At 34.5% G+C, this 72,089-nt stretch overlaps 1 protein-coding gene and 1 pseudogene across 1 annotated transcript; one reads left to right on the forward strand and one right to left on the reverse strand.

The window, feature by feature from the left end:
* Positions 1-2,596: 2,596 nt before the first annotated feature.
* On the reverse strand, positions 2,597-38,377 carry LOC131146686 (disease resistance protein Roq1-like; annotated as a pseudogene).
* A 12,358-nt stretch (positions 38,378-50,735) lies between these two features.
* LOC131145657 (glucan endo-1,3-beta-glucosidase) lies at positions 50,736-54,542 on the forward strand. The gene is made up of 4 exons (XM_058094853.1): positions 50,736-51,131; positions 51,268-53,382; positions 53,491-53,809; positions 54,187-54,542. The coding sequence occupies exons 2-4, from the start codon at positions 52,537-52,539 to the stop codon at positions 54,207-54,209; spliced, it is 1,188 nt and encodes a 395-aa protein (XP_057950836.1). The 5' UTR covers positions 50,736-51,131; positions 51,268-52,536; the 3' UTR covers positions 54,210-54,542.
* Positions 54,543-72,089: the final 17,547 nt, after the last annotated feature.

The raw sequence follows: 72,089 nt of genomic DNA on the forward strand, positions 1-72,089 counted from the left end.
CGAAGTCCACATTTCTGCACTATGATGCCAGGCCATTCACTCACAAATGAAGCCTCGAGGCGCGTGCACTGGTTTATCGAATGAGAAAATGGCTGACCTGGTACATAGCGAACCCAGATGAATCCACCCAGATTAAGTAACCATATGATTTCCTCTCTTGTTGCCTGGATAGCAAAGATTTGGCTCCCGGCATCGGAAGCAGATCTAAAATTACAATAAAGGTAGTGACTAATTTCCGAAAGCCAATATTTGAAGATAGCATTTGAATCCCCACAGTATGAAAAAGTAGCAAAAACAGCAAGCCCCATCCATGTGTTATCATCATACAAATTCGTGGTTATGTCCCATTGTCACCGAATACCCGCGACTACAATTTGTGAACCACTCTTCAATTTTATTTGGAGGGAAACAAGAATTATACAAAGTTGACGGATGGAACTCCTGCAAAGTTGAAAATTGAAATGCAGGTAGTCCAATCAGTGAGAGATCAGACTTAACTTAGCCAGTTTTTTCCCCTTCTATTATTAAAAAGGAATAAAATATTAAATAATATTCTAATTAAAAAAAAATTTCCCAAACTAATACTCACGTAATCTCGTAACTTGATGCTACGAGATTTAAACTGATGGGTCACTGGGAAGGTGACATGTGGTACGAATGTGAGCAAATTTCGCAACTTGTGCTGTGAGATTTAAGGCGACCAGCAAACGGGAAGGTGACGCGTGGCGAAATCTTGCAGCACCAAGCTGCGAGATTTGTGGAAAATCTTGCAGGCCTATCCTGCAAGATTTAGGCTCTGCTTATTTACAAATTTAAATTTAAATATTTTAAAATGATATTAATTTAGTAATATATATATATATATATATATATATATGGAAAATCTCGCAGATTTATCTTGCGAGATTTAGGTTCTGTTTATTTACAAATTTAAATTTTAAATATTTTAAAATGACATTAATTTAGTAAAAAAAAATATATATGATTAATATAATTATTGAAGTCAAATAAGTGGATTAGGAACTGCACAAAAATTTCGAATTGACTGTTTTGATGATTTGGGTCAACTAATTATATAAGTATGACAAAATAATTTGTATTATATCAAATTTTTTTTAAAATATAATTGAAAAAAATAAAATTTCTCAATAAGTTATAAAAATGTCTAGTAATTATAATACTGCAAAATATTTATTGGATGTAATATTTAAAATTAACAATTAAACACATTATAATGAACTTACGATTATTTTTTTTGAAAATTTTTATATTACAACAAATATAATTTTTGTGTACATGAAAAAAAAAAGGTGCAAAGAGATTCCGCAAGACGTGGATGACCCATGTACATTGAGTTGGGAATCATATTTGGTGACCTGCACCAAAATTCAAATATGCATCCCCATTAGCTCCGTATTCCATGGATGATGAAGACAAATTAGAAATGGAAGATGCATCAACAAATGCTACCCCATCCGCTTTCTCGTGTAAGAGCAGCAATGCTAAAGATTATCCCTCGCAAAGTGTGCGGAGATGGCGGGAACAATCTCCCACTCCGACAAGCCATGTTTGGGGAAAGAGGGAAACAATTTTATTTTCTATTTTCAATTTTTGATATAATCAAAAAAATATAACTTTTTTCATTTTTCTAATTTACATGGAAAACAATTTTAATTCAAATTGTTTAGTTAAAATACTATTTCATTTTTTATTTTTTATTTTAAAATAATTAAAAAAAACTTTTTAAAATAATTAAAAAAAACTTTTTAAATTTTTTTTAAAAACTTGTATAAGATAATATTTGGGATCATAAATCTAGACATGTGTGGATTGGAAAGAAATTTAATACAATTCGAAATTTTTGTTTGGTCCCTAATTCACTTATTTGACTTTAATAATTATATTAATCATATATATTTTTTTACTAAATTAATGTCATTTTAAAATATTTAAATTTAAATTTGTAAATAAACAGAGCCTAAATCCCGCAAGATAAATCTGCGAGATTTTCCATATATATATATATATTACAAAATTAATATAATTTTAAAATATTTAAATTTAAATTTGTAAATAAGTAGAGCCTAAATCTCGCAGGATAGACTTGTGAGATTTCACCACGCGTCATCTTCTGGCTTGCTGGTCACCTTCCCAGTGGTCCATCATTTAAATCTCACAGTATCAAACTGCGAGATTACGGAAGCATTAGTTTGGAAAATTTTTTCCCAATCTGAGTATTATTTAATATTCAGTGATGCTTGCCGACATAACTTCATTCAGGATGTCAAGGACATACAGACAGTTACTGTTTTTTTAAGTGCAAGCTGCTAAGGTGATGCCACATTGGTTGGATTGAAATTAATTAGTAAAGCTGGGTGTTTGAAAAATAAAAATTATGCTCTTACCGTGAAGCGAAATTTGGAGGGCTGATTATTCTCAGTGGCTTGGTCCTCGTAAGAACAGCTTGGGGAGACTTTCACACCGCTACTCTCCCCCAGTTCATGAATGAACATTCATTTTTTTCTCAGAGGAGTAATCATAAGTTTCATTAATAACATTATCATCATCATTGGATTCTGCATCATCAATATGGTAATTATGCCTCATACTCCAGTGAAACTCAACGAATTGCACATCAGGGCCCCCAGAAGTGTTGTCGCTTAAATTTTCAACAAACTAGGGCAGATCTTTCTGGAATGTACCACTCATCCTAACGTTTACACCTGGGCTATGGGACTTAATTTCAGGGCTAATGCAACCGCGTTCATCTAAATGATCTCTAACAATCTCATGTGACACATACACCCAAATTACAAATGACCCAACATCGGGTACTTTGTCTTTTGGGATTTTAGACGCCAAAAATTTGTCAACAGGACCTCCATCAATGTCCAAACGACAGATGAGTTTGTGAGAATGTGTCCAGTCTTGGGATTCAAAAGCAGCATACAAAGCAACTCCTCTGCAATCATCCTTATCTAAAGGCAGGGGTAGTGGTGCAGAAGATCCAGGCCTCTAATAAGGGAACCGATCTGGGATTTCAGTTGGCTCAGTTCGAGCACCTGGAATGCAATAAAATGTATCACTTCCTTGAATTTGCTCTTGCAAAACAAAAAGGTGGAAAAGGTTTAAAAAATTCAATAAAGCTCACATGAGGGTCCAACAACACACTCTTAAGCCCTTATGTAAAGTTATCCAACCAATATATAAACTCATTACAAGTCGTACTCCTAATTGATATGGGAGTCACCAACCTGGAATGTACTTGGAGTATTAATAATCGTATCATATCTATCTTTGTGTGGGTGTTGTGTGTGTATGTGTAGAGAGAGAGAGAGAGAGAGAGACCTCCATGTATTTTTGCCACAATGGTTGATGGTGCATATCCAACGAAGAATTGGGCTAATTTGGTACTCTTCATCCTCAGCATCTTCGAGGCAATCGATAATAGTGAATCCTGTTTCACCAGAAGTCCACACAATGAACCGATTTGAATAATTTTCTAGCGAAGTGCACCCTCGTGCCATTACAAGTTTTGTGCTCAATGGAAGAAATGGCAACGGTTGAAGCATGCTACAATTATTCAAGTAAAGAACTTTAAGCTTTGAAAGCTCAGAGATGCAACCCGGCAAGCATGTAAAGTTGCTGCTGCTTAGATTAAGAGATCTCAATGATGATAAGCAATTAAGATCATCTGGGATCGACCCATCCAATAGATTGCAGTCACTTAAGTCCAGAGATTCCAAAGAGCTTAAACCTGAAAATGAAGGCAAGAACAAACTGATCGGTTCTGACATTCTGAAGAGGGAGTCCCAGCTGACTGACACTTGCATCCTGATAGATTGAGAGTTCCAAGAAATTCCAATCTACAAATAACAGTAGGAAACATAAAAGGTTCTGGCAAATCTCTAAATTCAACAATTTAAGGCCTGTAAGGTGTTCGAATGATGATAGTTCTTTGATGGCAGTCCCATCCAAATAAAGCTAAGACAATTGTTTCATATTTGGTTCAACCTCTGGAAACTCCAGTAGACTTGAACACCCGGAAAGGATAAATGTTTTGAGGGATTCTAATTTGATCTTCTGCGGAAAGGTACTCAGACATTCACAACCTTTTAGATTCAATAGATTAAGCTTTTCGAGAGCTGTAATGGATGGGTGAACCTCTGCCAATTTTGTACAACCTTGAAGAATCAACTACTCAAGATTTTTGACTCCACCCAAGTCAGGAGTTTGGATCAAGTCGTGTGAGTCGCTCAAATCAATAACTTTTAACTTGTCTAATTTCTGTCATAAACCAAAACATGAATTAATAAAAGGAGACAATAATGGATTTAACTTTAATTTTTTTTCTAAATAAAAGATAAAACTTGCACCGCATACATGAGTGAAAATTGATCTTACCATGCTCCCTTTCCATGGCTGCTCAATGCCGCTCCGGCGCATAATGAGTTCAATGAGGTTGCTTGGCTGGAAACTTTCTGGTGTGTATTTGAAAGGATCATCCATACCATTCGAGTAAAGATAATTGAGGCCTGGATCAACATGCACATCATGGATTCTAAGTAGTTTTAATTTTTTCATTCTTGACAAGACATCAACTGTTAAAGTATATTCTGTTTGTTATTAGTTAGTTGCTGCAATTGTTCTTCACGTGGGGCACTCAACAGTTTATTGGTTGTATTTAGTTTTTTCTGTTGTTTAGTTTTTTTGATGGTTCAGTTTCGTGTATATATACTCTGTTGGGTATAATGTGAATAATAAGAAAAGAAGAAGGAGAATTCACGAAGCTTTCTGGATCTCTCAATGGCTTCTACATTTTCTTCTTCATCTCCATATTTTACTGCAACCCCCTGCTTTCTGTAAAATGGAATCAGAGCGAATCCTGATTGCACACTATTTTTTTCTTGAAAAAAGATACATTCAGCATTTCATTTCCTTCTTGTTTTTTTTTTTTTTTTATCATGACTTCTCCTGTTTCATCCTCTGAAATTGATCCATCTAATCCATATTTCATGCATCATGGTGAAAGTCCTGATTCACTTCTAGTATCTCAGCAATTGACTGGACCTGATGATTATCCAAGTTGGAGGCGTGCCATAATTTTAGCTTTATCAGCCAAAAACAAATCTGGTTTCATAAATGGCACAATAACAAAGCCAAAGGATGAAGATCCTCCATTTGTAGCCTAGTCAAAATGCAATACAATAATCCCAAATCCTATTTCTGAGTTTGAATGTCATGATAATATTTTCAATAGTCTAAGCTCACAGAATACATCAAATAAACAGCAGCTTCACATAGATCCATCTCCTAATACAATAATCCCAAATCCTATATCTGAGTTTGAATGTCATGATAATATTTTCAATAGTCCAAACTCACAGAATCATCCACAAGCACATTTGTAATGACCCGAATTTAAAATGGAATTTAAATGATATAGAGGAAGGGAAATGAAAATCGGAAACAGAAGGAAGCAGCTGACTTCGTCGAGAAAGGCTTCGCGTTCGTCGACGACATCGATCTTTGGGAGGGATAACTAAGGGGAAGTCATCAGGGCTTCGTTGACGAATACATGGGATTCGTCGACGAAGGCTTAAGAGAATTTGTCGACGAATACAGGGGACTCGTCGACGAAAAAATACCGAGAAGGGGTTTGAGCCGGCTGAATTTCGTCGACGAAGGACTGAATTTTATCGACGTAATGAATGAAAAATTCGACGACGAAGAACATGGCTCGTCGACAAATCCTGTTCTATAAATACTAAAATCCGATTTTTTAACTTCTAAGTGAAGCCAACTCTCTCCCCTCTCTCTCTCTCCCCTTCGGTCCTTTCTCTTTCTTTCGTCAATTTCGGGCCAAATTCACGCCGGATCGACAATCTGTAGCCACCACAAAGCTCCTGGGCAAGTTTTCTGCAAATCTGCTGGAGCGGATCGTTGGCGAAAGCTAGTTGAAAATCATTCCTAAGTTGAGGTAAGGCTTTTGAAGCCAAATTTGACTTTGTGGTAGTTATAGAAAATGTTGTACGTACGAAAATACTGAACTTTAATATTGGGAGTCTTCATTTTCAGGGTGTTGAGTCGGGAACCTTGCAGGTGCGGGGAAGATTTTCTTAGGGACTTTTCAAGAATCAAGTAAGGGGATAAACTATGTTAGTTTTGTTTTGAGAAAATGCATGTATTTATATATATAGCATCTGGATTCAAGAAATATATATGATTTATATTTTGAAAATACTGTGAAAATGATCGTATGTTGAATATATGAAATTCTGTTAATATGGCATGAGTATAAAATGTTATGAAATACTATTTCTGGAAATGTGTTTATGATATGGATTTTTATGATGAATGTAACACCCCGACCCCGAGGGGCCTGGGATATTAACTTTTTACTACTGATTTACAGCGGAAGTAAAATAAACTCAACTTTTATTAAACCAGAGCGCTAATTATCCATATTACAATCATTTATTTCAAAAGAAGGAAAATTACACAAACATAAATATCTGAAACCATACTAATATTTCTAATCAATCTTTATTTTTCTAATCCCCACCCGCATGCTTGCTAAGCCTGATTCTCGACATGTCCTTCAGAGTTATCTGAAATAAAATATGATTGGGGTGAGACGACGCTCAGTAAGTAAATAATATTATTATTAGTGTGTGGCCAAAATGAGCTTTTAAAGAATTTCGTAAAACAATAATGAATACTATAACTTCAAGACTACTTTTAGAATAAACATAAATTTAAAAATTTCTGCATAAAACTTTTGTCATCAATTTCAACAGTAAATTTTTACAATCATATACTATAACTGCTAAATTAAACTTTTAACTTTAAAACTGTAAAAATATTTAATGATAAACAAACATATACTTTTTCCTTATACGTTTTCCTTAGATCGTCATATAAGCACCAAAATGATCCTTTTCACGTAAACTTACACTTTTCTTTCAAATCATCAGTAACTTTGTACACGTAATTAAATATATATAAACATATATTGTAAAAATCACCCTTAGGCCTGTTTGCCGTAAGTCATGTTTACCCCCATGACTGGGTTGTGCGGTCCGAAGACTGGACTTAGCTGGCTGGCCGACCAAACTAAATCAACGTACGTAAACTTTAAGTGAGATTTTCCTTATTAAGTCTTGGTCCGGAACCAGGTGTGCACTCAGGAGAAATCCACTAACATAAATAACCACTCTGTAAACAGTGTGGGTGCACTCTGATCCGTATAAACTTTAAGCTGCGGTACCGAGCATCTATAACTTTGAACTTTCGTTGCCATAAGGGGTTTGAAAATCATCTTATTATCATTTATGCAATTTAAAATAATATCGTGAAAATCTCATCTTTACTCATATTTACATAAAAAATGTAACGTAGAAATAAACTCATGCCACACAATTTTTGTGTTAAAAATATATGTAATTTTATTTTTGAATAGAAAGAAATACTGAAAATTTACCCGAGGTGATTGGAACATTTCTTAACTCAAAAATAGATACAAGTATATTAGAGATAGAACTGGTATAATTAAATATGCGTGAAAATAAACTCATGAAAATTTTGTGGAATAATTGGCCATAATTAAAATTTTACGTACAAAATAAACCGGGGGCGTATGAATTAAATAAAAAGAAACTAACATAATCAAAATTTCACATTACCTTCTTCTTTTACAGTGTGGCTACGAAACAATAATTATCTTAGGAATGAGATCGGGAAAAAAATGGGTTTGATTGAGAATTTATTCAAAAATTTCTCTCCTCCACCACAAATCTTCACTCACAATCTTTCTTCCTTGGAAAATGTTGTGAAAAATGAAGGTTGTAGGCTCCCCTATTTATAGGAAAATTTTGGGGAAGAAATAGAATTTATAAAAGTGTGGGGAGATGGGTGAAATTATGTAATTTTTTAAAAATTAAAGAATGGGCATAGGGGTGGGCAAGGTATAGGTTGGTTGGGATGGGGATGGAAGGCATGTGGGAGTGCTTGCACCATTCCATTAAATATAAATTTTGAATTAACTCACTTACCAATGAATAATCAATTAGTTAATAATTATGTATTATTTTATTTATTTTATTAATCATTATGGTCATTATTATTATCATTGTTATTACTTATAAAATAGTTTTAGTATTATTTCTTTTATTATTTATTTTGAAACAAGAATTAAATTTAAATTTTGACAAAACTCATGTGGACCCCACGTGGTCTTGTGGGCCCCTAACAACTTCGAGACCAAAAGGATGTAGGTAACACAATTAACTCTATACGATTTTATGTATCCTATAGTAACTTTGAGACTCGGTTGTGTAAAACCTCCATACGGCTTCGGGACTCATGTGGGCCCACATAGTTTGGGGGCCCCGCATAGCGATACCTATTATATTATTTAATCATAATTTTACTAAATTAATCAGTCAAAACATTATTTTATGTATTATTTAGTATAAAAATAGTGTCTTGTGCTCCGGGCTCAAGTAGAACCCCACCTAGTTAGTTTGTGGGCCCCCACATATGATACCTATATTATTATTATTGTTCATATATTCCTTGCAAATTATGTTAGTCAAAACATTATTTTATGTATTATTACGTATAGAAATAGGTCTTGTGGCTCCGGGACTCAAGAGACCCAATAGTCTTGTGGGCCCCACATATGATACCTAATTATATTATTGTATCATATTATTCCTGCAAATTGTAGTCAACAAAACATTATTTATTATTTATACTTATTTACGTGACAAAAGTTGTCTATCCTGTTTATCCATGAAATTCCATTTTGACCAGGCCAAAACCTCCAGGGAGCGACTGAGACGCAATGAAGTCTCTGCGCACTCGCTTACAGACAAGGTCTTTCTTATGCAGCCAAACATGGATCAAGGACCCTACAGAAAAACACTTATATATTGATATAACTTAAGACCATTTTATTTATTATAATATGCTTTTCAAACGTATATATATTTTTGGTCATCCAATGAAAAAAACTGGGGGGTACAGGGCCGCCAAGATTTTTATATATTTTGCCGGGTACGGGGCCGTGCTATGTGACTGTGATTGCAGTGTATGGGGCCTCCGTGCTCAGTGCTATGTGGAAGGATTTGCTAGCGTTACGGGACGTGGCATATGGAAGGTGATTTGCCAGCGTACGGGCTGTGTGGTGCTATGAGTTGCTGGCGTCCGGGGCCGATTTGATTGCATGAACAGTTAATATGCCAAAATGATAAGTGATGATGTGAAAATAAAATGATAGAGATTATCTATGTATCACAAGTTGTATATGTTATATGATATCTTAGAACCTGGGTTGGCTTGTTTAGGTAGCACTTGCCACGGTATCGGGCTATGTGTCCAGTCTTGTTGATATGGATATGTGTTTAACGCCTGCTGTATGTTAGTGGGTGAGATTGGATGGTTGAAAATAATGATTGCGTTAACGTGTTATATGTAATGACTACGTAATACATGGCTTAGTTAAATAATAACAGAAAAGGAAATGGAAGACGGGAATACAGACGGAAGCAGTCGAGTTCGTCGATAGACGGCTTAAGAAATTTGTTGATGAAGAATGAATTTCGTGGGACGAAGGAATACTAGAGGGGGTTTGAGCCGATCTCGAATTTTGTCGACGAAGGAATGAATTCGTTGACGAAATTACATGAGAATTCGTCAAAGAAAGCGGCTGGTTGATGAAATCTCATGTCGCTCTATCAATATGAAAAATCCAGAATTTTAAAGCGTCTTTAAGAAGCTAACTTCTTATGTCTCTCGATATCTCTCTCTACTCTCTATCTCTATTCGATTGGGCCAAGCAGTCGTCGGGGATCGAGATTTGAGGGTACAGGATGTTACTGGGCGAAATTCTCTAAAAAGGTTAGTCGAGCGGATAATCGGGGGAAACGAAGTGGAAGGGAAATCATCCCTAAGTGAGATAAGCTTTTTAATTCAAATTCAGGTTTGACAAGTTGAAGAGAAAGTGCTATAGCCTGTCAAAAATAATGAATTTAATTTTGAGGCGGTTCCATTTCAAGGTGTTAAGTTAAGAACCCTGTGGGTGCGGGAAAAATTTTCTTAGGGGCTTTTCAGGAATCAAGTAAGAGGATAAATTAAGCTAGTTCTTTTTGAGAAAATGTACGTATATATATATATATATATATATATATATATATATATATATATATATTATTCGATTTCTGGAAAGTAAATATGTTTATATATATATGAGTTATATTTGGGAAAATACTGTTTAAATGATGTTACGTTGAATACGTGGAAAATATGTTCAGCGTGGCATGAGTATAAAACGTTGGAAATACTGTTTTCTAAGAATGTGAATAATATGAATTTTTATGATGGAAAACCGGCGTATAAGCCGAAATTTTTATATGTTTTGTCGGCGTATAGGCCGTGTTATGTGACTGTGATTTATCGGCGTGCGGGCCGTGTTATGATGTAATTTGCTAGCGTACGTGTTGTGCTATGTTTGCCGGCGTACGGGCCATGCTATGATTTGATTTGCCAGTGTACGGGCTGTACTATGTTTTGCCGACGTATGGGCCGAGCTATGATAAAATGTGTAATACCGGAGTATGGGTTGATGATTTTCATGATATACGTATATGTATGCAAAATGATATGATTGATGTGAGAATAAATGAGATGAAATATCTATGTATCACAGTTTTAGTATATGTATATGATATCAAAATCTGGTTGGCTTGGTTTAGGCTAGCACTTGCATGGTACCGTTGCTATGTGTCCATGGTGTTCGTGATCATGATATCTGTGTTAACGCCGCTGTACAGAGTGGTGTGAGATTGGATGGTCGATGTGGTTATTTTCAAGAAGTGTGCTATTATCGCCCCTGGTGTACGGACCAGGTTTGGCAGACCCATCGGACCTACAAACTACTGTTTGACTTGGCAGTGGTCGGCCAACCATTGTCAAGTCCCCCCTTTGGGCCACACAACGTAGTCATGTGGGGATAATACATGACAATAGCCAGCTAACCTACCGGGAATGTTTTTATGTTATTATTATTGTATGAGATGAGATATGTTATAAAAATGCAGTATGTTCTACCATGTTTTGTTATATATATATGTTTTCCTAGATTTGATAAACTGTTATTGGATATGTTATGTATGGTATATGTAGAACACGATATACTCATGTTGCCACACACTAATATTACTTTATTTCCCTTACTGAGAGGTGTCTTATCCCTAAATTTCATAAACTTTTCAGGAGCCCCTGATAGGAGAGCGGGAAAAGCCCCGCTGATCTAGAACAGTTGTTGCCCTTTCTGAAGGGTAAGTATTTGGTCGAGACAGTTAGGTTTTGTGAGGATTGCCCCTAGATTACATTTTTGGATTGTATATATACATGGAAATACGGTGATTGTAGTAACTCTGGTTATTGTAATATATGATATGTGATGTAGTAACCGGAAAAAAAAAAAATATAATAATAATAATAATAATAATAAAATAATAAAATAAAATAAATTAATTAAATTAATAAGTAAAATGAACAGTATGATAAGGAACAAATATATATATATATATATATATATAAATATTAAAGCATTTATATATATATATATATATATATATATATGTGTGTGTGTGTGTGTGTGTGTGTGTGTGTGTGTGTGTGTGTGTGTATATATATATATATATAAAAGGTATGAAAGCTTCTTAAAGAAGCTTTACTTTACTTTACTTTATTTAAGGTTTATTATATATATATATATATATATATATTATTAAATTAGCACAAGCTTCATTAAGAAGCTTTGGAAATCAAATTTTGGATATTTTTTTGGAAGTGCTCTCTCTCTCTCTCTCTCTCCCCTGCGACTCTCTCTCTTCGATTCCGGGCTAGTTTTACACCGGATCGACAAACCGAAACCACCACGATGCTCTTGGCGAAGTTTTCTACAAGTCTGCCGGAACGGATCGTCAGGAAAACGAAATTGGATTTCATCCCAAATCCAAGGTAAGACTTTATATTCAATATTTGGATTTTTGACAGTTGAAGAAAGTAATATACGCGTAAAAATACTAAACTTTAATACTGGAAATTTTCAGTTCCAGGGTATTGATTGGGAACGTTGAGAATCATCCCTAAGTTGAGGTAAGACTTTTTAAGTCGAATTTGACTTAGTGGTAGTTATAGAAAATATTGTACGTACGAAAATACTAAACTTTAATTCTGTGAGTTTTCATTTTCAGGGTATTGAGTTGAAAATCTTGTGGGTATGGGGAAGATTTTCTTAGGGGCTTTTCAGGAATCAGGTAAGGGGATAAACTAAGCTAGTTTTGTTTTGAGAAAATGTATATATATATAGCATCTGGTTTCAGGAAAAATAAATATATTTATATATATGATTTATATTTGGAAAATACTGTTTAAATGATGATATGTTGAATACGTAGAAAATTTGTTTAGTGTGGCATGAGTATAAAAATGCTGTGAAATACTGTTTTTTTTTTGAATGGGGACGATATGGATTTTTATGATGGAAAACCGGCGTACGGGCCGAGATATTTTTATATGTATATGTGATTTGCCGGCGTATAGGCCGTGCTATGTGGATGACATTTGCCGGCGTACGGGCCGTGCTATGTGATTTGCCAGCGTATGGGCTGTGCTATGTGATTTTCCAGCGTACGGGCTGTGCTATTTGATTTGCCGGCGTACGGGCCGTGCTATGTGGTTTGCCAGCGTACGGGCTGTGCTATGTGATTTACCGGCGTACGGGCCGATGATTTTCATGATACACGTATATATGTAAAATGATATGATTGATGTGAAAATAAATGATATGAGATATTTATGTATCACGGTTTTAGTATATGTATATGATATCAGAACCTGGTTGGCTTGGTCTAGGCTAGCACTTGCACGGTACCGTTGCTATGTGTTCATGGTCTTCGTGATCATGATATCTGTGTTAACGCCGCTGTACGGAGTGGTGTGAGATTGGATGGTCGATGTGGTTATTTTCAGGAAGTGTGCTGTTATCGCCCCTAGTGTACGGACCAGTCTGGGTAGACCCATCGGACCTACAGACTACTGTTTGACTTGGCAATGGTCAGCCAACCATTGTCAGGTCCTGCCTTCGGGCCACACAACCCAGTCATGTGGGGGTAATACATGACAACAGCCAGCTAACCTACCAGGATTGTTTTATGTTATTATTAGTGTATGAGATGAGATATGTTTATGAAAATGCAGTATATTCTGCTATGTGTTGATATGCATATGTTTTCCCATATTTGATAAACAGTATTGAATATGTTATGTATGGTATATGTAGAACACAGAATACTCATGTTGCCACACACTGGTATTAGTTTATTTCCCTTACTGAGAGGTGTCTCACCCCTAAATCTTATACATTTTTCAGGAGCCCCTGATAGGAGAGCGGGAAAAGCCCCGCTGATCTAGATTAGTTGTTTGCCCTCTTTGGAAGGGTAAGTTTTTGGTAGGGACAATTAGGTTTTGTGGGAGATTGTCCCTAGATTTCATTTTTGAGATGTATATACTGTGAGATAGTAATTGTAGTGACTCTGGTATGTGTTATGCACTTTATGATGAGATGTATATGATTTTATACTTTCTGCTGCGTAGGCTTCTGCTGTATGTTTTGTTATATCCCTGGTGCCCACGGGCCCAGGTGGATTGTGACCTGCTGAGCTGGGATGTATGATGTGATGATAATTTATTTATATATATAAAAAAAAATGTGAAAAAGGAGCAGGTCGTTACATGTGATGTATATGATTTCATGTTTCTTGCTGCTTAGGCTTCTGCTGTATGTTAGGACGTAACCCTGGTACCCACGGGTCCAGGTGGATTGTGACTTGCTGAGTTGGGATATGAGTTGTGTGGTATTGGTTATATTATATATATATATATATATATATATATATATATATATATATGTGTGTGTGTGTGTGTGTGTGTGTGTGTGTGTGTGTGAAAAATGAGCATTTTGTAACAGTATATATGTATGAGAGGCCAGAAATCATGATTTTCATAATACAATGTATAGTTTTATACAGCAAATATGTGGCATGAATATTATTTTATGTGGAGAAATATTATGATGTGATAATGATATGAATGTAGTATGATTTGAGAAGTTATGGAAGTATACAGTACATTATGATTATGATAAATGCATGATAATATGATTATTTTTAGAATGACTTATTTATATATGATTTCGGCGTAAGGCCGTATGTATGTATGATTTCGGCGCAAGGCTGTAATTATGTATGATTTCGGCCCAAGGCCGTATCTATGAAATGTTCGGCACAAGGCCGTATTTATGAAATTTTCGGCGCAAGGCCGTAATTATGAAATGTTTGGCACAAGGCCGTAATTATAGTGACCTGAAGAATAATAGAATTTCAATAATAAGAGGGAGAGAAAATAGATACAGAAACAGATGGAGGTCGTAGACTTTGTCGACGACATTGCATTTTGGAGAATAAAATAATTTTAAGGAAATTGCTAGGCTTCCTCGATGAACACAGGGTTTCATCGACGAAGGTGTAAAGAATTTCGTCAACGAATACAGGGCTTCTTCGATGAGAAAATACCGAAAGATGGATTTCGGGCCTCTAAATTTTGTCGATGAATACAGGGCTTTGTCAACGAATTTATTGAAAGACTCATCGACGAGGTGACGTGTCTTGTCGACGAATCTGGTCTTATATAAGTGGGGAAAATCGGATTTTATCACATTTTTCATCGAGCTCTCTCTCTCTCCTCTCTCTCTCTCTCTCTCTCTCTCTCTCTCTCTACGTCACTCTCTTCCTTCTCTCTTCATTTTCGGTCCCACTAGTCATCGGATCAAAGATTCGAAGCTACCACAACGCTCCTGGCGGAGTTCTCTACAAAATTTGCCGGAGCAGCTCGTCGGGAAAACATAGTTGGATTTCATCCTAAATTCAGGATAAGACCTTTTAGTCACTTTTTGACTTTATGACAGTTATAGGGAATGATATAGGCGAAAAAATACTGATATTATGTTCTGGCATATGTTGGTTTCATGGTGTTTTGTAGGAGGCCCTGCGGGTGTTAGGCTAGTATTCCATAGGGACTTTCCATTAGTCAGGTAAGGAAAATATGTTATGCTAGGTATTTCTTAAAATACTATACAACTTATTTGATTATGAAAATTATGTATTTAAATATGGTGTGGCTTGTGATTATGAATATGGTACGGGAATATGTTTTACGAATGCTAGTTTCATGATTTTACGGATTTCAGTACCATGATTATGTGAATTTTAGTACTATGATTTTATGGGTTTTAGTACCATGATTATACAGATTTCAGTACCATGATTACACGAATATCAATATTATGATTATGCAGTTCAGTGTTATGATTATTCAGTTCTCAATATTACGAAATATGAATTACAGTACAGTTATGCAGTATCATGGTTATTACGACTACTTCAGAATCATGGTAAATCAGAAAGATATGTATAGAAATATATTATATGATATCAGACCCTGTTGGACTTGCAGCTACAGAGCACGGTACTGTTGCTACAGATATTATGTTACTTTATCAGTGCAACCACCTATTTAGATAATACATGGTAAGGTCGACCACCTAGGCTCTTGAAGAGGTTAGGCTCCCCATCCAGATATGGGTTGAGGTGGGCAGGTTGACTAACGGAGTTCAGTGATTTATTCTTGGGTGGCCAACCAGGATAAATCCAGCCTACAGGCCGCACAACCCTGTCATGAGGGGGGCAAGTCATGACACACAGATAGCCAAAGGGAACAGTTTTAGTTACTATTACATACGTACGGATTTACAGAAACAGGGACCCTACTTATGTACGCTAGAAGTACTTTGAGTTATAACCTATAAAATTGCTATGTTAAACAACATGGAAAGGGGTGGTGTATTTTATGATATATAGTAGCTCATTTGCCACACACTAGTAATAGCATATTTCTTCTTACTGAGCGTTGACTCATCCTAGTGTTGAAACATTTTTCAAGTGATCCAGGTAGGTGAGCAGATCAGGCTCGCAAATAGAGCGGTGTCCGTAGTGCCCTGTCGGAGAGTGAGTATCATTTTTGGGAGCGTTTTTATATAGCCCTCACCAGTTGAGGATGTTTTGGGAATACAGTTATATGTGTATATTTTGGGAAACATGTAGTACTCTGGTATTGAGTGGTATTAGTTTTGTATTGTATATAATGGTATATGGTTATGTTTATTCAGTTTCTGCTTCATGCTGCTTAGGTTTATGGATAGGCTTATCACAGTAGGGTATGAGTGCATGTAGAAAAAAAAATCAGTTATTTAAGCAGGTAGTTACAGTAATATTACCCCATTAGGAGGGTAAGATTTTGTACTAGGGTCAGAATTATGATTTGTTTGACCCTAAAGTTATTTTGATGTTTATGAGGATTTATAAAAATACAGTTTTATGATGCGTAGTAAACTCTGGTGTTATGCTTTATGGATGGATGATTTAAAATTTTATGTTTACTGCTGCTTAGGTTTCCGCTGTGATTGACAGGTGTCCCCGTTACCCACGGGTTCGGGTTGACTATTTTATTTATTATGTTACATTTTATGTTAAGGAATTTGAGGTCGTTACACCATGAGCCTCGTAGTTTTCAAGAAGCTTCTAAGTTTGCACATTGGTGTGATGCTATGGATGTTGAAATTAAGGCTCGTGAGGAAAATAAGACATGGACTCTCGCTAATCTACCAACAGGTAAGACGCCCATTGGATGTAAGTGGGTTTATAAAGTAAAACATAGAGCTGATGGTAGCATTGAGCGTTATAAAGCTCGTTTGGTTGCAAAGGGTTATACGCAATGTGAAGGAATTGACTATCAAGAATCTTTTTCACCTGTTGTCAAGATGAGCACTCTAAGGTCAATTTTGGCCCTTGCAGCTATTAATAATTGGTATTTGCATCAGCTAGATGTAAATAATGTTTTTTTACATGAGGATCTTGAAGAAGAAGTATACATGACTCTTCCTCCAGGCTATCATACTTCCTCAAAGTCACAAGTTTTGTGTTTAAACAAATCTCTTTATGGTCTAAAACAGGCATCGAGGCAATGGTTTTCCAAACTTTCTACTACTTTGATTTCTGATGGTTTTATTCAATCTGAAGCAGACCAATCTCTGTTCATCAAGAAAACCAATTCTTTTTTCATCGCTCTATTGGTTTATGTGGATGATACTATGCTTGTCTCTAATGTTGCATCGCCTATTCTAGAATTCACATCATTTTCAAATGCTCAATTCAAATTGAAGGATTTAGGTTCTCTCAAATATTTTCTTGGCCTAGAAATTTCTCGAGCAAAATAAGGAATTTTAGTGTGTCAACGAAAATATGCATTAGATTTGCTAGAAGATGCTGGCATGTTGGCAGCTAAACCAACAAATTTCCCAATGAATCCTCATTTAAAACTCTCTCAATATGAAGGTGATTTATTGACTGATATTACTCATTATAGAAGATTAATTGGTAGATTACTTTACCTCACTGTTACAAGACTTGATATTTCCTATTCAGTACAAGTTCTTAGTCAATTCTTGAATGAACCAAGAAAACCTCATCTTGATGCTGTTTTATGGGTTTTAAGGTATATTAAAGGTGCACTATCACAAGGGTTGTTCTACTCCAGCTCTTCTTTAACAAATCTGCAAGTTTTTTCAGATTTTGATTGGGCCAGTTATGTTGACACTAGACGATCAGTAACAGGAATCTGTGTTTTAATAGGTGATTTTCTTGTGACTTGGAAATCTAAGAAACAGACAGTAGTATCTCGTTCTTCTGCAGAGTCAGAATATAGAGCTATGAGTACTGCATGTTTAGAAATTGTTTGGATGCTACAACTCTTTTGTGAACTTGACATTCCTCATTCGCAAGTTGTTTCTTTGTTTTGTGACAACAAAGCAGCCATCCACATCGCTGCTAATCCAATATATCATGAGAGAACCTAACACATCGAAGTGGATTGTCATTTTATTCGACAACTTATTCAGCGAGGTGTTATCAAAACCAACCATGTCAAGACAATTTGCCAATTGGCTGATATTTTTACAAAGGCACTAGGCTCTCAACCTTTCAGCAACATTTTATTTAAGATGGGTATTCAAAATATCTATACTCCATCTTGAGGGGGCGTATTAAAATATATTCTGTTTGTTATTAGTTAGTTATTGCAGTTGTTCTTCACATGCTGCACTTAACAGTTTATTAGTTGTATTTAGTTTTTTCTGTTGTTTAGTTTTTTAGATGGTTCAATTTCGTGTATCTATATACTCTGCTGGGTATAAAGTGAATAATAAGAAAAGGAGAAGGAGAATTCACGTAGTTTTCTGGATCTATCAATGGCTTCTACATTTTCTTGTTTGGTTGGTTTAGATTTTAGTTTATTTTTTATTTTTGTTTTGATAGGCCTGCTTAGATTTGTTTCTTATGTAATTTTGTTTGGATTTGTAGTCATGTTTTGATTGGTTGTTGGTGTTATTTTTGGGAAATCTTTAATGTTTTTTTTATTTATAATCTTTCAATGCTTGTTTTGTAACATAAGATGGATGAATCATAATGCTAACTTAACAAGTTTAAAGGAAGAGATACGAGCACAATCAATCCTTCTTTCGAATTTTCATACTACCATTAACCTTTGGCTGCTCCTTGAAAACTTCTCCATTCTCCTCTATTCTCCTTTTTCTGCAATTCAAAACCAATGAGATTTTTTTTTTTTTTTTACATTCATAACCAAAAAGAGGTAGAGACTCTATAAAATTTTTAAATATTTTCTTACTCGAAAATATTAAAATGTCATTATGATATTTAGGGTCAATTTAGGTGCAGAAAATATTTTTTTATTTTTATTTAAAATAATAATAATAATAATAAAAATAAATTTATCATGTTTTTAATATTCAAATAAGGTAAAAAATATATTTTTTTTTCAAATTTTCAGATTCTTTTTTTTTTTTTGCTATATTTTTTAAATTTTTGTTGAAAATAATTTTTTTTTAAAATAGAATTTATTCTCACAAAGAAAGAAAGGATTAACATTTAAAAATAAATTGAGATGATGAAATCAATCGAAAGAACTTTTCACTTCATTTTGTCTTTGAAATATAGGGTGTCATTATCTAATGGAATTGGATGCTTGAATCTCACATAACAAAGTTAAACAAGGGATTGGGTTCTTATTTTGTTGGACGAATTTAAGAATCTAACAGTTGTTAAGTTAATGGTATTCCTCTACCAAAAGTGAGGGTACATTAATAAATAATTGAAGGTGCCGTCATCCTTTAAAAAAATAAAAAATTCAAGTATCAAATTTGAATTTGTATGACTGGGTAAAATTTAATACAGTCATATGTTGTGTTTTATTTAAATAAATATAAATACAAATAAAAAAGTTCAAATGCTAGGTTTCCAATTACTTGGTAAAAAATAATTAAAGTTATTAATGATTGAAGGAAAATTGCAAAAAGAGAAAAGAAAAAAGAAAAAAAAAATATCATCCGCAAAAGTTTAGGTTTTTTTTTAGATCGAATCCATCATGTAAACTAAATTAATGACTTTGTAAATCAACTTTTTCATGTGTTTTTACACCTGTTATCTAGACTTGAAATACGTTATAAACAAATAGCACTAATAACTCGTTTGGAAACATACAACTAATAAGAGTGAACTATCTATCTTGTCACGTATCTTAAACTTAGAGAATAAGTATAATAATGCATAAAATGATTAGTCTCTTTTATAAATTTTTTATCAATTGTTTTTGTGATGCACACAACCGTATCTTATTTTATTATTTAAAGAAATCATTTTCAATCATTTCAATTTTCAACCTTTAAATTTAATAGTAAAATCATTATACTGAAGTTTGAGATTTTACATTTTTATAATGTTTAAAATTCTCAAATTAAACATCTAATAGTAAATATGATTTATGTGCTGTTATATGTATAACACGAAAATACTCATGTTGTTACACACTGATATTAGTTTATTTCCCTTACTGAGAGGTATCTCACCCCAGCTATATAAACATTTCAGGAAATCTAGGTAGATGAGTAGATAGAGCTCCGCGACAGTAGAGTCTGACTGAGCTACCTTGTCAGAAGGGTGAGTTGATCAGCTAAGGTTAGATTTGTTTTTGGGAAGTGACCATAGGCTACTTTTGGTCTTTTTGTGGATGATTGTATATATATAACAGTTTTAGTAGGACTCTGGTATTGTGGTTGGTTGTATGGTATGTTATAATTTACGTTTTCTGCTGCTTAGGTATCTGAGTTGTATTTTGGGTATATCCCTAGTACCTATGAGTTCAGGTTAATTATGTTATTCAGTGGTACAAGATCACTATATTGAATGTTATTATGGAAAAAAAAATTAAATTGATAAATTAGGCAGCTCGTTACAACTGTAGTGTTTTTAAAATTTTAAAGTGTACTTAACAAGTCAAAATCATTGGATATTGGTTTAAAAATCGATTAAACAAAATTTGATTAACCATTCTAAATTATTTGATTCTGGTTTGTATTTTCTATTAAATAAAAACTTTGATTTCAGAGGGTATGACTCGATTAATTAAATCGTGGACTAAATTTGCGAGGCTTTGGGTCTAGTAATATCATGCTTATTAATTGCACTAGGCAGATAAGTAATTAATAAAGTATTAAAATCCATTAGTAGAGAGCACATGGTTTTATCTTATCTCAATGTTTAGGTGAATTATTTTTGATAATTTTAATTTACAACCTTCAACTTCAGTTATAACAATCTTACAGTTGAGTTAAGGCTCGTTTCACACTTAAATTGAAGATTTACATTATACTTGAAATTCTCAAGTGAAAAACCCAATTAATTTAAAATTAACCATTGACCTATATTTAATTGGCACTTGTAATATATGAATTAAATATATATAATATTAACTGGCACTTGTAACATAAATATTAAATATATAATGTTATATATTAAGACAGGAGGTGTCGCCCTCTTTTATGAAAAAAAAAATAGTGGTAAGCTTAGTTAATAAAATAATCACAAACAATGTAGCCAAATTTAGAGTGCGAGCTTATTCAAGTTAAAAACTATATAATAATCCATAATTATTAAATTAACCAAATACTTTATTGCTTGGCCCAACATTCTTAGCCTAAACTTTTAAATATTTTAAAATATATTTAATTATTCAACTTTTAGCTAGGCAAGTCAAGCTTGGACTCATTTGGCAACCTTAGACCTATCACGTGCCATTTTTGGATTAATCCAACAATGAGACAAAATCTTGTCTACAATATCATATTTAATTATTATAAAAGTAATATATATATTTTTATAAATTTAGATAAAAATCAATATAACAATAGGTTTTGGGGAGAAAAAAGGAAACGGGAAATAAAATATAATTTCATCCATTTCGGTCTCTTTTTTCTTTCCAAATAATATTAACTAAAACATAAAATAAAAAATAAAGATTAAATAAAGGAAAAAGTTAAAAACACTTAAAATTACAAAAAAATATTAATCGTTGTGTAATTATTGGCAATAAAATAAGATATCTCCGTGTTTGCATAAATATAAATACCATAATTAGAGAAAGTGGATGAAACGTTCTTATTACTTAATTCCGCTAGTTGTCTCCATACATATATTACCAAAATAAGAAAGAAAAGGTAAAATAATATTAACTTCAAAATCTTTTTCTTTTCCCACAAATCTTAACTTAAATTGCTTCATTTAAATTTTATAGGAATATATTTAGATAACCTAAAAGACATCATGAGCAAAACTTGCATTAGTGATAGCATAAAATAAATGCTAATCATTAATTATTTAAAAAATTAATTAAGGGTTATTAGCTGCCCTAGAGGATTCTTGAATTTTTGACTTTTGGGGAACAAAATTAATAATTTTTAATTTTTATTTTTTTTTTTTTTTGTGTGTGTTTGGTTGTTGGATTGTGTTTGACCGTTGGATAAAAGTAGAGAAAATCAGTATTGTTAGATCGAGCTTATTAACTATTAACAATAACGGAGTCTGCTTGATTTAATAGTAAAATCATAATTTACATGATTGCATATATTTGTGTGATATTGAGTTTTATTATACAACCCAACATATTTGTATAAAATTTTTTCTTAATCAAAAAATTATTGCAAATACAAATTTCAAGTATCATCTTCTCGATTTTTGTTTGATTGGTTTAGATTTTAGTTTATTTTTTATTTTTGTTTTGATAGGCCTGCTTAGATTTGTTTCTTATTTAACTTTGTTTGAATTTGTAATCTTGTTTTGGTTGGTTGTTGGTGCTGTTTTTGGGAGATCTTTAATGTTTTTTTATTTATAATCTTTCAATGCTTGTTTTGTAACATAAGATGAATGAGTCATAATACTAACTTAACAAGTTTAAAGGAAGAAACATGAGCGCAATCGATCATTCTTTCGAATTTTCATACTATCATTAGCCTTTGCCTTCTCCTTAAAAACTTTTCCATTCTCCTTTTTCTACAATTCAAAACCAATGAGATTTTTTTTTTTTACATTCATAACCAAAAAGCAGTAGAGACTCTATAAAATTTTTAAATATTTTTTTACTCGAAAATATTTAAATGTCATTATGATATTTAGGGTCAATTTAGGTGCATAAAATATTTTTTTTATTTTTATTAAAATAATAACAATAATAAATTTATCATGTTTTTAATATTCAAATAAGGTAAAAAAAAATTTTTTTTTCAAATTTCCAGATTCTTTTTTTTTTTTTTTTGCTACATTTTCAAATTATTGTTGAAAATAATTTTTAAAAATAAAAAGAAAATAGAATTTATTCTCACAAAGAAAGAAAGGATTAACATTTAAAAATAAATTGAGATGATGAAACCGATTGAAAGAACCTTTTACTTCATTTTGTCTTTGGAATATAGGGTGTCATTATATAATGGAATTGGATGCTTGAATCTCACATAACAAAGTTAATAACAAGGGATTGGGTTCTTATTTTGTAGGACGAATTTAAGAATCTAACAATTGTTAAGTTAATGGTATTTCTCTGCAAAAAGTGAGGGTATATTAATAAATAATTGAAGATGTCGCCCTCCTTAAAAAAAAAAAAAATTCAAGCATCAAATTTGAATTTGTATGACTGGGTAAAATTTAATATAATCATATGTATTGATTAAAGTGTAATCCCAAGAGGGGGGTCAATTGGGTGTTTAAAAAAAAAAAATTTGAAACCTATTTACCAATCAATCTCTATATCTAAGTTTAACTAGTCACTTATCAAGTTAGTGTGAAAGTATTCAACATACATAAGTAAGCTGGAAATTGAAATACGATGCGGAAAATAAAAAGATAAGGGAAGAGAGAATGCAACCACGATTTTACGAGGTTCAGCCTACTTGACCTACGTCCTCGCCTTGAGTAATCACTCAAAGATTCACTAACCCTGCTCCTTAAAGTGGGACGGAGCTTCTCTTACAATCTGCTGCTTACAAGAGGTACAACTTCCTCCTATTTTGCTGCTTACAAGGGATACAACTCTCTCCTCTCACACCGGTTCACACATCGAACCGTGTATACAATAAAATCTAGAAAATACACTCAAAAACAATGCTTCTAACAAAAGCTGGTGAGTACAATTCAAATTTCTAAAACATTGACATATGATATAACTTGAAGCTCGTAAATGAATGAAAACGATAAAATCGTTTTATGTATGATATGCCTCAACACACGAATCCCTTTTTAACCAAAACTTTCAAGTAAAGATAAATTCAAAACGTTTTGGAATAATCTAGGGTTCTTGGTTCACTTTGCAAAAATGCACACTTATATAGTTGAAGTGAACTTGTTGGCAAAAACTTTGTCTTGAATATACACTCAATCAAAATCACAAAGTTTTATTTCAAGTATTCAACCACAAAACTGACTATATTAATTTGCAGAAAAATATCTCTCAATTAAAATTATATTTATAAGTATCAAGGATATTAAATCAAGTTCTAATGTATCTAAAGATAGATCCTTTTAGAAACCACACACTTGAATCAAACCTTTCAATGAGTCACACACTATAAAACAAATAATGATCTAGTTAAAAAAAAACTTGATATATATAAAGATACTTTTAAGATCATTCTTTTAATAAAAAACTAGGTTTTTCAATAAGAAGCCCTTTGAGACAATATATGTATATTTATATACTCTTGAACCAAAATTTAATCTACCAAGTTAGATAAACTTTCTCAAGTAATGATCTCTTAGAAAATTAATTTTTTTGTACAAAAAGCACACTCAAGATTAATACTTTTCAATACTAATCAAGAACAAACAATGAGATTATCTGTAAAAATCACAAGATTAATAACTTGAAAGATCAAACCTCAATACTAAATTGAAGTACAGTAGAGTAAACAAGTTCCCTTTGAAAATGTGAATTGATTTGCCAAAGCTTTGAAGATATGAGATTGATGTATAGATAAACGAATAACACTAAGAGTAGATAATCAACAAACTTGCAACAAAGTGTATTCTTCTCTTTCTTGTGTGTCTCTATATCTTTTAGGGTTTAAATATTCATAATATATAGTATATTACCCTTAGAATTGATCTCAGTAGTTGGATCAATAAGATACATCGCGTGTCTTTTTAAAAAAGAACTGATTTTTAGGCTTTCCCGCGAGTTCAAGCAACCGAACTCGACTTCAGGCTCTTGAAGTGTCAACTTCAGGCGCCTGAGGTTCCAAGGTCAGGCGACCGAGGTACCTCTGCTAGGTTCTGTCTTTCCCATTTAATTTTTCAGCTGACCGAACTTAATCTTTAGGCTACCGAAGAAATTCTTCAGGCGCCTGAGATTAACTTCAGGCTGCCGAAATCCCATTTTTCACACATATTCATTTCCAATTTAAAATTCTACTTTGATCCTTTGCTTAGGCTTTTTACAAAACAAGTTTTCACGATTTTAAACGCATTTCTAAGCCCATATAAGTATTCTAATGATGTACATGAAATGCATGAATTCTAAAATCATTCTAAGTTATGTTGTGCCTCAAGATAAATCATACGAAAATGTGGATACATGAGTTCTAAATACCCATTCCCACAACATTCTTGAACTTTGCCGTCTGCATCTTGATTCTCATACTCTTTGAGTTCCATGGTACTTTCTAATATGTATAAGCTTTACTTTATGGCATCCATGATTCGTTATCTTTTCGTGCATGTTCAATGTAAGTCCTGTTCACAAACTTAATACATAGATCAAATATCAAGTGATTTGTCATAGAATCAACAATATGTTATTTTTTATTTAAATAAATATAAATACAAATAAAAAAATTCAAATGCTAGGTTTCCAATTACTTGGTAAAAAATAATTAAAGTTATTAATGATTGAAGAAAAATTGCAAAAATAGAAAAAAAAAAAAAGGAAAAAAAATATCATGTGCAAAATTTTAGATTTTTTTTTTGAGATCGAATCAATCATGTAAACTAAATTAATGACTTTGCAAATCGACTTTTTCATGTGTTTTTACACCTGTTATTTAGACTTGAAATACGTTATAAACACATCGCACTAATAACTCATTTGGAAACATACAACTAATAAGAGTGAATTATCTATCTTGTCACGTATCTTAAGTTTAGAAAATAGGTACAATAATGCATAAAATGATTGGTCTCCTTTATAAATTTTTTATCAATTGTTTTCAGATGCACACAACCTTATCTTATTTTAATATTTAAAGAAATTATTTTCAATCATTTCAATTTTTGACCTTTAAATTTAATAGTTACATCATTATACTAAGTTTGAGATTTTACATTTTTATAATGTTTAAAATTCTCAAATTAAACATCATATATCCAACTGGAGACAGTGAGAGGGCGGGCACGGTGAATGGAGGTCTTATCAAGTTTGAATATTTTATTTTATATATATATATATATATATATATATATATCAAAATAATCATATATATATCAAAATAATCATATACGGTGGGGGATGGGCAGTTAAAGGTCTTATCAAGTTTGAATATTTTATTTTCAATAATGTCTTATATACATATATATAAATAAAGTGGAAAGCTAAGTAATAAAATAATCATATATCCAATTGGAGGTTGTTAGAGGGTGGGGATGGTGGGGGAGGGACAATCAAAGGTCTACTCAAGTTTGAATATTTTATCTCACGAGTATATCGTGGTGGAAAAGTATCAGTAATTAAGAAAAAGTATTAAAGGTTCAATTTTAGATAGATATGTTGATGGAGCCAGTGATACTTGTGAATGATGAAAATTTATTCTGTGAGATAACAATAATCGTGGATAGTGAGAGTTCGCTCAGTGAGCCAGCGGATATCGTAGATGATGAGAGTTTTCTATGAGTCAGCGGGGACCGTGGATAGTAATGGAGATGTGTCTTGGAGGTCGAGTTAGCCGAACGTCAAATAAATGCACGGAAGCCGTATCCACATTCCGAACTTTACTCTGATCAGCGAAGCCTAAGGGGAGGACGCTAATCCGTAAATTTTGTGTCACACTAGAGGATCTGAAAGGTTTATTGGTGGTTGGAGTTCCTATATAATAAAAAAAAAAAAAAGTTTGAATATTTTATCTTCAATAATGTCTTATATGTATTTGATTACTCACATCAAGGAATAAGATTTTGAAAAAAAGATAGGATAATTTTTTTTTGATAATTTTTTCCGAGAGCTGTAATGGATGGGTGAACCTCTGCCAATTTTGTACAACCTTGAAGAATCAACTGCTCAAGATTTTTGACTCCACCCAAGTCAGGAGTTTGGATCAAGTCGTGTGAATTGCTCAAATCAATAACTTTTAACTTGTCTAATCTCTGTCATAAACCAAAACATGAATTAATAAAAGGAGACAACAATGGATTTAACTTTAATTTTTTTTCTAAATAAAAGATAAAACTTGCACTGCATATATGAGTGAAAATTGATCTTACCATGCTCCCTTTCCATAGCTGCTCAATGCCGCTCCGGCGCATAATGAGTTCAACGAGGTTGCTTGGCTGGAAACTTTCTGGTGTGTATTTGAAAGGATCATCCATACCATTCGAGTAAACATAACTCGTTAGAAAGATAATTGAGGCCTGGATCAACATGCACATCATGGATTCTAAGTAGTTTTAATTTTTTCATTCTTGACAAGACATCAACTGTTAAAATATATTCTGTTTGTTATTAGTTAGTTGCTGCAGTTGTTCTTCACGTGCTGCACTCAACAGTTTATTGATTGTATTTAGTTTTTTCTGTTGTTTAGTTTTTCTGATGGTTCAGTTTCGTGTATATATACTCTGTTGGGTATAATGTGAATAATAAGAAAAGGAGAAGGAGAATTCACGCAGCTTTCTGGATCTCTCAATGGCTTCTACATTTTCTTCTTCATCTCCATATTTTACTGCAACCCCCTGCTTTCTGTAAAATGGTATCAGAGCAAATCTTGATTGCACACTATTTTTTTCTTGAAGAAAGATACAGTCAGCATTTCATTTCCTTCTTGTTTTTTTTTCATCATGACTTCTCCTGTTTCATCCTCTGAAATTGATCCATCTAATCCATATTTCATGCATCATGGTGAAAGTCCTGGTTCACTTCTAGTATCTTAGCAATTGACTGGACCTGATGATTATCCAAGTTGGAGGCGTGCCATAATTTTAGCTTTATCAGCCAAAAACAAATCTGGTTTCATAAATGGCACAATAACAAAGCCAAAGGATGAAGATCCTCTATTTGTAGCCTGGTCAAAATGCAATACAATAATCCCAAATCCTATATCTGAGTTTGAATGTCATGATAATATTTTCAATAGTCCAAACTCACAGAATACATCAAATAAACAGCAGCTTCACACAGATCCATCTCCTAATACAATAATCTCAAATCCTATATTTGAGTTTGAATGTCATGACAAAGGCTTCGCGTTCGTCGACGACATTGATCTTTGGGAGGGATAACTAAGGGGAAGTCATCAGGGCTTCGTTGACGAATACAGGGGATTTGTCGATGAAGGCTTAAGAGAATTCGTCGACGAATACAGGGGACTCGTCGACGAAGAAATACCAAAAGGGGGTTTGAGCCGGCTGAATTTCGTCGACAAAGGACTAAATTTCGTCGACGAAATGAATGAAAAATTAGACGACGAAGGACGTGGCTCGTCGACGAATCCTGTTCTATAAATACTTAAAATCCAATTTTTTAACTTCTAAGTGAAGCCAACTCTCTCCTCTCTCTCTCTCCCCCGTTCGGTCCTCTCTCTTTCTTTCGTCAATTTCGAGCCAAATTCATGCCAGATCGACAATCCGTAGCCACCACGATGCTCCTGGCGAAGTTTTCTACAAATCTGCCGGAGCGGATCGTTGGTGAAAGCTAGTTGGAAATCATTCCTAAGTTGAGGTAAGACTTTTTAAGCCAAATTTGACTTTGTGGTAGTTATAGAAAATGTTGTACGTACGAAAATACTGAACTTTAAAATTGGGAGTCTTCATTTTCAGGGTGTTGAGTCGGGAACCTTGCAGATGCGGGGAAGATTTTCTTAAGGGCTTTTCAGGAATCAAGTAAGGGGATAAACTAAGTTAGTTTTGTTTTGAGAAAATGCATGTATTTATATATATAGCATCTGGATTCAAGAAATATATATGTAACACCCCGACCCCGAGGGGCCTGGGATATTAACTTTTTACTACTAATTTACAGCGGAAGCAAATAAACTCAATTTTTATTAAACCAGAGCACTAATATTCCATATTACAATCATTTATTTCAAAAGAAGGAAAATTACACAAACATAAATATTGAAACCATACTAATATTTCTAATCAATCTTTATTTTTCTAATCCCCACCCGCATGCTTGCTAAGCCTGATTTCCGACATGTCCTTCAGAATTATCTGAAATAAAATATGATTGGGGTGAGACAACGCTCAGTAAGTAAATAAGATTATTATTAGTGTGTGGCTAAAATGAGCTTTTAAAGAATTTCGTAAAATAATATTTAATAATATAACTTCTAGACTGCTTTTAGAATAAATATAAATTTAAAAATTTCTGCATAAAACTTTTGTCATCAATTTCAACAGTAAATTTTTATAATCATATATTATAACTGCTAAATTAAACTTTTAACTTTAAAACTGTAAAAACATTTAATGATAAACATACATATACTTTTCCTTATACGTTTTCCTTAGATCGTCATTTAAGCACCAGAATGATCCTTTTCACGTAAACTTATACTTTTCCTTCAAATCATCAGTAACTTGTATACGTAATTAAATATGTATAAACATATATTATAAAAACCACCCTTAGGCCTTTTTGCCATAAGTCATGTTTACCCCCATGACTGGGTTGTGCGGTCCGAAGACTGGACTTAGCTGGCTGGCCGACCAAACTAAATCAACGTACGTAAACTTTAAGTGAGATTTTCCTTATTAAGTCCTGGACTTAAACCAGGTGTGCACTCAGGAGAAATCCACTAACATAAATAACCACTCTGTAAACAGTGTGGGTGCACTCTGATCCATATAAACTTTAAGCTGCGGTACCGAGCATCTGTAACTTTGAACTTTCGTTGCCATAAGGGGTTTGAAAATCATCTTATTATCATTTATGCAATTTAAAATAATATCGTGAAAATCTTATCTTTACTCATATTTACATAAAAATGTAACGTAAAAATAAACTCATGCCACACAATTTTTGTGTTAAAAATATATATATAATTTTATTTTTGAATAGAAAGAAATGCTGAAAATTTACCCGAAGGGATTGGAACATTTCTTAACCCAAAAATAGATGCAAGTATATTAAAGATAGAACTGGTATAATTAAATATGCGTGAAAATAAACTCATGAAAATTTTGTGGAACTAATTGACATAATTAAAGTTTACGTACAAAATAAGCTCGGGTATGAATTTAAAATAAAAAGAAACTAACATAATCAAAATTTACTTACAAATAAACTCGGGTATAAATTTTGAATAAAAATACTAACATAATCAAATTTACTTACAAAATAAACTCGGGTATGAATTTTAAATAAAAAAGAAACTAACATAATCAAAATTTACTTACCTTCTTCTTTTACCGTGTGCTACGAACACAATAATTATCTTTAAGAAATGAGATCGGAAAAAGTGGGTGATTAAGAATTTATTCAAAAATTCTCTCTCCACCACAAATTCTTTCACTCACAAATCCTTCTCTTCCTTGGAAAATTGTTGTGAAAAATGAAGGTTGAGAGCTCCCTATTTATAGGAAAATTTTGGGGAAGAAATGGAATTTATAAAAGTGTGGGGAAATGGGTGAAATTATAATTTTTTAAAAATTAAAGAATGGGCAAGGGATGGGTTGAGTGGAGGCTATTTGGGAGTGCTTGCCACCATTCCCACTAAATAAATTTTTAATTAATTACTTACCTAATTAATTAATCCATTACCTAACTAATTATTTTATTATTTTATTATTTTTCTTAATCATTATTATCATTATTATTATCATTGTTATTAATTTTAAACTTGAGTGGAGGCCATTTGGGAGTGCTTGCCACCATTCTCACTAAATAAATTTTTAATTAATTACTTACCTTATTAATTAATCCATTACCTAACTAATTATTTTATTATTTTATTATTTTTCTTAATCATTATTATTATCATTGTTATTAATTTTAAACTATATTTAGTATTTATTTTATTTTATTTTATTTTTGAACAAGAATTAAATTTAAATTTTAAAAACTCATGTGGGCCCCACATGGTCTTGTGGGCCCCATGTAGTCTTGTGGGCCCCACACAATTTCGAGACCCAAATGGATCGTACGTAATTCCAATAATTCTTATACGATTTTATGCGTCCTGCATAGTTTTGAGACTTGTGAAAACTTTCATACGGTTTCGGGACTCATGTGGGCCCCACACAGTCTTGTGGGCCCCGCATAGGATACCTATATTATTATTATTTTATCATATATTTCTTCAAATTATATCAGTTAAAACATTGTTTTATGTACTCATTTATGTATATAAACAGTGTCTTGTGGCTCCGGGACTCATGTGGACCCCACATAGTCTTGTGGGCCCCACATATGATACCTATATTATTATCATCTTATTATGTATTTCTACAAATTATGTCTGTCAAAACACTATTTTATGTATATATACTTATTTACGTATACAAACAGTATCTATCCTGTTTATCCTATGAAATTCCATTTTGACCAAGCCGACCTCCAGGGAGCGACTGAGCCGCAATGGTCTCTGAGCACTCGCTAAGACAAGGTCTTTCTTAGGCATCAAACATGGAATCAAGGATCCTACAGAAAAACACTTCTGTATTGATATTAACTTAATGACTATTTTTATTATTTTATTATTATTGTACTTTAATCATATATATATATATATATATATATATATATTTTTGGGTCATCACAATATATGATTTATATTTTGAAAATACTGTGAAAATGATCGTATGTTGAATATATGAAAATTTGTTAGTATGGCATGAGTATAAAATGTTATGAGATACTGTTTCTGGAAATGTGTTTATGATATGGATTTTTATGATGAAAAACTGGCGTACGGGCCAAGATTTTTATATGTTTTTCCAGCATACGGGCCGTGCTATGTGACTGTGATTTGCCGGCGTACGGGCCGTGCTATGTGGATATGATTTGCCGGTGTACGGGCCGTGCTATGTGGATATGATTTGCCAGTGTACGGGCCGTGCTATATGGATGTGATTTGCTAGTGTACGAGCTGTACTATGATTTGCCGGCATATGGGCCAATGATTTTCATGATACACGTATATATGCAAAATAATATGATTGATGTGAAAATAAATGATATGAGATATCTATGTATCACAGTTTTAGTATATGTTATATGATATCAGAAACTGGTTGGCTTGGTTTAGACTAGCACTTGCACGATATCGTTGCTATGTGTCCATGGTCTTCGTGATCATGATATTTGTGTTAACGTCATTGTATGGAGTGGTGTGAGATTGGATGGTCGAAATAATGATTGCGTTAACGTGTATATGTAACACCCCGAATAAAATGATATTTAAATAATAAAAGAAAGGGAAATGGAAGCCGGAAACAGAAGGAAGCAGTCGACTTCGTCGACGAAGGCTTAAGAAAATTTGTTGATGAAGACTGAATTTCGTTGACGAAGGAATACTAAGAGGGGGTTTGAGCCGACTGAATTTTGTCGACGAAGGACTGAATTTCGTTGACGAAATTAATGAGAATTCGTCAACGAAAGACGGGCTCGTTGATGAAATCTCCTGTTCTATAAATATGAAAATTCGGATTTTAAAGCTTCTTTAAGAAGCTAACTCTCTTCTCTCTCTCCTCCTCTTCGGTTTTCTCTCTCTCTTCGATTTTGGCCCCGCTAGTTGCCGGATTGAAGATTTGAGGCTACCACAATGCTCTTGGCGAAGTTCTCTACAAGTTTGTCGGAGCGGATCATCAGGGAAACGAAGTTGGAAATCATCCCTAAGTTGAGGTAAGACTTTATATTCAATATTCGGAGTTTTGACAGTTGAAGAAAGTGATATGCATGTAAAAATACTGAATTTTAATTCTGCGAGTTTCCATTTTCAGGGTGTTGAGTTGAGAACCCTACGGGTGCGGAGAAGATTTTCTTAGGGGCTTTTCAGGAATCAGATAAGGGGATAAACTAAGCTAGTTCTTTTTTAGAAAATGTACGTATATATATTATTCGATTTCTGGAAAGTAAATATGTTTATATATATATATATATATATATATATATATGAGTTATATTTGGGAAAATACTGTTTAAATGATGTTATGTTGAATATGTGGAAAATATGTTCAGTGTGGCATGAGTATAAAACGTTGGAAATACTGTTTTCTAAGAATGTGAATGATACAAATTTTTATGATGAAAAACCGGCGTACGAGCCAAGGTTTTTATATGTTTTTTCGGCGTACGGGTTGTGCTATGTGATTGTGATTTGCCGGCGTGCGGGCCGTGTTATGATGTAATTTGCTAGCGTACGGGTTGTGCTATGTTTGCCGGCGTATAGGCCGTGCTATGTGATTGTGATTTTTCGGCGTACGGGCCATGCTATGATTTGATTTGCTAGTGTATGGGCTGTACTATGTTTTGCCGGCGTATGGGCCGAGCTATGATAAAATGTTTAATATCGGCGTATGGGCCGATGATTTTCATGATACACGTATATGTACGCAAAATGATATAATTGATGTGAGAATAAATGAGATGAAATATCTATGTATCACAGTTTTAGTATATGTATATGATATCAGAACCTGGTTGGCTTGGTTTAGGTTAGCACTTGCATGGTACCGTTGCTATGTGTCCATGGTTTTCGTGATCATAATATCTGTGTTAATGCCGCTGTACGGAGTGGTGTGAGATTGGATGGTCGATGTGGTTATTTTCAAAAAGTGTGCTATTATCGCCCCTGGTGTACGGACAAGGTCTGGCAGACCCATCGGACCTACAGACTATTGTTTGACTTGGCAGTGGTCGGCCAACCATTGTCAAGTCCCGCCTTCGGACCACACAACGTAGTCATGTGGGGGTAATACATGACAATAGCCAGCTAACCTACCGGGAATGTTTTTATGTTATTATTATTGTATGAGATGAGATATGTTATAAAAATGCAGTATGTTCTATTGGTTTATGTGGATGATATTATGCTTGTCTCTAATGCTGTATCACCTATTCTAGAATTCACATCATTTTTAAATGCTCAATTCAGATTGAAGGATTTAGGTTCTCTCAAATATTTTCTTCGCCTGGAAATTTCTCGAGCAAAACAAGGAATTTCAATGTGTCAACGAAAATATGCATTAGGTTTGCTAGAAGATGCTGGCATGTTGGCAGCTAAACCAGCAAATTTCCCAATGGATCCTCATTTAAAACTCTCTCGATATGAAGGTGATTTATTGACTAATATTACTCATTATAGAAGATTAATTGGTAGATTACTTTACCTCACTGTTACAAGACTTGATATTTCCTATTCAGTACAAGTTCTCAGTCAATTCTTGAATGAACCAAGAAAACCTCATCTTGATGCTGTTTTACGGGTTTTATGGTATATTAAAGGTGCACCATCACAAGGGTTGTTCTACTCCAGCTCTTCTTTAACAAATGTGCAGGTTTTTTCAGATTCTAATTGGGCCGGTTATGTTGACACTAGACGATCAGTAACAGGAATCTTTGTTTTAATAGGTGATTCCCTTGTGACTTGGAAATCTAAGAAATAGATAGTAGTATCTCGTTCTTCTACAAAGTCAGAATATAGAGCTATGGGTACTGCATGTTCTGAAATTGTTTGGATGCTACAACTCTTTCGTGAACTTGACATTCCTCATTCCCAAGTTGTTTCTTTGTTTTGTGACAACAAAGCAGCCATCCACATTGCTGCTAATCCAGTATATCATGAGAGAACCAAACACATCGAAGTGGATTGCCATTTTATTCAACAACTTATTCAGCGAGGTGTTATCAAAACCAGCCATGTCAAGACAACTTGCCAATTGGCTGATATTTTTACAAAGGCACTAGGCTCTCAACCTTTCAGCAACATTTTATCCAAGATGGGTATTCATAATATCCATACTCCATCTTGAGGGGGCGTGTTAAAATATATTCTATTTGTTATTAGTTAGTTTATGCAGTTGTTCTTCACATGCTGCACTTAACAGTTTATTGGTTGTATTTAGTTTTTTCTGTTGTTTAGTTTATCAGATGGTTCAATTTCGTGTATATATATACTCTGCTGGGTATAAAGTGAATAATAAGAAAAGGAGAAGGAGAATTCACGCAGTTTTCTGGATCTGCCAATGGCTTCTACATTTTCTTGTTCATCTCCATATTTTACTGCAACCCCCCTGCTCTCTGTAAAATCAACTTTACACCGTGCCATTTTTTTTCCACGCCAGTAGTAGTACTCAAATACGCCATCAACTGCTCCCGCTTCCTAGAAATTGAGCGTTGAGATAATGAAATTAGTCAATGCAAAGTATACAAGATAACAAGATATATCATATATTTCCCCTCCCCCAAAATTTATACCCAAACAAACAAAGCTACTCACCTCACTTTCCATCAGTCCATTGCAAGAGTCCTTACAGGGCCACAACCTGGTACGAGCTTCAAGTGGCTCACCAGCAGCAATTCGCTGACCCATTTCCTGTAGCGACCCATGCATCCACAATTTGTTCCCTACAATGCTTATGAGAGATTTGTCCATAAGAGCATCTATTTCACTTTTTGGGTAGTACCCACAGCTCTTTAGTATGTCTTCTGCCTGACCTATGTCCTCTCCTTTAAAGAAACAAGCAATATCCAAGAAAAGATTTTTCTTTCGATCCTCCAGCTTATTAAAACATATTAGAAGTGTGTTCATTATGCTTTCATGAGGAGCTTTTTTTAGTTGATCTCGGGCACTTTCCCACACCTCCGTTTTCTTACCACATAGTGAGGAACCCAGAACTTCAAGAGCTAAAGGAAGGCCTTCGGCATAATTAACAAAATCATTGGCTAGTTGCATACGATCATTTTCCGGTTCAGGATTTGGATTCATGAAGGCTTTCCAGTTGAAGAGTAGCAAAGCCTCATCATCATTCAATCTCTTTGCCAGGTATATCTTCACTCCATGTGACACCAACAATTGTTTATCTCTACTTGTTATAATGATTCTACTCCCCGGACCAAACCAACATTGATTTCCAGCTAATTTTTTAATTGTTCACTTTCATCCGCTTCATCGAGAACAAGAAGAACCTTTTTATAGCGTAGCCTTTTTCCTAACACATCAGTTCCCTTCTGCACATCCCATTTCTTTCCAGGACTAAGCAACTTCATGTCAGAAAGAAGTCTTTCCTGTGAAGCAAGAAAACCTTTTGCCCGAACATTAAGAAAACTGCTAGCTTTAAATTTAGCACGAATATCATCGTAGGTAGCTCTTGCTAGAGTTGTCTTGCCTATTCTACTCATGTCATATATTTCTATGAACAAAACACCATCTCGCTCTAACTCTAAATATAATTTTACTTCCTGTACCCGACAATCTATCCCAAAAGGTTCCTTGGGACCACTTGGACGTGTATCGTTCAATTGAGAATATATTTCTTTGACAATATCATTAATATGTTTTGACTCAATCCTGCAAAAAAATCAACCAAAACTCACAATTTGGCAAGAGTTTTGAATTTGAACATATAAACTGCCCAGTGATATTTCTCCTCGCAAGGTCATGCAAACTGTAGGAGAATTATGTATTTCCTATTGAGCTAAACAAGGGTTTGAAGTGTATTAACTAGTGGGAAACTTACGATGTAATCATTGTATAAAAGAATATTGGGATTTTCTTAGTTGAGGGTTGCGTATCCTTCCTATGTGGATAAACTCATTCAACCCTTTAACCCATTTTCTTTGGACTCTTTATTGGACTTTTTTAGAGGTCTTTTTACATCTCATTTTCGTTCAGAAATTAGGGTTGACAGTGTAGAATTCCATCAAAAAAGTGAGAGAGAGTGTGTGGCAAAAAGAGGGAGAAGCATAAGAGAAAATCTGGATTTTTACTATAGTGTGCGGTTTTGATCAATCGATGATTGTAGGGTCATCCATGGTCCAATCAAGCAACTTTTTTGCTAGCAGATAGAGGACTCATAGACAATGATTTTCAACAATCAGATTGGTTGTCCAAGCATTGTAGCATCATATATTGGGTTAGAACGGTAACCACGTTGAGAAAATCTGAATTTTTGCTATAGTGTGTAGTTTTGATCAACCGATAATTGGAGTGTTATTCGTGGTCCGATCGAGCTGATTTTTTTGTCAATAGATAAAGGACTTATAGGCGCGAATTTTGAACGGTCGGATTGGTCGTCCAAGCGCTATAGTGTCAAATATTATATTTGAACAGTAACCACGTTTTTTGTGAAATTTCTCAACTTTCCCTCATTGATTTTAAGATCTCTTGTTGTTAGCTAAAAATAGAGCTACATACTGATTGTGATAGCTGAAAATTGTGCTCTTGTACCCACAAATTTATTATAGTGATGTTTTTGAGTGGACTCTCAAGTCCTGTAGTTTTTACCCTTTGATTTAAAGGGGTTTTCTATGTAAAATTGTGTGTTTCGTGGTATTGATATTTGTTATTATTTTTGGGCTGATTTTGTATTGCTGAATATATATATATATATATATATATATATATATATATTTGTGCTATTGTTATATCATAAGAATTGGTTTTGTCAATTAGGAGAGAGAGAACTCTCGGTTGTGCTTCCGCAATTTTTCGATAAGTGTCGTTTCTTCCCAACACACTGGTATCAGAGCAAGGTTCAGTGTTCTTCTATAATTATAGATGTTAGCACAAGTAAAATGACTCTTTTTAATGACACAAATTATCAACTGTGGCAAAATAAAATGAAAGAACTTTTATTTGTGAGGGCTTTGCATCTTCTTGTTTTAAGTACTCAAAAGCCTGAATCTAAGACTGATGAGGGATGAGAGTTTGAACATCGATAGGTGCATGGTTTTATTCGGCAATTCATTGAGGAAAATGTTTACAATCACATTGATCAAGAGACACATGCACGTACTTTGTAAAACAAACTTGAAAACCTATATGCTTCAAAGACTGGCAATAATAAGTTATTCTTAATTAAAAGGATGATGCAACTGAAATATAAAGAAAGGACATCTGTGGTTGATCATCTGAATGAATTTCAAGGAGTGTGTACAGTCGAGGCGGACCACCTCTTCCAAGTGGTATCTGCTGCTTTCCCTTGTCCTGATTTTGAGCAGCTACCATAGGCAAGGGTTCTCAGCAATCTTTCCTATGGTGCCCTGGCTTACCGCACCTGTAGCAATTCGGAGTGTTATACCAGCATTCGCCCTTATGCCTCTTATCACACTTCGGGCATACAGAGCCCATTGTTTCTTTCCCTTTCTTCCCTAATCCCTGACTGGCCTCAAACTGAAAGTCAGATGGTGCAATTCTCTTCTTCTGCTCTAAAGGTTCAGTGCTGCCTTGGATACTCTTCTCTAACACTGAGGTCTTGTCAACTATTTCTGAAAAACTCTGGACTTGAAACCCGACCACCAGCTCGTAGATTCTGTGCCTCAGACCTTTCTCAAATTTCCTAGCCTTCCTTACTTCATTTGGGACCAAAAATGGAGCGAACCGCGACAATTCTACAAATTTAGCCGCATACTCTGCAACTGTCATGTCTCCCTAGGTCAGATTGGTGAACTCTTCTATCTTTTCCTCTCTAACAGATGAAGGAAAGTACCTGTCAAAGAATAGCTCCTTGAACCTCTCCCAGGTAAGAGCTATCTTTACGACCCTCTGGTCCTCAGGTAAGAGTTATCTTTACGACCCTCTGATCCTCCAGTAGTTTCGCAGAAAACCACCAGCGCTTCGCTTCTCCTGTCATTTTGAAAGTGGCATAACGGACCTTCTGCTCGTCCGTGCAGTCGAGTACAGTCATGATTTCTTCTATCTCCTGTACCCAATTCTCTGCTACCACAGGATCAGGTCCTTTTACAAAGGCTGGAGGGTTCATCCTCATAAACTCTTTTATGCTGCAACCCTGTCCTACAGGTGGACAGTTCTATTCTTTCGGTTCCTTCTTCATTTCTGCTTCAACCTGACGAACGATACCCCGCAATACCTTAGAGGTATCTATTTCCTCCTCGCTAGAGGTCACTGAATCCTCCCTTCCTTCAGCCTCTATATTCTCATATCCAGAATGCATCCTAAAAAATAGGACAGAGAAGAGATAAGAATTTTATATTAAAGCTCCGAATAACATAATCATTAAATTAAATCCAATATCTCCATATAAGGACTAGTCTCACAATTTAGAAACAAAAACATCTAAGGTTTACCATAACTTTTCTGAGGCCGTCAACTACTTCAGAAAAATCACAGGAAATCGTCGACGTAATTTCGCCCCTAAATCATAAAACAAGATCCTATACTTCCCTACACCAAACTTAGTTCTCAATATCTAACCTATTCATCTAGTATCCTTATCTTAACTATTTCCTATACTCTGGTATAAATCATTTCCTAAATCCTAAAAATCCCAAAATCATTGCTCTGATACCAAAATGTAACGTCCCGAACCCCTAAACCCGGGTCTGGTGCGTTATACCTGATATTATCCTATTAAATCACAAATCCTTACATACATTCGCAGCGGAAAAACATAAACATAATCTCTATATATCATAAAACCATAATATACCAGAGTTTGCTATATCCTAACTAGAAATCCATAAAATCCAACCATCACTTGCATTTCCATAAATACATACTCCATAACATTCCAGTATGTTCACAGACATTCTTTTCTCTATAGACTTAAAACATAAAGACTTATAACATAACATATACATCCCCAAAATATTATCAACATATACCCTATTTCTTTATATAGTCCTCCAAAAATGCTAAATACCCTCGAGCTCCCTAAGCTCGACCTCGAGGATGTCCTGAAAAGAAATCATCATATTCGGGTGAGACACTTCTCAGTAAGGGAAGAAACATACATATTAAAACAGCATGTGGCCAACATGAGGTAAATAGACATCATTTTAAATACATTTGCAAAACATCACATAACATTGAAATCGTTTTCTGAACCTACACAATCACATGCAAATAATTAACCCACGAGATTACCTAAGGATATGGGTGATTACCCGCCCATACAAGTAACACCTCTTTGCTCTAATACTTAGGTAACCCTATGGTCACAACTAAAGCATATCAGGGCACTCACCTTACTCAGTAAGCCCTCAAGTGCTAGATTAATCTTGTACTCATACATTCAACAATAATTTATCGGCAAAGGCCCTAAGGATGGAGAAATCTACCGGCTCCTACAAGTAGGTTCACTTTACCCTAGTACGTTATGCAGCTACTGCCACATCTGAAGCTACTAGTGCACTCGCCTTTCTCAGCAAGCCCTCAGGTGAAGAGTTCACCTTACCCAATCGTGACATGTTCTACGTACATACATACTTCTAATATCATAATATATCATTCATTTATGTCATTATACATTCATACACATTCATTCATATTCATAACTTAACTTTACGGTTCGTTTCACTTTAAGTGACTCTTTCCCATTCGTATCGTTCACGTTTCACATTTCTTTTCATTGCATTGTCATTCCATTGTCCTTTCATTGCATAACATTTCATTTCATTACTTCGTAGTACAGCTAGTCTTTAGCCATCATCAATTAGTTTCCACATAGATATGCGCTAGAATCTACTACAGTTAGTTTCCACATAGAAATGCGCTAGAATCTGCTAACATGGTTGTCTTTCAACTGTCTTACATTTACATGGTTGCATTTAACATACATAAGCATCATTGTCCATATCATTTTTATTCATAAAGATTTACTTACTTAACCTGCATCTCATATAGTTAACATATATATTTGCACAGAATCTCAAGCCACATAATTTTAGCAGTAAAATTCATATATATTCCTTACAAAATAAGCCAACCCATTGTTAACATTTATATACTGAAAATACATTTCATTTCTTACTTAATTTCTTAGAAAATTCTTTTCCACTTTCATTCATTTACTTTCACATATACATAACTATATAAACATTCCTAAGCTCAGAAAACTTAATTTCATGGCTGACATTTTAAACCCACATATAAACATATATATATATATATATATATATATATATATATAAATAACATATAATCCATTTAAATTCATGAAAAACCTGATTTAATATATAAATTTCCCCCTTACCTGACTTTCGAACTACGCTGGCAGGATCCCCGAACTGATACCCGCAGCGTTCACTTGGACCCTGAATCCAAAAATCCTAACTTAATTAAAATAAATTCCAATTAACTTAAATCTTAAAGAAAATACTTATTTACTAATTCCTAGACTCCAAATAACAACATTCCTTAAGAAAATTCCAAAATAACTAACTCACCCTGATTTTGGGATGTTTCCCAAACCTCACAACCCAACGATCAGCTCATACAGCCTTGAAGAGAATGATCCCACGAACCTCGTGGCAGTTCCAGATAGTTAAACCGGGTCAAAACTAGCCTGAAATCGAAGAGAGAAGGCTTGGGGATCGTTTTTAGAGAGAGAGAGAGAGAGAGAGGAGAGAGTGCCGAGTTTTCACGCTGAAAAATGAAAAAATTCCAATTTATAGGCAGGGCTTCGTTGACGAGACACGTCAATTCGTCAACAAGGCGCTGTAGAGTCTTCGTCAACGAGAAGATACCTTCATCGACGAAATTCAGGGTTTCCAAAATTCTCTCTCGGGATTTCTTCGTTGACGAGAAGCAGACTTCGTCAACGAGCTTAGAAGGACACTCGTCGACAAATACAGGACATTCGTCGACGAGACCTGTTTTTCCTTCTAATTTCTTTCCTTTCCTTTTTCCTTCATTATCCATTAATCCATTTCATTTATCACATTTTCTAATTATTTAAAATTCCGAGTCATACATATATGGAAAATAAATTGTGTGACAGGAATACAACTTTCATAATTTTAATTGGCTGATGTGAGTACATAATGATGAAATATAGTGTTGGATTGTGAACATTGGTTGTATAGAATGATGAAATATACTGTTGGATTGTGAACATTGGTTAGTTGTGAGTACAGTTTATTTGTGAATAATGATTGTTTGTGAATGCTAGTTGCTTGAGATTGTTGCGTGAAAAATAATGCAATGTGTGTATATGGGTCATTTTGTGTGGTTATTCGTGTGTATCACAATATAACGTTGGCAGACCTAAGGAGTTCGTTATATTGCCTAGATATAATCACGATATACGTTGGCAGGCCTGGGGAGTTCGTATATTGTCATTATATATTGGGGTAAAGCATTGGCAGGCCTAAGGAGGTTGTTCTACTAATATATTACAGGTAGATCATGGGAATTGGTACTGGTGGTTAGTGGTGCCTGTGTGGGTCACGATATGTTTCTGTGAAGATGTTAGTCTTGTGTGGACCATGTATTATGTGTGATGTTAGTCCTATGTGGACCAATCCTGTGTAGACCATGTATTCTGTGTGATGTTAGTTCTGTGTGGATCAGTCCTATGTGGACCATGTATTCTATGAAACTATTAGTCCTCTGTGGACCAGTCCTGTGTGGATCATGTATAAATAAGAGTCTCGTGTGGACGATGTTCTCCTATGTGGATAATTTTTGTGGAATCTGACCTGAAAATATAAATGGTATGTTAATTTAATTATATGTATATTTATGGCAAGGTAAAATTTTCTGCCAAGAGCTTGCTGAGAAAGGCGAGTGTCTTGCTAATTTTAGTTTGGTACCAGAGCAGAGGGAAGTTACTTGTATGGGCGAGTAACCTTCTCTATTCTTGGAGACTTTGCCGATATACATAGCCCAATGGCTTACTAAGTAAGGTGAGTGCCCTGATATTAGTATTAGAGCAAAGGGAAGCTACATGTATGGGTGGGTAATCTTCCCTATTCTTAGTTATCATTAAAAATAATTTTGAATGTGAGTATGAAATCAGAGGTCAATGTTGATATTAATAATGCATTTTCTCAGCTGCTGTTGACAATGAAATACAAATGAATATATGTTCTGTATTATTTAAACACTCTGCAACACATTGCTATGATTTATTCTTCCTTACTAAGATATGTCTCACCCTAGTGGATGATCATATTTTCAGGTCCATCAGAAGATCGAGCTTAGGGCTCCAATAGGGTAGCATTTTGGTAATTTTGGGGAGTTTGTAAAGACAACTTATGTATATTTTATGTTTTTGAAATATTGGTATGTAATATAAAAGAATGGTGGTAGTTGTTTATGGGATATATATAGATAGACTATGGTATTTAAATTGAGGTTATTTACTTTTCTGATGTATGATTGTGGTGTATGGTATTAAAAATAGACAAATGAAACATGTAACCCTCGGGTTCCACTTGGCGGGTTTGGGGCATTACAGCTACGGCGTGCATCGACCTCAGCAACGACGTGCGGAAACCTCAACAACGGTGTGCAACAACCTCAGCAACAGCGTGCAAGAACGGCTCCGGCGTGCAGCGACATGCAGCGAAGGTGTGCAGCGACCTCAGTGACGGTGTGCCCTATACGAGAATTTTTTATCCAAGAAGCATTGTTTTTAGGAAAATATTGAGGTTGTGGCAAACTCCATATGATTCAAACTCAATGCAAGAAACTTTTACTTTTTAGTATGTATAAATGAGCATATGCAGGCTAACTAATTTGATACTCAACCATTAAAAAATGGTTTAAAAACTAAGTTATGGAAAAATAATTTTGAAATCAAAGTGACAAAAAATATGACAAATTCACACTAATTTTAATGAATCCCAATTTTAAGATGCAACATAGTGAATTTGTTCTAAAGTTTTGAAATAGTCTATACATTCTAATTATAATTAACATTTTTTTTTACAAACTCCATTGAAATCTTAGTCAAATTAAAGTATAAATAGTCATAATCCATACACTTCCAACCTATTAGATGAACTTAAATATCTACCGAACATATTTATGTTATTTTATTTTGATACTTTAAAAAATAAAATACGTGTCACGACCCCCTTTTTTTCCCCATAATTATGACAATATTACATATATTCACAATATTCTAGAATATTACATCTATAACAGCCCGACCCGCCATGTGGGTTCGGAGTACTACTTTAGTGACGTCTGTGTAACTAATACCAAACTCATCATATAAAATGTAGCAGAAATAAAAGATACAATCTCCAAAAAACCATTACCAAAGTTCTATACTACCTTTATATACAAAAGGTTCTATAATCATTAATACAAACCAACGTACTATACTTATACAAAAACCAATTTAAACTACACTCATCACATACAAAAAAACTATACTACTGTCTCAGCCCCTCTAGCTTGCTAAGAACGTTTCCCAGAATTTCCTGAAAAATAGTTTGTAAACTAGGGGTGAGGCACAACTCTGTAAGGGAAAGATTAAGTTAATGTCAGTGTATGGCCAGCACGCATTTAGTGTACAAAAAATAACCAGTTCATTAAGTAGATAAACACATTTATGAAATCATTCTTATTTTATACTCACACACATAATTAGCCGAGGATAGGAAAGATTACCCCCTCATACAAGTAGCTTCCCTCTACTTTAGTACCATTACTGCTACCAAGACACTCACCTTTCTTTGTAAGCCCTCGAAGTTATCTTATTAATTAACTGTATTCACATAAATTAACAGATATGCATATAAGACACTCCCTGTGACAAACACGTCATTTACTTCCCCCATGGCACAGGTTGTGCGACCCAAAGGCTGGACTAAGCCTGGGTGATCAGCCCAAATAAAGTATAAAAAAAAAAACAGCATCCTATGCAAACACATCTACAGACATCCACAGTAAAGCTGCAGGTCCGACGCCCTTATTTCAACTTCACGCAGGCAGTCGACTGGACCCCCTACACTTCTATCAAGAACAATGCGGGTGCACATAGTCTAACTAGCAACGGTACAGTGCTCACAATATGCTGGTTTCCAGGGTTCTTAAAACATATCATGCAATTTAGATAATAAAAATCACCATTTCAAATATCAATTCACATATATTTCCTATTATTCCAAAAATCTGGTCCCAGACCAAAAATACAATCTGGTTCACAACCGTTTAATTAAAATTCCAGCCCTCGGCCGTCAAATAATAATATTGGCCCTTGGCCAATCAAACAATACCCGACCACTAGCCTTTATTTCAAAATCCTGCATTTTTCACAAGCAATTCCAGTATTTTTCATAACAATTCCAGTATTTCACAAATAGTTTAAGTATTTCGCAATCAGTCTCAAATCCAGTTAAACAATAAATCCTACCGAATAATCATCGGCCACACAATTTCAACATTTAAACATAATCATATAAACAATCAAACTTTCCACCGTTCATTTTTATTCAAAATACCATACCATATATTTTAAGTTTGTAAAATCCATTTCGAACGGTTGGTTTTCGAAATAACCTTTAAATTCTTAAATACATAAATAAATAAATATATAACAATTTAATCAATTCATATTTAATAAAATTCTAACTTAACTTAATCCCCTTACCTGATTTATGAAAAGTCCAATAAAACCCCGACCTACGCCCCACGACATTCAAAAACCCCTGAAACCTTAAAATTCAAATTTTACCATATTATTCATCACAATCTCCAAGGCATTTTTTCCTAAAATTACCTTAGATTCTGAATACCCTAAATAGCTTATTAAATGCCTAAATTGTTAAACTTACCCCATATTTAGGGTTGGTGCCTCGGAGCTCCAAGTCGAAAACCCGCTCCAACTAGATTGTGGAGAATCTCCCCACAAATCTCTTGACAATTTTTATTCGTTAATTGGGCTTAAGATTTAAGAAAAAATGAGGTAAGTGTGAAAATTGGCCTTACCCCAGGAGATATGCCTATGCCGCTCTCATGACAAATCCACTTTAGTAGGAATGTCGGTGGCGGAGGTAGGAACCCAACAGTATTTTCGGATTTCTGATCAATCGAATGTTGGAAAAGAAATTGAGAAGAGTGGGACAGAAGACGAGGGAAAGACGAGAGGAGCATGAGAGAGTGGAAGGAAAGACAGAGAGCGTAACTCTCTCTGGATCTTCAGAGAAGGAAGGAAATATGATTTCCTTCAGAAAGCATCCTGAAGGAAACACTTATTATTATAATAATATTTTTTATATATAATATTATAATATTTAATTAATAATAATAATTTAAATAATTAATAAAAATCAAAATAAAAATATATTTATTTACTTATTTTTTATTTATCTTTATTTTTTTATTATTATTATTTTTTACACTTCCATTCATATTATCTTCTCAGCCGTTACAACATCTGTACCATTGCACAACCAACGGAAGCAAAAATAAACCTTCCCTACATTATACATACCAAAATAATACCTCACAACCATTACCATACAATTTCCCAAAAATCATGTTGTAACTCCAAAAATTACCAAAAACATTTATATACGCAATCCATGCCAACACTTACCCTATCTGTATTATCTATACCCCGACCTTGAGCTTCTAGGTTTGATTTCCTGGGGTTCTAAAAAGTAGAAATATTTATTGGAGTGAGACATCTTTCAGTAATACGGAATAGATTATTATTAGTCTATGAGAAATGAGTTTTCACGTCAACAAATATATCCATTAATTAACTTAAAATGAAATTACATTTAAAATCTGTACTCATACCTATATAACTGAAAATAAATACTTTTCTCAAAATCATGCTTTGACTTTATAAATTTCCATGTGTACGTAAATCATCATATATGTATAAAAGAACCTTCCTGAATAGACAATCATACAACATCATATATTAACTCCACATGATCGGGTTGTACTGTCTGAATATTGTACTTAACCATGGATGGCCTACTACCAGGCTAAGTCAACGTAAGATATGTCTGTAGTCCAATTTGCCTATCGCAGTCTGGTCTAAACTCCAGGGCAGTCCACAACACTTCGCAGGTCAAATCGACCATTTACCGCCTACACTTTCCATAACAATGTGGCTGCACTAACAATTCCACTAGCTACGGTACCGAGTTCTCAACACATCTGATTCATCAAGATTCTTAAATCATATAATGCAATTTATATAATATTATATAATAACAATATAACGACCTACTCATATCCTATTAACGTTATATTGCAATTTATATAATATTATATAATAACAACATAATGACCTCCTTATATCCTGTCAATGTTATATTATAATTTTCATGATAAAAACAGTAGCATGATCTCATTTTCACAACTAGGTATAAAACTGTCATTTCTCACAATTCCACAGTATTCTCAATATTTCCATTGATCAGTATAAAAACAACATTCTCTATATACAATTATAACTCAGTATAAAATCACAACTCTGTATATATTCATAATTCAATATAAAATCCAAACTCAATATAAAATCACATTTCTATATAAGATCACAATTTCACCGTATAATATCATAGAAGGGATTCCAACCGATTTAATTCAGCAATTATAACAAATTGTTCTCATGCCACACAATTTAAATGCTTATACCATAATATAATAAATTGTCCGGGAAAATATATCGCACAAAAAACAAAGGTCTGATCATCTCCATAATTTTATTTAACTCACAATATACATTTTTCAGGAAAATAGGAGATGATTACACTACTCACTTTGGTTTTTCCTAAATTTATATATAATGTCCAAAAAACATCGTTCCCATATGCTTGAATAGTTCAGAAAATCCTATATAGTATTTTTGTATCCATATTCCCAATTTAAACAATTCAATTTCGAAAATAAACTGACATAATTTATTCCCCTACCTTATCCATGGACTCATAGAGTGGTGCCTACAACACCAAATCATGAAATCTCCTCGGTTAAAGTGTTGAGAAGCGAAGTTGAGGGAGAGAGAGTGTCGCAGGGGGTCTTCGGTGAATTTAGGAAAGTTTTTTCCTAAAGCTTCATAAGTTTTATATATATATATTATATTAATATATTATTATATTATATAATATTATTTAATTAATAAATATTTATTTATTATTTAATTTAATTTAATTTAAATTTTTTTGGTTCTCCACAATATGAATGCAAAATACATGTTAAAAGTTGATGAGTTACATATATGCATGATATGCATATCCCTATTCTTTAAAAAATAATTTGAATTTATATTTAAAATACGATTGGAAATAAACTCATCACTTATTCTATACATTTTTACGCTTTGTCAATATTTGAACTTAAAACTCTAACACATCGTTAGGGCTCAAACTCTCAACAATGAAAGAGTCATCTCTTTAGAGCTCCAACTTGGTAAGTCAAGTGTCCCTTGGGAGAAAAATGGTCGGCTTATGAAAAAAAAAAATTTTGCTTGACCTCAATTGACAAATCTAAGCATGGGATTCTAGTCCATCCAAAACTTTTAGAAGGAGTCATTGATGAACAATGGATGGTCAACTGCAATAAATACCAGCATTTAAAAGCCGGAGGCTTTTAAATGTTAAGGACTCTTTCAAGCGTATAATTGATCAATTTAGTAAATATTTTAGAATAATTATGAGGACTATTTTGTAAATCTTGGGTAGATCAATAGATGCATACAAATAACTAAGCAATATATGGTAGTAGGATCTTTAACAGATTCATACATTTAATACAATTAGTCTAGTGCCAAACGAACCTAGTGTCTTTTATCTTTTATCCTCTTACTATATCTCCCTCTATATTCAATCCATTCTCTTCTATCATTTTCTCCCCCCTCTTTTAATCTAAGTCCTTTCGCCTCCCTTTGCTCTCCCTCCTCCTATGATTTTTTCCGATTTCTATGATTTTTTGACACGGCCTCCTTATCTAATGAGGTCGTCCTTTTGGTAATAAATTATCTATCACAATACCTTTAATCGGAGCTAGCATAATGAATTCATTCATCCAAATCATACACTCACAAACTCTCATATCATCTTAGGTTGTGTTTGGCCCCCTCCCCACTTCTGCCTCAAATTCTCCTTTTTGAAATAAAAGCTAGATCTAACATATTTATAATCAACTTTCAATTTTAAAAAGTCAGCTTTTAATTTTTTAGGAGAACTTTCAAAAGTAACATATTTGAAACTTTTAAAAGTTAAAAATTAGTTTTTTTTTCCAATAAACTATTTTACTGGATTATCCTCCTTTGTTTTTTTCAAATATTACAAAATTACCAACGAGTTAATTATATTTTTTTAAAAATGCATGTCTATTTTAGAGATTTCATAACCTTTTGTCAAATACTTACCTTATGTTTGGAGAGGTCTTCTATTCAGACTTGTATTAGATTTATATAAAATGCAATACAAAATAGTACTAAAATTTGCTCAAATCTATCTAAATCAAAATTCAAATCCAAGGTTTGAAATTCATGCTCCCAAACACAGAGTAAAATTAATTTTTTTCTTTCTCACAACTCCTTTTTCACATGGGTCAAATTATTTCTGCGACAATATCAATCATTTTCCTTTTCATTAGTTCGTTTTTAGAAGTTCCTCGTCAAAAGCTACAAGGAGGCCGAACTAAGCCTCAAAAGGAGTTCGACACCTATTTGTTGTAAACATTTTTTTGTCAAGCCCGATCGAACATATCATCATTAACATTCTTAAAAAGTTGTTTGACACCTAAATATATCAAACCACACCAATAATTAAATAAAGGTGCTTTAGAGAAAGATTTGTAAAAAATAATTTCTATTAGTAGATTTTAAAAATCACAAGATGTATTAGTAGCACTTGCACTCACACAAATGAGAAATATAATTTAATGTAGGTTCTAAAAATATGCATCCCATTATTAAGAGACATCCCAGCAGTCAAAGCTTAAAATATTTTTTGTTGGAAGTTTCGATTGCAAATTCTTGTAAGATTGGAAAAGAATACAGATGGGAGATGGGTTATCTTTCGTTTTGTAGTTTAAGCATAACATAACTCCAAAAAAGAAAAAGAAAAAAACCCAAATCAGTTTGATTGTTGGGTTTGAATATGATTCCAACTGCCATTCCATCCAACAACTACATTTCCTGCTAGCTAATATATACAACCACTCTTAATAACAAAGCAAGAAAAGGGTAAAATTGTCTACCAAATAAAAAAAAAATATTAAGAAGAGAACACTATAATCCTTAGTTTCTTTGAATTGTACTTTACTCCTGAATGTTTATTTGAAGAAAGAAAAGGAAGGAAAAAGTAATAAATTTATTAATTAATTTATTTATTTTTTATATTAAATATTATTAGAATAAAATTTCATTTTAATATAGTTAAAATTCAAGAAAAAAATATTAATGATGTGTAAATTAATTTTTTTCCATTAATTTCATATATATATATATTTATTTCTTAAAGCAAACATAAAAATACTAATTCTTAAAATTTTTGAATTTTTTTTTCTAATATTTTCAAGTTCTAAATAATGTCTTGACGTTTCACATTTAGGTTAAGTTTTGTTCAAAGATTATATCATCGTTAAAATTGAAAATATAAGGACAAAAAATATCACGTTGGAATAAATTATAAACTAAAATGTTGAATGTGGAATAACAAAAGTGCAACATTAATTTTTGGGTAATTTTATTTCAGAAATAATATACTTGCCTAAAAATATTACACTTATCCTCTACTGTATAAGTATAAATAGTAAATGTAGCGTAAGTATTGGAACTATGTTTTTTTAAGACATCAATTAATAACTCCACCGTATTAATAGTTCCTTTTTAATATGCTTAAAATGCAACATAATATTTCGAACAATGCAATAAAATGAAATTACCCACTTCATTTCATATGTTTCTCATCCAAATTTTCATTTCCTTTTGTTGTTCCAAATTGTCTACTAACTTTTTCTCACTACTATCACATTATATATATAAAATATGTGGGAGACTGGTGGGTTGGGCAGCCTGTTTCAGCTTTTATATCTCGTGTGGTTCCTATAGATGTCCACTGCCTAGATTCCTGGAGCCTTCACTCTAGTTCCATTAGATGCTTGTGTGAGAGAGAGAGAGAGAGAGAGAGAGAGAGAGCGCCTCCTTGTAATATTTCTTGCTCAAATGAGTATTCCAAATTCCCAACAGGCAGCAGTGCCCAGTGCCACTGCACCTTCCTCTTCTGATAAAATCTTTCTTGGGCACATATTATGCAATTCTTCTTCTTATGTGATGTGTGTATGTTGTGCTGCTGGTGCTTCTGTTTCTGAGATGGATGCTCATTTGAGCAAGCAACATTAACTGGAGGATATACATACATACATTTATGGGATTTATGGGCCTTTTCAGCTTCCTCTGCATCCCATCATATGCAACTTGCAAAACAAAGCTTTCCCTGCAGCCCAAGATAAGGTTGTGTGTGTGTGTGTGTGTGCGCGTGTGTGTGTTTTCGGTTTGCATAACCCAAAACTCCCCCTGCACAAGCCCTTTGGACCCTCTCTCACCCCGGGGCACCATCCATATTAGTGAAAAATTTGCCTTGATGCAGAATTAGACCGGCAGCCTCATATTACTAATTGGAGTCTTCGCAGTCCGTCAGTATTCACTTGAGCCAACCCCCTGAGCTACTCCCAGATAAGTATTCTTTGCATTTCTTGATTTGCCATGACCTAATTAATTACATTTACAATCTGTTTGTTTATGATTATTCACATGTATGTAGTTTATTTATATATATATATATATATAGGCAAGTTGTGTGATTCCTTTTCCAAAGTTGGATGAACTTTCAGAATATTGCTGTGATTCCTTTTCCAGTTTAGCAAGCAAAGGTTATTCCATTGTCTATCCAACTAAACCAGGATCCTGGACACCTTCATATCAGCAGTAAAGCTTTAACCTTTAAGCCAAACCCTCTTATATATATAAATAAATACATTAAACCTACCTTTTTATTTTAATTTATTTATATTTAACGCCGTATCTGAGCTCGGCACTGATTAATACAATGGGTGACGGGCCCCGGCCCCTCCTTAATTCATACTTTTATTGGCTAATGGATCAGAATTCGAACCCCTTCACCCTCTTTATCTTGCTAACTTGAGGTTCAATTTTTATACATATAGCGAAATCATATTAGATCCTGTGAATACACTCTATATATAACATTTTTTTCTCTATTTCCAAAAGCCATGATTTCCTAAATTTGGCCACTTCAGTGTCCTAGAAGAATCCCTCCTTACCAAGGGAAGAATGACGGAACAGAATCATTGGAAAAGCTCAAATCCAAAGGCCCATGTTTAGACACTTGGAAATTTCTCACAATAGAAACTTTTCACAATTGCTCTTGCAAACACAGCATCAAGCAGTTCCCCAACCACAAAGAAAAGCATCCACCACAAGTGCTTTTCTTCCCCGCAATTCACCATTCCCATCACCATCACCTCCACTCCAGAGTCATGGCAGAAACTGTTCCCCCCTTCTTTGCTTCAATCATCAGCAAATTCTCATTCTCAATCCTCGTTGCATTAACCCTAATTCAAGGTTTGCATATATCCCATATGCGTGTTTTCACTTTTAGCACTAAAAAAAACGATGTAAGGAGTTTGATAATTTAATTTGTGCAGCATATGTTGGTTCATGTTTGTGTTAATTACTAAAACGATTACTGGTATGTGTTCGACTAGGTTCGGCAGGATCGATCGGAGTGAACTACGGCACAGTTGCGAACAATCTCCCTCCTCCGGCGCAGGTTGCACGCTTCCTCTTGGAGTCCACCGCCATCAAACGTGTGAGGTTCTTCGACGCCAACCCCGAAATGCTGAAGGCCTTTGCTCACACTGGCATTTCCATCATCATCACAGTCCCTGATGACCAAATCCCCCACTTAACCAAGCTCAGCTTTGCTCAACAATGGGTGAAAACCTTTGTCCAACCTTACATCCCGGCCACCAACATCACCCGAATCTTGGTAGGCAACGAAGTCCTCGCCACCGCGAACAAACTGCTCATCGGGAACCTCGTTCTGGCCATGGAAACACTCCATGAAGCCCTCGCCGGGGAAACCCTAGACCACTTGATCAAAGTCTCCACTCCTCATTCTTTAGGCATTCTCTCGACGTCGAGTCCGCCGTCCACGGGGAAGTTCCGGCAAGGGTACGACACCCATGTGCTCAAGCCCATGCTTGGGTTCTTGAGATCAACCGGCTCGCCTTTCATGATCAACCCATATCCTTTCTTTGGCTGCTCCGCCGATACTCTTGACTATGCGCTGTTTCGCCCGAACCCTGGGGCGTTTGATGAAACCACTAGGCTCACTTACACCAACATGTTGGATGGGCAATTGGACGCGATTTACTCTGCCATGGCACTCCTCGGATTCCCCGACATCGACATAGTTATCGCCGAAACCGGGTGGCCATCGAATGGGGATGCCAACCAAGTTGGTGTTGATGCAGAGACGGCAGCTGAATTCAACAGGAAGCTCATTGAGCATGTGTCCTCAGGGGTTGGCACACCCCTCATGCCAAACAGAACATTTGAGGCCTACATTTTTGCTCTCTTCAATGAGAACCTAAAGCCCGGCCCGACGTGCGAAAGGAATTTCGGGCTGTTTCGGCCCGATATGACTCCCGTCTACGATATCGGGATCCTCCGGCCAACGGTAGCCGCCGCCGCCGGAATCCTCCACTGTGGTTCATATTTCTTGACCATCCTTGTAGTAGTGTTTGTTTATGTTTGCTTGACTGCTCTGTGAATTTGGCTCTGGCAGGCTACTGCTTCTTATCCATCAAACTCGGGCCCAGGCCCAGCTGCTGCACCAACTGCGAGCCCATTGCCAAGGTCCAGGGGCAAGCAATGGTGTGTTGCCAGACCAGGAGCCCAACAAGAGGCTTTGCAGGGAAATATTGATTATGTTTGTGGGCTGGGCCTGGACTGCAGCTCAATTCAAGAAGGAGGCCCATGCTTCGAGCCCAACACGGTCCAGGCCCATGCAGCCTATGCCATGAATTTGTACTACCAAGCTATGGGCCGAACTGATTTTGATTGTGATTTTAGACAAACTGGGTCCATTACCCATGTTGATCCAAGTAAGCTTGAAGATTTTAGTTGCATTATCCAAAAAGAAATTTGATTGATGCAAAATTTAGAATATTATGAGTTTTTATTTAAAGAATTATTTTTGTTTCTTATTTTTAAATTTCTAAAATAATTATAAAATGATATCTTACTTTTCAAGCTTTCAACTTTTTTATAGAAAGTTGAAAAAAAAATATTTTAAAAATTGCCTCCAATTTTTTTTTTTTGCAAGTATTCAAAAATTATTAAGTAATGCGACATTTTTCTAAAATTTAAGAATTTTTTTAAAATTAAATTATTTTTTACAAGAAAGTAGATAATTGTGCTATGCACTTCCTTTATATTTGCACATTTTTCAAGATATTTACTCTTTCTTTTGAACTTTCAGGCTACGGAAGCTGCAAATATTGATACCGAGATGTCGAAATGAATAATTAAAGACATAGTTTGAGCATAGAGGAGAAATAATTTCCTTAATTATTGTTTTTCCTAGCTTTGCTAGACATTTTTTTTTTAAGGTGGGGTTAGTTGATTGATTATTTGTTTCTACAAGAGAGCGGGATAAGACCATAGTTAATCTTATTCTCCATGAGATATTTTAATGATTAGAGTTTGAAACTTTTATGTTAAGGATGAGTACTGAATATTGAGAGACGATGAGAGACGAGTTTTTTCTTCTTATATAAGTCAAACTTAATAGATGATTTAGTTTTGTTGATAAATAATATAACCATTTTTCATTAATGCTTATTCATGAAAAATTTGGAGGTTCATCACATCTAGTCATTTTAAATTATTTTTCTATTACTATTTATAGCAAAAAATTCAAAGTGAAGCACCACATTGTTGTAAATGAAATAAAGAGAGAATTATAGAAAAATTGAAATAAAAAAATTTAGAACTATATAAATTCAACAGTTTAGTTCTTTAGGAATTAGATGTTGCTAATCATCTTTTTATCTCTATTTTGGTTATAAAACATGTCCTTATACGGACAAAGATTATATTGGCATTCCAAAGGTCAATTCCATAACGAACCATTATGTGCGCATACCAAAAGTTATAATTTATTCTCAAAATAGTCATCCACATGTATATTATACACGTTTTACAACACTTCCCTTTGGATAATTATACATTATGAATATGCCTCGTTAAAACCTTCGCTAAGGAAAACCCTGTGAAACAAAACCTTAACGAAGGAAAAAGAGTATAGTATTCATACTTCCCCTCAAAAATACAATCAATTAAGAAATTTCCTTAAGTTGTCGTATTCCAATGTTATGTACATGATTTTTTGAAAATTGAAGTTGACAATGCTTTTGTGAATAGATCTGCTGAATTGTTATTTGAACAAATTTTGCAAATGTTAACATCTCCTTTCTTCAAAAGTTCATGAGTGTAAAATAACTTTTGTGAAATATGTTTAGTTCTGTCACCTTTTATGTGCCCACCTTTGATTTATGGAATACATGTTGCATTGTCTTCGTACAATATTGTTGGCTTGTCATTCTCCAATGATAATCCACTTGTCCCTTTAATGTGTTGGATTATAGTTCTTAACCATACACATTCACGTCTTGCTTCGTGAACTGCTAATAGTTCTGAATAGTTTGAAGAAGTAGCGGTGATCATTTGCTTTATAGATCGCCATAAGATAGTAGTATCATCACATGTAAAAATATAGTCTGTTTGTGATCGAACTTTATGATGGTCAAAAAGATATCCAGTATCAGCATATCCTTTCAACACAGACTTTACTCCCTTTGGGTAAAACAAATCCATATCAGATGTGCCGCGGAGATAATGAAGAATATGTTTTACTCCGTTCCAATGTCTTCTGAATTGGTGTAGAACTAAACCTTACTAGCATATTTACCACAAAAGTTATTTCTGGTCTAGTGCAATTTGTAAGATACAAAAGTGTTCCAATTGCACTAAAATAAGGTACTTCAGGACCAAGGATTTCTTCATCATCTTCTCGAGGACGAAAAAGATCCTTTTTCACATCAAGTGAAAGAACAACCATCAGGGAGCTTAATGGATAAGATTTATCCATACAAAATTGTTTCAAGATTTTTTTTACATAAGATGATTGATGAATAAGAATTCCACTTGTTTAATGTTCCACTTGAAAACCAAGACAAAATTTTGTCTTCCCAAAATCTTTCATTCCAAATTCTTTCATTAAGTAAACAACAATTATCGAGATCTCTTCTGGAGTTCCTACTATGTTTATGTCATCAACATAAACTGCGACTATAGCAAATCCAGAATTTTTTTTCTTGATAAAAACACAAAGACAGATAAGATTATTTTCATATCCAATTTGTTAATTCAGGTATAATCCCAAGAGGAGAGTGAATTTGGTATTTTAAAATTTTTTAAATTTATTTTACCACTTAATCCCTATTTTAACATTTAACAAATTAATTGCAAGGAATTGAAATTAATTCAAATTATTATCTCAATAAATTGTATTTTACCCAATTAATTATCAAGTGCGTATAATATAAATCAACATACAACCATGCAAAAGTTGATAATGAAATGCAAGCTGAAATCAAAAAGATAAGGGAAAAGAGAAGGCAAACACAATTTTACGAGGTTCAGCCAACCCGACCTATGTCCTTGCTTTAAGCAACCCCACTCAAAGATTCCACTAAATCCCTGCTCCTTTAACTAGAACGGAGCTTCCCTTACAATCTGCTATTTACAAGAGACACAGCTTCTTCCTCACCCAGTTCACAACCCGAACTGTGATTACAATATAAAATTTCAAATCTGCAAAAACTCAATATTGCTTCTAACAAAGTTAGTGAGTACAATAGAAAACCTAACACATATTCATATGATAAAACTTGAAACTTAGTATGTATGTAACGATGTAATCGTTATATGAATGATATGCTTCACAAAATTTTCCTTTGATCAATTTTCCCAAAATAATTATATAAGTAGATGCTTTGGAGAACTTAGGGTTTTAGTTCAACTTACTAGATGCAAGAATACCGAAAGTGATCTTATTAAAAAATTGGTCTTGAATATTATGAAGATCTAAATTATTGCTATCAAATAATTTGTAAAGTTGAATCTTTGAATAAATAAAAGACTTTGAATATTGCAAAAATTTAAACACTACTTGTCACAACAATAGTTCTCACAAATATATATTGTAATAAACCGAAGAATTTTTTAGCATGTCATCGACGAACAGAGGGGATTCGTCGATGAGGATATAAGAGGAGCTCATCAATGAGGACAGGTTTCGTCGATGAGAAAATACTAAGAGTTTTTTGGGGCAGTCTAAAATTTGTCGACGAGGGGGGAAGTTCGTTAACGAAGTTCCTTAAGGACTCGTCGACGAGATGACGTGTCTCGTCGACATCTCGTCGACGAATCTGAGGCTATAAATTGTGAACCTGGATTTTTCAGCAGAAAACTGGTGCAAACTTTTTTTTTCTCTCTCTCAAACGTCTCCCACACCTTCTCTCTTCGATCCCGGCTCCGTTTCTCGCCGAATTGAAGATCTAAGGTCACCACGACGCTCCTAACGAAGTTCTCTGCAAGTCTACCAGAGCTAATCGTGGGAGAAGTTGGTTTGAAATTCATCCCAAATTCAGGGTAAGGTGTTTTATTCAGAATTTTCTTTTCTTGCAGTTATAGGAAATGTTGTTTGCAGGAAAATACTGACCTTTTGTTTTGGGGGATGCCATTTTCAAGGTGTTAAGTGGAGAACCCTGCGGGTATAGGGCCAAAGTTCAGTGAAGGCTTTTCAAAAAATAGGTAAGGGAAATATGCTATGTTAGGCAATTCTAGTAAGTTTTCAGCATAAATTATACGCTTTTATTAGATTATTATTTACAGCAGAAATTTATATATATATATATATATATATGCATGTATACCAGTTATTATATAGAATATGAGTTTTAAAGTATGTGTGGCCTGAGTAGATATTATCTGATATGGAGTTTTTATACAGTTTTTTCAGCATATCAAGTTATGCAGATATAGTTAGATATTTACAGATTTTATACAGACAGAATACGTATACATATACAGTTTTATTCAAATGATTACACAGACATATATATATATATATATATATATATATAGCAGTATACAAATGTTTATTCAGATTAGTATATACAAGGTATATAGAAGGCTATGTTTTCCTAAATGTCATAACACTTAGAGTATACGGATAGATTATACAAATAGAGTATATAGACAGATGATACAGTTTTAACATCAAGATGCTACAGATATTACAGTATTTACAGTACAAAGTTATAGCGTTATGGTTATTTTGGAAACATGATGAAAACTGTAAAAGAGTATATATGTATATATATAGTATCAGATTCCTGTGAAAAGATTACAGACAGATACAGAATATAGAGTAAGGTACCGCTACTAATACAGATAGAGTGCAATCACATATCTCAGATAGTGTGTGGGTACCGTCAACTGTGCTCGGAGAGTATGCAGCTCCCTAGTTCGCTAGGTTAAGGGAGCCAGTTTGACGAGCCAATCCCGCGCCTAGGAGAGTATGCAGTTTGGCCGGGCTAAGGTAGAGTAGAGTATAGTGACTTACTTGGAGGGCCGACCAGGTTAAGTCCCGCCTACAAGTCGCACAACCCTGTCATGAGGAGTCAAATCATGACATACAAAGTTCCAAGGATAAAAGCACAGTTATGTATTTGTATACAATTTTACAGTATTTGATAAATATAGTATGACATTAGCACTATGAAAAGTAGAAAAATTCAGATGATACAGTTATGTTTTAAACTGCAAAAAATGTAAGATATGGTTTACAAACTTATCATTTTATTACAGCTAAGATATTAATTAAAGTTTATATGTAACTTAGTCGCCACACACTAGTAATAGCATATTTTCACTTATTGAGCGTTGACTCACCCTATTATTCTAACATTTTTCAGGTGAGCCAGTTAGGCGAGCTGATCAAGCTCGCGAATAGAGATTTCTAGATTACCCTAGTTGTAGGGTGAGTTTGTGACAGAGTTTTGTATTTATGGGATAGGCAATACTGGAGGGAAATGTTTTATGGCTATAGTCTATATGTACTGAATTTTGGTATTGTATAGTGTATATGGATGTATGACTTATGTTTCTACTGCATAGGTATGATTATATATATATATATATATATATATATATATATATATATATATATAATGATATAATTTTGAGGTCGTTACATATATTGAGAACCTTTAGACTTTTCAGTCAAGTAGAATTCGCAATAACAAAATATTGAGTCTTTGAATGAAAATAAGAACTTGAAGATCACCAAATATTCAATGTTTAGAAAATCCTTTCACAAATAAATTTTTATGTAACAACACAAGGTTTTTTATTTTTCAATAAGAGTAATAGATGTATGAGTGTGAGATATGGAAAATCTTCAAGATATCAATATATTGAAAACGCAAACTAATCCCTTGTTTACCTCAATCACCAGAGTTTGCTTTCAAAATGTGTAAATGAAATCCCTTCAAAAAGCTGAGATGATTTGCCTAAACTTGATGAGTATAAGTTGGAGTGCAGGCAACCATATTGCAATATGTTCAAGTCTCTCAATATTATCCAAAAAGTGAGGCACTAGGGTTTAGAGGTTTATTTTATGAGTGTTCTTAGCCCTAGGTTAAGTCTTGACCGTTGGATCAACTTGATTAAGTAAATAACTCGCGTGTTCTCTCACTAAAGATTAGATTTTTTCAAGTTTCTGCAAGTTTAAACGACTAAAGATTCGGGTTCAGACGTCTGATGTTCCTTAAAACTTTGAAAAATTGAACTGGACACAGGGTTAGACAACTGAACTTAAGGTTCAGACTTCTGAAGTCCTTAATTCAAACGACTAAACTCAGGGTTTAGTCTTCTGAAATCATTTTGCTTGTTTTGTGTTTCATTAATTAAATCTTCAGTTGATTGAACTAAAACATTAGTCTTATGAGGAAATTCTTCAGACGTATGAAGTAAAACTTCAGTCGTCTAAAGTTGCCTCTTCAGACATCTGAGGATAATCCTTAGTCAACTTGGCAGTTTAACTTCAGTTTTTTTATTTTGTTTTCAAAAATCATTTTTGCTTTCTTACTTTGCTTTTTCATGAAACATTTTCCAGGGTTTTAAATAGAGTCTCTAAATTCATATTTAACCCTAAAAGGTGTTCATGAGATGTATGTGTATATATTTTGAACTTCTAGCTATATCACATAAAATATGCACATACATCAATTCTAAATACCCATTCCCATGACGATCTTGAACTCGACACTTGCATAAGATGCTTGCATTTTCATTCTTCTACTCTTCTTAGTTCCATAGATTGTGCCAGATTGTAAATGTTTTAATCCTCATGGCTTTTATGACTTTCTAACCTTTTGTGCATGCTAAATATTGTTCTTGTTCACAATCTCAATGCACAGATCAAATACCAAGTGATTTGTCATTATCAAAATAGGATTGGACTCATAGAGTCAACACAATTTTCAACAAATATTCACTTAGACGGTTGTACCACATTTGTCTAAATAGCTTTAGTCCATACAAGGATCTTTGTAATTTAACAATATACATTTACCATTGTTTTGGATTATATGCTTTAGGCATTTTAAATCCTTCAGAGATTTTCATATATATCTCATTATCCAATGAGCCATACAAGTAAGTTGTTACTACATCCATGAGGCAAATGTCAAGTCTTTCAGAAACCGTTAAACTAATCAGAAATCTGAAAGTAACTGCGCTCATAACAGGGGAATATGTTCCTCATTAATAATTCTATAACTATCCTTTTGTGAGAAACCTATGCTACAAGACTCGCCTTGTATCTCACAATTTTCTTTCATCTTCATTTCTTTTACATACAAAAAAAACCCATTATACCCCACAGTTTGACATTGTCGAGGCCCAGGTGTTTGGAACTATTGTCCAAATCTTTACATTGGCTAATGAGTTTAGTTCACTTGTATTGCTTCTTTCCATTTGACCATCTTTCGATTATCGACATCTTTACAATTGAGTTCGGGCTTAGTATCATTAATAATTCTGAAGCAATCGCATATTCAAACCAATTGTCAACAACGAACTTCATTTATTCTCTGCATAGTTGTCAAATTTGAAGAGATCTCATAAGTTTTCAGTACCCGGAAACCTTCTGTGTTGCTTCTTTCTTCTATGGAAATCTGGGATTGTTGATCTATATTTCTTTTAACCTCTTCTTGACGTGTTTAATTACCTCTCTTTTGGAATGTCCCTTTTATTATTCATTTTCCTTTTTCTTTAAGGACAATATTCTTTGCATCAATTGGGTCTACCAACGTCTTCTGCGATTTTTAGATTCCATTATTGCATTCTCATTGGGTGTTCCTCAAGACAATCAATCTAGTAGAATATTTTGCGGCAGCGAAACATGTGAGTGAGTGAACCCATTTTGGTGTTTGGTAAAAATATCTGACAATTGATTTTGTAGCATTTTACAAATGATATTCTGTTGAACTGCAAGTTCCATTAATTTGTGCGTGTATAAAAAATATTAGACAAAGTTGGTGTGTTCCAACAATTTCTTGTGTTTTTTAATCCTTTAATCTTTTCATTCTCTTAATAACAGGAAAACTGTTCATCAAATTGATATCTAGAATACCTCCCTCTAAAAAGAATCACTCGTAGTGGTTTAAGATATCTATGAGAGCAGGAGAATAAAAACCAACTTAAATACCAAGCCGACGTGTGGTACCATCTTATCTTAACTTCGTTGCGTAATCATAAGACATATAATTGCACAACCAAAATGCTAAGATGAGATAATATTGGGTTGGTGGTAAACACAAGCTATGAAGTGAAAACTTGTGATATGTATTTGTCTATATCTAATCAAAGACGCAACATGCATATAAGCATAACCCAAGTAGATGCAGGAAGCTGATCGCATAGGCAAAGTCCTAAAAATTAATTGTAAATGCTTAATTGACGGATTCTGCTAACAAAAACCATTTTGGTGTATGAACATGTGCAATTGAATGTTCGACACTTATTCCTATTGACATGCAATAGTCATAAAATGTTTTTGAAGAAAAATTCACCTACATTATCTAAACGAACAGTATGAATGGAATGATCAGGAAAACTTGATGTCTTAACTTATTTTTGAGCAAAAAATTTAGCAAAAGCAACATTATGAGTTTAAAGTAGACAAACATGTGCCATTGAGTGGAAGCATCAATTAAAACTATGAAATATCGAAATGGTCTGTAAGATGGATGGATTGAGCCACAAATATCTCCTTGTATTCTTTATAGAAAAGATGGAAACTCTAAAGGTTATTTAAATGGAGAAGGTCTAACAAGTAGTTTTCCTTTAGCACAAGAAATACAAAAATAATCACTAGGTAAAAGAACTTTCTGATCCTTTAAAGGATGTCTATGTGTATTTTCAATGATTCGTCACATCATAGTTGAACTAGGATGGCCAAGACGATCATGCTAAAGTATTAAACTTCTAGGATCGGAGCACTTTCGGTACATAAAATTTGATTCAACCATCCTTATTTTTGTGAAATATAAGCCAAATGAAAAACTTGAAATTTTTTCTAATATGATCTTATGGTTTGAAACTGAATATGTAATTAAAGATATTTCATATCTCATTCATTTTTTGTTTCAACATGATATCCATTGCGGCTTATATTTTTAAAATTTAGTAGATTTCTTTGAGATCTACTAAAATACAACGCATCATCAATATATAATTTTGTCTCATTTGAAAACATAATATGAACTCGTCCAGAGCCCTCTATTATATTTGCAGAGTTAGATATTGTATTAACATTAATTTCAGCTAATGTTAACTGTAAGAAATATTTTTTAACAAGAAGAATTGTGTGAGTTGTGTCACTATCCACCAAACACATGTCATCCTCCATTTTATCAAGTTTATTTTGTATGATCTAGTAAATGAAAAATAAAATTTAAGAATTAAGAAAGATAACAAAATATTACCAAGCATATTATATGTAAAACTTTTAAAAATTACATAAATTAATTTTTTCAAAATAACATAAATATGAAAATAATTTAATAGTAGACATTTTCATTCCCAATCAAATGATCAATTTTGTCACTAAGATCCTAAAAAAAAATCAGAAACATCAAAATCAACGTCTAAAGGAGACTCATACTTAGCATCAATGGGTTCAGACAAATTTACTTCATCATTTTTCCCTTTTCCTTTTAACGATGTCTTATAAAGATCAACTAGGTGTTTAGGAGGGCGACATATTCGAGACCAATGACTTTTTGTTTCACACCTATAGCAAATATTGTCATTATTTTACACTTTGTTATTTTTTTCAGAACTTTATTTATTCTTTATCAATTTCCTTTGAATCTTTTCAACACCTTTGCTTTCAAACTTTGAAGGATGATCATCATGGGTCCAACAATTTTTCTTACCACAACCCCTTTTCCCACCATGATCTCATCCACGGCCTTGAGGAAAAACCACATTCACTTTAGGGAATGATGTTGAACCACATTCACTGGCTCAACACCATTCCCTAAAGTGAATATGATTTTTCCTTAAGGTCGTGGACGAGGTTGTGGTGATATAAGGGTCGTGGTAGGAAAAATTGTTGGACTCATGATGATCATCCTTCAAAGTTTAAAAACAAAGGTGCTGAAAATATTCAAAGGAAATGGACAAAGAATAAATAAAGTTTTGAACAAAATAACAAAGTGCAAAATAATGACAATATTTGCTATAGGTGTGGAACAAAAGATCATTGGTCTCGAATATGTCACACCCCTAAACACCTAATTGATTTTTACAAGGCATCGTTAAAAAGAAAAGGGAAAAATGATGAAGTAAATTTGTCTGAGCCCATTGATGCTAAGTATAAGTCTCTTTTGGATGTTGATTTGATGTTTCTGAATTTTTTTTTAGGATCCTAGTGGCAAAATTAATCATTTGATTGGGAATGAAAATGTCTACTATTAAATTATCTTCATGTTTATGTTATTTTGGAAAAATTAATTTATGTAATTTTAAAAATTTTAATATATAATATGCTTAGTAATATTTTGTTATATTTCTTAATTCTTAAATTTTATTTTTTATTTACTAGATCATACAAAATAAACTTGATAGGAATAAATTTCATAGAAAAATTAAAGTAAAGAAATTTGGAACTATAAGAATTCAGCATTTTAACTCTTCAAGAACTACTAATCATCTTTTTATCTCTATTTTGGTTGTAAAAAATGTCCTTATATAAGCAGAGATTATATTGATATCCTAAAAGTTAATTTCATAATGAACCATTATGTGAGCATACCAAAAGTTATAACTTAAGATAGTCATCCAAATGTATAATATACATGTTTTACAATGCACATTAATATGTTTTTTTTTTTGTAGCAAGCAAGGGCACATAATTTATATATCATTTTTTGTTTAATTAGTGTCAATGTATGGCTTCTTAATTGATCTATCAATTACTTTCTTAATATTATTTATTATTACAATTTTATTCGGAAAGTGACCCTACAATAATTATTTCATGCATTTATTAACCATGTTATTGACATGGTTAAAACATAACTTAATTTTTAAAAATCATTAAATAAAAAATAATTTTAATTTTTCAGTAGAAAAATTTCAAATCAATAAGAAAAAAACATATCAAGGTTATTGCAAAAAGAAGAAGAAGAAGATTATAAGTACATGAAAAAATTAAAGATTAATTTTATTTGTAGTTATTTTTAAAAGGACAAATAACACTCACATGCGCTAAGACTTGACAAAAAGATCCTCATAAGGTTTCAAAAAATGTGTTAGACCTTTCATAAGATTTGCAAAAATGCCATATAACTCTGCTCGAAAAACTTATCTTTTTTCAAAAATGACTCAAATCTGCACATTATTGCCTTATGATTATGTGTCAAAAAGTTAATGCGTGCACGTATACAAAACCCTTCTGTTGCAGGGTAAAATTAGTAGGGTTGCTCCTTTGATTTTCGCTAACCTGAAAGGGGAAGAGAAGAAAGGCTTGGAGGACCCGGAGTGAACTCCGGGGGATCACTCTGATGCCTAAGTAAGAGAAATACTTTTAGAGAGGCTGAATGCAACAATAGAATGAGTTGAATGACTTACCTTAGTCTCTTCCTCGCCCCCCTTCTTATAGGAGTTAGAGTTGACCCTTTGGTTGATTTGCCTTTATTGCGCGGGGCCTAAATTGCTCCAAGGTCATAAAGTGTTTGGGCACATCACTCGGCCATTTAAGCCGCTGGCGTGGATCTCTCCTCCTCTTTATTGAGTTGGAGTTATTGCTCTCATTAGATTGTTTGACTTCAGGGGGGGGACTACGGGCTAGGTGTTGTCTTGCTCTTATTGACTAGTTTATTTTGGCCATATCAGTTGTCCCCCCCTCAGTTTTAAATTTCTGGACGAAATTTTGAAAAATTGTTGTGTCTGCACTCCTACTCCCCAGATGTATATGTATAATGCTCCTCCACCTTTCCTTTTTTTTTTTTTTTTTTTTTTGAAGTTCCGAACTGATTTGCCGAGCTAAGGTGGAGAACATTTTCTGAGTTGATGTTCCGAACTGAGTGGTGGAGGACATTTTTCGAACTCATGTTTCGAGCTGAGTGCTAGAGAACATTTTCCGAGTTGATGTTCCAAACTGAGTGATGGAGAACATTTTCCGAGCTCATGTTTCGAGCTGAGTGGTGGAGAACATTTTCTGAGCCAATGTTCCGAACTAAGTGGTGTAGGACATTTTCTGAGCTCATGTTCCGAGCTGAGTGGTGGAGAACATTTTTCGAGCTGATGTTCCATACTGAGTGGTGGAGGACATTTTTTGAGCTCATGTTCCGAGCTGAGTGGTGGAGAACATTTTCCGAGCTCATGTTCTGAGCTGATGTTCCGAATTGAGTTTACCGAGCAGCTTCATGGAGCAATTTTTCTTTTGGGGCAGGGCTTGCCGAGCAGTTCGTGCCGAGCTGCTTCATGGAGCGGATTTTGCCGAACTGATTTTATCGAGCAGCTTCATGGAGCAATTTCTTAGAGCGGGACTTGCCGAGCAGTTCGTGTCGAGCTGAGTCATGAAGCGAATTTTACCGAACTAATTTTACCGAGCAGCTTCATGGAGCAATTTCTCAGGGCGGGACTTGCCTAGAAAACTTGCCGAGCAGTTCGTGATGAGCTGATTCATGAAGAGAATTTTGCCGAACTAATTTTACCAAACAGCTTCATGGACAATTTCTTGGAGTGGGACTTGCCGAGCAATTCGTGCCGAATTGATTCATGGAGCGAATTTTACCGAACTGATCTTACCGAGCAGCTTCATAGCCTTTTATACCTACTGAGTCGTGCTCATCTGTTGGGTTGTTTTTGGCCTTACGAGTCGTACTCATCATTTTGGCCTTTGATGCTTAATGAGTCGTGCTCATCTATTGGGCTATTTTTGGCCTTCCGAGTCGTGCTCGTCAGGTGGGCCTTTGATGCTTAATGAGTCATGCTCATTCTACTAGGCTGTTTTTTGGCCTTACAAGTCGTACTCGTCATTTGGCCCTTTGATGCTTAATGAGTTGTGCTTATCTATTGGACTGTTTTTTGCCTTCCGAGTCGTACTCATCAAGTTGGCCTTTGATGTTTAATGAGTCGTGCTCATTCTGCTAAGCTGTTTTTTGGCCTTACGATTCGTGCTCGTCATTTGGGCCTTTGATGCTTAATGAGTCATGCTCATCTGCTGAGCTATTTTTGGCCTTCTGAGTCGTGCTCGTCAGTTTGACCTTTGTGCCTAATGAGTCGTGCTCATCTGCTGGGCTGTTTTGGCCTTACAAGTCGTGCTTGTCAGTTTGGCCTCTATGCCTAATGAGTCGTGCTCATTCTGCTAGATTGTTTTTGGCCTTCCGAGTCGTGCTTGTCAGTTTGGCCTCTGTGCCTAATAAGTCGTGCTTATCTGCTGGGCTGTTTTTGGCCTTACGAGTCATGCTCGTCAGGTGGGCCTTTGATGCTTAATGAGTCGTGCTCATTCTGCTAGGCTATTTTTGGCCTTATAAGGCGTCGTCTTTCCTGCAAAAGTGTAATAAATACCTGTTTAAATCAGTCGTACCTTGGAAAGCCGCGAGTCCTTGATATTGGTGTAACGTCAACATCTGCGGGGACTATCATACGTACGGGAATTTTTTAATCCTTTTCCTAGAGACGCCATCCCACCCTGCAGAGGAGCTCTCTTGAGATTTCCACTCTCTCGGGGATCCGTGCAGGCCTTTCTCTATAAAGGCAGGGCCCCTTCATTTGCTCCCTATCTCATTCAAAGGGTTTTTACCTCTTGCTAGGTACGCTCTTGCTCGGCCTCTCTCCTTGATTTTCTCCGTCTTTGTGTTGACTTGCATGTTTGTTTTATTGTTCTTCATGTTCTTCACTGTTCTTGATAGAATTTTGCCTGTTTAATCTTCTTTTATTTGGTAGCTTTGTTGTTTTTCTTGCAAAATTTGTTCATTTGATCTCCTTTGGTATCTTATCTCCCTTGTTTTTGTGGGAGGCTCGTCTGTTTGATTTGTTTGGAAGTTCTTCACTTCGTTCGTTCCATATTTTGCTCTCTTTATGGAGTCTTCCTTGCAGCCCGCAAGGGCTCCGACCACAGTAAGGAGCGCACGATGTGACCTGACCCCCGCCAATATGCAAAATATTCAATACTTTTTTGCCATCCCTTCGAATATCACTATTAGATTACCCGACAACTCGAAATCAGCCCTTGATCCGAGCTTTGAAGAGCTTTGCCTTTACACCAACTACCTGGATCTAGGCCTTAGACTACCTTTTCCCCCCTTTATTTCTAACGTACTACGTTTTTACCGAATTGCCCCTTCACAGTTGGTTCCGAAGTCCTATCTTACACTAATGTGTTTTTTCGTCCTCCTTCTTCGGCTCGGTCACCAGCCCGTTGTGCCTCTCTTCCGGAGTTTTTCCAAATGCGGACGCACTCTATAGAGAAGGAGCTGTATTACTTCAATTCTTTGTCAGGTTATAAACTTTTCACCCCGGGCAGCTCTTCCATACACAATTGAAAGTCTCGGTACTTCTTTGCTTCAAGGGAGATGAACTATATGGGCCCTCTTGTATGGTCTGCTCCTTTGGATGGTGACGTTCTTCTTCCTTACCTTTTTTTTTTTTTTTTTTTATGCAGGGCTATGTGCAGGATACTCGGTTACTTACTTTTTTTCCGCTCTCCTTTTTGCAGCTCGGGTGCGCCACATTCTTCCGAGTCTCTCCCCACCGAGAAGGCCATATTAAAAGATCTATGGGCCCTAGTTCAGTAGGGGATTGTCCCTCACGAGGAGCTGCTTCGGGAGCTAGTTCTCGTGTAGTAGGGGATCAGCCCCGTTTCCTCAAGTCTTGTCTTGCCTTTGAATTCTATGATATGTACTCGGATACTTTTGCTTTTGTTGGTGTTTTTATCCCCTCTCTTATTTTTGCAGATATGGACTTTAACAAATACGAGTCTCTCATGGGGAAAGCCAAGAAGCAGAGAGCGAGTAGGAGCAGGAAGAAAGAAGAGAGCTTAAAGGAGAATCATCTTAAAGGGACGTGCCCACTACAGGTGATAGTGAAGCTCCTGCTAGGGAGAACCTTACGGCGCCTCCTCCGAGGCCTATGGCTAATACTAAAGTGATTCTTCAGGAGCCGACGCATTCTACTTCTGCTTTACGTAGGGCTGTTCACGTCGAAGATTTCGTGCATGCTCAGTGCTCCCTACCTGACGTTCTCTCAGCGCAGATTCGGCATACCACATACCAAGTCTTGTTTTACTTAATATTTTACGGCCGTATTGCTTTTCTCCTCAGACATTGCTTTATTATCTGTTCTGCCCTTTGTACTTCTCCTCAGCTAGCGACAATGGCCTTCTTCTTTTTTTTTTTTTTTTTTTTTTTATTCTCCTGCAACGTGAACTCTCTCTCATTCTCTCTCCCTCTCTTCTCTATTTCGTGACGGATTTTCACCTAATCAAAAATCTGAAGATACCATTGGACTTCATTCGCCGCTGCCGTCATTTCACCGGAGTGGATCGATGGTAGGAGTGGCATAAGCGTATTGCCTAGGGTAAGTCATTTTTCATTTTTTCTTTAATTTCTTAAAAAATATAAGCCTTATTGACGAACGAACACCACCATGAGAATCTAGGGATGATTCTCTACAAGTCTAGTGGGACAGAATTCTTATGGGGGTGTCAGGCCAAAACCCCAAATTTGGGGTGCTGGGGTTATTGAGGGGCTTATTTTAAATTAATTAGCATTAATTTAGAAATGCTAAAATATTAAGCATCTGGGATTGAAGTTGGATTTCGGGAATTTAGGGCCCGGGTGAGCACCGCGGGTATAATTTTGGAACTCGCGGGCAAAATTCAAGAAATTAAGTGGGGGTTTTAAATAATAGTTTAAATATTAATTTGAAGTATATGGAGCCTAGGGAAGGTTAGATGGGCATTATTTTTGGAGAAATAGATTAATTAATCTAGGAAAAATGTAAATTACAGGAGTTAAATTTCAGGCGTCAAGGGCATAGGATTTGGGTCCTAACGAGTCTCTCTTTAAGCCAGGTAAGGGGAATAAATTATAGCAGTGTTTTCAGAATTATTATTTGAATTAATATGTGAAAATGAGCATATGATATTTTGTCTGAAAATTATTATGATACAAATATCAGATAAACTGTGTGGCATTTGAGTGATTTTAAATTGTGGTATTTTGGAGTGTAAAATATAATGATGAGTAATTTCTAAGAAAATACTGAAATAAGAATTACTGATGTGATTAGTGAAAAATAATGTAATATGGTATTATTATGTGAGTAAAAAGGTTTTTCCTGGAAAATGAGATTTTGTGAATTACTGATATTGGAAAATAATGAAAAGTGGTATTTATTTGTGAGTGAAAATTATTTGCATGAGAAATAAGTTTGTACAAATTGTTGATATGAGTATTTTGGGAAAATGTGAAAAATACATGAAATATGATATATGATATTACGAGATGATGAAATGTGCACAGAAAATGATGAGAATATTTATATTGAACTGAATTGTGATATACTGGAATATAATTGATGAAATGCCAATACCGCATAATGATTGCGAGTATGTAGTGGTAAACCCTATTGGATAGTTATGATATTGAGTACGATACCGTTGCGAGTGGTGTTAGTGCAACCACACAAACTCTTGGAGCGTGTGGCGTAACAGTCGGCTGAGCCATTTTGTAGGGTTGTTGGGCCCCCTGAGTCCAGATCAGGGTATCAGGCCGGCCAATCATACTACATACGCGATATGTGATTTGATATTTGATCTAATCGGGTCGGCCAACCGCGGTTAGATCCAGCCTTCAGGCCGCACAACCTTGACCATGGGGGGAAGCATGGTGTGTATAGAAAGATTCTCAGGGTGGCCATGAGTTACAGACGCGATGTTGGTATTTGATACCGATGATACTCATGAGCCGGAAAGTAAAGTGGAAATGAAAAGTGAAAGAATGATAAAATTGGCTAAAATGAGAAATGAAAGAAAGAATGGAAATTGAGAAATAAAGAATGATAAAATTGAGAAATGGAACCGCGTGAGTTAATAATATAAATAATTGAGGCGAAGTGAAACTCTCCGCTTGAGGGCTTACTGAGTAAGGTGAGTGCCTTGATAGGTATTAGATGTGGCCATACCCGGCTGCATAATGTGTTAGGGCAGAGGGAAGTTACCTATATGGGTGGGTAATCTTCCCTATTCTCAGGAGTTTCGCAGGTAAATATGTATTGGAAATCATTGAATTTGATAAATAATTTTAAAGCATATAAAAGTAAAGCTTGTGTTGTATATCTATACGATTATGAGAATGTGTATATCAATGTATTTTCTCAGATGAAATGGAGATTTGAAAAGTAAAGTGTATTATAATTTTACTCATATGGTCACACACTGTAAATAATTTATTCATTCTTACTGAGTTGTGTCTCACCCAATTTATCAAAATTTTTTAGCGAACAGAGACCAACCGGGTAATAGAGCTTCGTGATAGTAGGGAGCGGGAACCCTGGTACACAGGGTGGGTTTTTGGACTAGGGGAGATGTAATTCCCCTAGAGTTGAGTAGTTCTTTTTAGTGTGGGAAGGTAGTGTGAATATTTGTATGTATGTTGATGCTCTTGGTATTGTATTCAGACTGATATGTGTATATTGTCTTCCACTGTTAAGTTGTATAATAAAATAACTTTTTACCCAGTACCCAATGGGGGTCGGGTCGTATAAATGATAGTAGGATTGTTGACGTGGCCGATTTGTGGATTTATGACGTAATTATTTATTATTATTGAAAAAAAAATTGTACGAAAATTGGGGCATCACAAGTTGAATGACTTACCTTAGCCTCTTCCTCGCCCCCCTTCTTATAGGAGTTAGAGTTGACCCTTTGGCTGATCTGCCTTTATTGCGCGAGGCTTGAATTGCTCCCGGGTCATAAAGTGTTTGCACGCATTGTAACGTCCCTTAATTTCTTAACATAAAATGTAATATATAAGATAAAATGGTCAACCCGAACCCGTAGGTAACGGGGACACCTATCAATCACAGCGGAAGCCTAAGCAGTAGTAAAATAAAATCTCAAACGTTCAACCATGAAACATAATACCAGAGTTATTTACATTCCCAAAATACTGTATTTATTTACAATCTTTCAAAAGTCAAAAATGACATTAGGACCTTACAACAAAAATCTCCTAGTCCAAGTTCAACGCTTACCCTTCTAGTAGGGAAGCTCCACTCACTCAATGGCGTCCTTGACCCGCCGGTTTCTTTGGATTTCCTAAAAAATGTGTTAATGTTGGGGGTGAGACACTTCTCAGTAAGGGAAAATAAACTAAATACAGCTGTGTGGTAACATGAACATTTAAAGTGCTTATATATATATACAGTACATTTCTAACTCTAGAAATAATCATAATATCATACTGGACAATCATGTGCTTTCATAATTGCTAGTAAATCATAACATACATAAGCATCTGTTATAACTGTAATATTGAAAATCTACCCAGGATGAATAGCTAGCAATGTCATGTATTACTCCCCGTGACAGGTTGTGCAGCCCGAAGGCGGGACTCGACAATGGCTAGCCGACCACTGCCGAATCAAACATGTCTGTAAGTACGATGAGCCCGCCACACCCTGGTCCGGACTGTCAGGTGGACGTCCACACTCTACTAAAAGCCACATCGA

This window comes from Malania oleifera, chromosome 13 (genome assembly GCF_029873635.1).
Source record: "Malania oleifera isolate guangnan ecotype guangnan chromosome 13, ASM2987363v1, whole genome shotgun sequence".
Taxonomy (NCBI): domain Eukaryota; kingdom Viridiplantae; phylum Streptophyta; class Magnoliopsida; order Santalales; family Ximeniaceae; genus Malania; species Malania oleifera.

Bases quoted from the DNA above. Each gene is read 5' to 3' on its own strand.
- LOC131145657 (XM_058094853.1), top strand. From the start codon at position 52,537: ATGCTGAAGGCCTTTGCTCACACTGGCATTTCCATCATCATCACAGTC. The intron at 53,383-53,490 runs GTAGCCGCCGCC...TGGCTCTGGCAG, and splicing joins TCGGGATCCTCCGGCCAACG to GCTACTGCTTCTTATCCATC. The intron at 53,810-54,186 runs GTAAGCTTGAAG...TTGAACTTTCAG, and splicing joins CATTACCCATGTTGATCCAA to GCTACGGAAGCTGCAAATAT.